The sequence below is a fragment of the Oncorhynchus masou genome, chromosome 11 (assembly GCF_036934945.1).
Source record: "Oncorhynchus masou masou isolate Uvic2021 chromosome 11, UVic_Omas_1.1, whole genome shotgun sequence".
Classification (NCBI taxonomy): domain Eukaryota; kingdom Metazoa; phylum Chordata; class Actinopteri; order Salmoniformes; family Salmonidae; genus Oncorhynchus; species Oncorhynchus masou.
Window position 1 is genome coordinate 23,377,909 of NC_088222.1, and position 72,089 is coordinate 23,449,997.

Below are 72,089 nucleotides of genomic sequence, written 5' to 3' on the forward strand. Positions count from 1 at the left end.
TTTACATACTCATCTCATATGTATATACTGTACTCGATACCATCTACTGTATCTTGCCTATGCCGCTCTGCACCATCACTCATTCATATCTTTATGTACATATTCTTTATCCCCTTACACTGTGTATAAGAAATTAGTTTTGGAATTGTTAGTTAGATTACTTGTTGGTTATTACTGCATTGTCGGAACTGGAAGCACAAGCATTTCGCTACACTCGCATTAACATCTGTTAACCATGTGTATGTGACAAATAAAATTTGATTTGATTTGGCATTACCAAGCATTTCACACATATTATCCAGATAATGACTGTTAGCACTTGGTGGTCTATAGCAGCTTCCCACAAGAATGGCCTTTAGGTGAGGCATATTAATCTGTAGCTGTATTACTCCAACAGTATTTAGCAATCTTTGCAGGAATGTGGTTCTGAACATAGACAGCAAAGCACTGTTAGCATTTCTGCCTTTTCTGTAGATGTTATAACCATGTATTGCTGCCACTGTATCATCAAAGGTATTATCTAAGTGAGTTTCAGAGATTGTCAGAATGTGAATGTCATCTGTTACTAGCAAGTTATTGATTTCATTAACCTTGTTTCTTAAGCTACATATGTTAATGTGGGCCCTTTTTAGGACTTTTCTGGGATGCTTGATTGTTTTCATGGCTTTATTGGGAAGCTTAGCAGAAGTAGACATGCTCATGTTATCTATGTTTGAGCTGATAGTGCAGGGTGAGCTGCACACAGTGGACTTCCTACTAGGGCACACCGCCTCAGTGCTAACCTTATAACTCTGGTTCATAGGCACATGATTACTGCATACAATAGATGGTGGATCAATATAGGCATTCAGGGCAGTTAGAGGGACATAAATTATGTTACTTACATTGTGTCTGCTAACACCCCTGGGACAATGTACATTTGCAGCTGGGCTTGGGCCATTGATAAGTCATTGACTCAATGCAGCCTTGAAATGTGTGGACAGAGTCCAGAAGCCAAGATGATTTGGATGGACTCTATCATTCCTGTAGAGCATCTTCTGTTTCCAGAAGGTGACAAGGTTATCTATAAAAGTGATTCCAGCAGAGCTACAGTAATCTTTTAGCTAGGTGTGTAATGCCAGTAACCTGCTGAATCTTTCACACCCGGGGCCGAACGATGGTACTGGACCTGAAATAATTGGCAGCTTTTTGGAATCTTTCAATGCTAGAATCAGTTCTTTAAAATTAATTTTCAGAAGTTCCCAGCTAGCCCTTCTAATGTCATTTGACCCCACATGGACTATGACAGCGTCAGTTCCTGGCAGCTGTCGTAGAATGGTCGGAAGCAGCCTTGTAATGTCCTGTACTCGTGCTCTAGAATATCAAATGTTTGTTTGCACCAGTAACCCTGATGTTTCTTAACAAAGAACTGCCGATGATGCCAGCTGGTGCAATGGCTGAGGAGGTCCTTACCGTTCTTACGCCTTGAGTGGTTTCGCAAACACCTTGAGGGCTGAAGGGAGTGGGGCCGATGGACCCGAGACAGCTGTAGTATCCATCTTGGATGATGAATGGGCCGAAGTCTCGGACAGCCTCACAGTCTGATGACGATGGGAGCTCTGAGGAACTGAACATGAGGTAGAAGCCACCAAAGAGGGAGACAGAACAGAGGATGAAGGTGCAGGTACCTTCGGATTTGATCTCGAATTGGAAGCCCCCAGTGAAGGTAAGCCTACACCAATTACACAATTAATTAGAATTTTATACAATTCACGATGTGGACAATTAATGACGGTGTAGAGTATTATAACTCAGGCTAGTGAAACACGTTTCGTCAACAACATACTCAGTGGTGAACTGAGCATGGTTAGGGTAGGGAGTGACCATTCGCGCGGACAAGCATACACATGCCAACCCGCCTAGACACATGTCCATGTGGACGCATATCCCAATGCATCCATATGACACTGGAAAAAAATGGCTGGCCTGAGCCATCTGAGTTGCCCAATCCATCCACCCGCAATGAAGATCCTTTGTTTTGTATACAGAGTGACCAGTAGATTGGCCAGACCACTCAGCCAGCACAAGCTGCCTGCATGTCCCAACACCCAGCCAGTATAGCTAGTAACTCTCACCCCAACACTGTTTTTCCTTCCTTCCCTCCTCTTAGTTTTGTTTTTTTCTACAGTTTCTCAAGGGGCCATGCAACAAACCAGTTCCATAGGCTCTGAAACTATTTCTGGGGAAAAATGATTGTAAGTGTGACAAGACTAAATGATGTTAGGCCATGCAGCAAACAGATTTACTTGAACTGAAGTACTTAGGCTTTTATATCACTAAAGCCAACTGATTTTTATGGATCTATCTATTGACACTGTTGCTTTCGTCATACTGAGTGAATTCGAAAATGAAAATGAAAGGTTGAATCAACGTTGTATCAAGGTCATTTCAATCTAAAAATATATGTAACGATTGTTGAATAAACGTGAAAACTGATTGGATTTGCAAAAAGTCATCATTTTTTTACCCAATTTTTAATTCCAATGACATGGTGAAACTATACTTTTTTTTCACTTTGAATTCACGTTAAATGTAAATCAAAACTAGACATTGAAATTACTTCTGTGCCCAGTGGGATGTTTGATTATCATTCATTAATGACTCTGTAAGTGTTGATGCCATCTACAGTACAATACCTTCACCTGGCTTTGTGTCATGTTCAGTGAGGGGGCAAGCTTGGCTCTTTCATCTGAAGACAGGTACTTATTCTGTTGAACGGTTGTCTCAGGGTTCAAGATTTGATAGCCACTGAAGGTTGATCTGGTGTGTTGAACTTTTCTGTCTGTATTGCTTCTGACTCAGGTTAGAGAACAGAACACAGTAAACACATCATAATGGCCATTCACAGCCCCATTTACATTCTGTATCGCCCCATTTTATCTAAATAATGTATGCATTAAGATAAAACTAGTGAATGAAAAAATTATGTAAAAAATTGTTTAAAAAACAAAACAATTATTGTGGTATTCATAAACATCAATCAATGATACAACTCCTCTTCTTTACTGAATAAATAATATAAACAAATTAACAGCATACATTTTGCAAATTAATTTTGCTGAGCGGAGAAGAGTGAAGAGGTTGTTCTGTCTCAAAACAAAACTAGACACCTGTCACACCAACACAAGCCAACGTCACTGCTGCCCTGCTACTGTATCAGTCCAGTATGTAGATAGACAATAACCACACTTCAAGACAGGCAAACCTGAAGAGAATGGGGAACAGTAAGAGCATTGGTAAGAATACAATATTAATACTATTCACATTCTGATGTGTTCAACAACAGATGTGTAGACAGATATAACACATGTACAGACATTAAATATAATATAATTTAAACATAAGCATTAAGGTGTCTGTAATAGAATATACTTGTGAAAAACGTGTACACATTATTAAATCCATTTTTATAGCTTCCCAATTTTTTTCTTACAATGGTTTACTAAATTGCTCGGTGGCTTTAAAAGCCCCCTGTCTGTCATCTAGGGGGCATACACATTATTGGTAAAAACATAGCAAAAATTGCTATTCTAAAATGAAATGGTAATCTATTAATAACAAGCAAGGCTGGGGAGTAACGGATTACATGTAAAGGATAAAAAAAAACTGTAATCCGTTACCAGCAAAACTATTGTTATCAGATTACAGATACTTTTGAAAAACTAGAGATTACTTCGAGGATTACTTTTAAATTCAGAAAGGATGTTTGCGGATTTTTTGTTTCACACTTCTCTGTTTTTTTCAATGACATTCAATTCAGCATTGAAAAAAGGGCGTTTACAACTGGATCGCGGGAAAAGAGCAGGAATAGGTTTTCGTAGGCTACAGTCCAAGCTATGTCTTCCAAATGTGCGACTGCTGTCGGTATCCAAAGATTTTTCAATTTGAATAAACGCTTGGAGGTAAGGATGACAGCAGTGGTGTAGTCTACGGCGATACGTTTATGATTTATTTTTTATATCGACACAGCGCATTGGTGTGAAGCACAACGTTCCTCTCTCATTTAGCTATTTTCGGTTTACGGATTGTGGTTGTTATGGATGTCTGTTCACAAATCTAAATGTGTATTTGAACCCAATAATGGTTGAACTCAAGAAGTTTAAAACTGCCAATCAATCATTATTTTTGAAACCAGTGGACGGCCTGTGAAAAATGCGTTCTTGTAACAGCTGCATAGTGCGGATCCAAGCCTATGGAATACGTTTTTTATTTGTATTGCTCAGTCTAATTCATGCTGATATTTTTTTTTTATCCATAGGCCTAATGGACACATGTGCAAACTCGCACCCTTTTGATAGACTTAAAAAGAGGCCATCTGTAGTTGCTACATCCATTTGTGGATTTATAAATTATATACATATATACATATATGTATCCATTGATTCTGGTCAGTCCTTGCATCCATAGCTCTGTCTATTAATCTGAGAGTGGTTACATTTTTCCAGGGCCATTCCTCAGCTTTTTACCAAAACAGAGGCTGGGCGGCTGTTTTGTTATTGTTTCATCAATTGATTTGCCCTTTAAACAGCTGCATATTATCAAGATATCAAAGTGTCACCAACAAAAAGGTAAACAATTGGCCTATAGCAAATGCAGCATATGGCATAATTTTTAACATGTAAATAGCGCTTTTCAGTAGTGCTCAAAGCTTGCCATTCCATGAGCACAGCATTTATTTTTCAACTGGAATCAATGAGCCCAATCAGTCCTCCATGACAACAAAATCATAAACAACAGAGTAGGGCTGGCTATTAAATCCTTAGTTTTGGGGTCATGCTCAGGTAAAACAATTTGGCTAATCTATATTTCCAAGTCCTATTCTTGAAGATCAAGGGGTATAACATGTATTGGAATTACTGGAATTCTGATAGACTTTGGTTTCTAATGTAAATGTATATTTTAATCATATTATTATATGTAGTAGAAAGCAATGGGTTTGAAGAAGCCTACATAACCAACCCATAAAGTAACATTTTACAATTATATATGGCCAACTTTAACATTAATTTATCCTGCAATAGCTGTCATTCAATTGGTAACATACATTTTTGTCTTCTTCTAATGGGGAAAGTAATCTAAAAGTAACGGAATGTAATCAGGTTACATTACTGAGTTTGGCTCATCCAAAAGTTACGTTACTGATTACAATTCTGGACAGGTAACTAGTAACTGTAATGGATTACATGTAAAAAGTAACCTACCCAACCCTGATAACAAGACATAGATGTCCATTGTTGTTTGTATATAGTTGGTGCAGGTAAGAAAATGAACATCCAATTCTAAATCTGGCAAATATATAAAGAGACCAATTATCAGCAAGTATCTAACAAAATATTTAATGAAAGCCAATGTGAAATGCACCCAGGTAATACCATACAAGCACAGACATTGGAATGTTTGTGGAGTCATAAAATGCCGTACACTAATTATAGGAGTTTAACATCCATTTCTGTAGGCCTATAGAAAACTTTCTTCCCACGGGATCTTCTTAATCATGTGCAGCAGGGTACCAGGAGGATGTTTCCTAGAGATGGTTTGCATACAACAATGTCAATAATCACAAAGAGATGCCTTCAAGATCGCTTAGCGGAACACAAGTATGTCAGAGGTAGGCAATGAAGACTAGGCAGGGCACTACAAGTCCTTACACCATGGTGACACTGCCTCCCTACAAACTATGGGTGTTGATCGTGTTCCGGCCTGACATAGAAAAGGAAATCATCTTAAACAGCTAAATCCAAGGCAAAAGTTTTGTGATTTACAAACTACAGGCCACTAAGTACCCTGGTTTAAATGAAGATATGGATTTCTCACCTTTCCTGTAGAGTCTTGAGAAGTCCCTTTGCTGTCATCTAGTAGTAGACCTATTGTTTTTTTGCCCTCTGCTGTGTTTAGTCTCCTGCCTCCATGTTTGTTGTTATCTAGTGTACTGTAAAATAGATTTCGCCCAGTCATTCAAGGTTAGAACTACTTTTCTAAGGATTCTGATGCTTCTAGCTTTGATTTTCATTTTGATAAAATACTGTATCTATACTGAACAAAAATATAAACGCAACATGCAACAATTTCAACGATTTTACTGATTTACAGTTCATATAAGGGAATCAGTCAATTGAAAAAATTTTATTGGGCCCGAATCTATGGATTTCACATAATTGGGGATGGGAACAGCAATCGGTAGGCTTTGGAGGGCATATGTTCACCGACTTAGGAGCCAGGCGCACCCAATGGGGAGCCAGGCCCAGCCAATCAGAATGAATTTTCCCCCACAAAAGTGCAGTTTCATCAACTGTCCGGGTGGCTGGCCTCAGATGATCCCGCAGGTGAAAAAGATGGATATGGAGGTCCTGGGCTGGCGTGTTTACACATGTTCTGTGGTTGTGAGGCCATTATGGTGTACCTCCAAATTTTCTAAAATGGCGTTGGAGGCGACTTATAGTAGAAATATTAACATTCAATTCTCAAACAGCTCTTGTGGACATTCATGCAGTCAACATGCCAATTACACACTTCCTCAACACTTGAGACATCTGTGGCATTGTGTGTTGTGACAAAACTGCACATTGCAGGACAGCGGAGTCAATCACCACCTTCCGGAGACACCTGAAACCCCACCTCTTTAAGGAATACCTAGGATAGGATAAAGTAATCCTTTCCACTATTGTAAAGTGGCTGTTCCACTGGATGTCATAAGGTGAATTCACCAATTTGTAAGTCGCTCTGGATAAGAGCGTCTGCCAAATGACTTAAATGTAAATGTAAATGTAGAGTGACCTTTTATTGTTCCCAGCACAGCGTGCACCTGTGTACTGATCATTCTGTTTAATCAGCTTTTTGATTTGCATCACTTGTCAGGTGGATGGATTATCTTGGCAAAGGAAAAATGCTCACTAACAGGGATGTAAACACATTTGTTAGAGAAACAAGCTTTTAGTGCGTATGGAACATTTCTGGGATCTTTTATTTCAGCTCATGAAACATGGGACCAACACTTTACATTTTGTGTTTATAGTTTTGTTCAGTATATTTAACTTTTTGATGTGTATAGCATTGCTTACTAGGTGTTGTCCTCTGATTTCTGTAACTAATCTCCCCTTCAAATCAGGGTTGATTGGAAAATGCTGTCAAAAAGAGGACATCGTATTATCGTATCTTTGTACTCCCTGACTAAGGCCATGCAGCCAAAACGCGTCTGCGTTTGTAATCTTTGTTTCCATTAAACATGCCATACAAAAAAAGCCATTTTAATGAACTATGTGAAGAGTGCCTTGGTCCTTCATTTTTGATGACCAATTTACCCCTTTTACCAAATACGTTAATAATTAATGTCATTTGGACTTCAGCAAGAGATAATGAAACTAAAGGATCAGTGAGATCTTTGCTATAAAACCATAAACTCAAGGACTTTGAGGCTTAAGTGTAGTCAAGACCATAATATGAATAACAAAGTTCACTAATATTTTTTTATAGTACATGAAATGTGATGAAGGTATTAAGCACAGGAAACCCATAAACTTCATCTTCACACTTGTCATGACTTGTCTGTAAACTGCGAGAATGTTTACACTTATCTTAAAGTTTTCTGAAGGAAAGTAGACTTGCCATTAGACCACAATTAAAAATAATCTTCCTCCCTCTCTTTAGAATTTTGTCCAAAACATGGGCGTCACTGTCTGGGGCCCCTGTTCTTCCATAAAGGGGTATTGGGGACCCAGGTGTGTCTGAGTCTGGGAGGTAGGCGTGTGGAGAGGAACAGAGAGACCTTCCAGAATGGTCTGACCTTCAGCAGTCGTCCAGTCAGGGTCCAGGAGAAGATACATCTGCGGGTGGAGCTTTGTGACCAGCACTGGAGTGGAGCTTTGCGGCTGGGATTCACCTCCATACCCCCCTCCTCCCGTGGGCCACTCTTCCCCCCTGCCATGGCCATCCCTGACCTCACCACCACCGACCGGTACTGGGCATCCCCCGTGCCCTCCAGGCTCAACATGCCAGGGGCAGAGCTCCGCTTCTGGGTAACCCCTAAAGGGGTGCTGGTGTACGAGGGGCCAAATCGTGTGAGGTACCTGCTCCTGAAGGGGGTGGATGTGAGAAGCCCCCTCTGGGCTATTATAGATGTCTACGGGCAGACCAGAGCTGTGCTCTTATTGGGTGAGGCATTTGGTGAATTTCTTGTTTAATCACATGTAAAAATCTATTTTGTTCCAGATTATATCAAAATACTACTTAACTGATCTGTCCTTTATATTATTCTTCCATTCCTCAGGATCAAAACAAAAAAGATGTAATAAGCGGAGGTCCTGCCCTCTCCCTCCTCCTCCCTCTGTGTCTTATGAGGACAGCTGCATGTGTGTGAACAATGGTCATCCCAGTTGCACCCCTCGGGGCATCCACCTCCCCACTGACCCTATCACTAACACACAGATGGACTCCTCTGCAGGTTAGTAACCAACTGCATTATTAAAGTCTAGTCATTCAGGATGGGGAGTGTAAAAGCAATAAAATTGATATGGTTACAATACAGTTTAATTTCAATGTTTAGAATAATATGGATTTCTGTTGATCGTGTTCTTTAAAGGTACTGTCGTCTATTTACCATGTAGTTCTCTTTGCAACTTCTGTCTTGGCTTGGTGATCATAATGTTTTGTTGTTGTTGTTGTTTATCTATCCTACACTGTAGAGCGGGACTTGGTTGAAGATTGCGCTGTGTGTCTATCCTTGAGAGCTTCTGTGGTCCTATCCTGCGGGCACCGCTGCCTGTGCCAATGCTGCGCAGTGCGCGTCACCACCGAGTTCGGAATCTGCCCGCTGTGTCGCCAGTCAATCAGATAGCGAGGACAGGTGGAAAGAAAGTTGACTGACAAAAATTGAAAGCACATTTTATATACCAGGTGAAATCGCACATCATTAGTTCATTGTTATGGATGTGCCAAATAAATGTCACTAGAAAACACCTTAGACAAATGCAGTTACTTTGTTGTTACTCTGGCTGCACTGTTTGACGTGACCTTAAGTTTGCCATAGTTGGCTAGCTAGCAAGGGAAAAGAACATTGCCAGCCAGTATGGCAGTAGAACATTTAGACAGAACGACTGGGGTCGCGTCCATAGATACTGAACAAAAATACTTAATGACTGGGTCACGTCTCTGGCAACGAACCGATAGAAAGAATGACCTGCTGGCTTGGGTAGCAACCCTAGGTTTGTGTCGGGACTATATGTTTCGGGTCAATATGTTGTGGAAGGATGAAATAGTATGAATAAATTCATAAAAATAACATTTTCAATGAAAATATTAAATAATTTGAATATGTTGGTAACCCCTTGTATAAAAGTGATAATACCCTCGAAGCCGGTGTTTGGAGGATATATTGCCACCATTTGCAGGCCCTTGACTTCTTCTCGGGCCTAACAACACCCGTGCCAATATATCCTCCAAACACCAGCTTCGAGGGCACTATCACTTAAATAACAGGCCCAGGCTATGCTGTGTGAGATGAATAGGCTTTAGCCTACTACTTGATGTACTGTAGGCCTAGACTTTGTCAATGTACAGATGTGTTCATAGTTTAACTATATAAATCCACATGTAAATAAAAGTGCATTTATCCTCAAAGGTACACCGTTCTTTTTATTTGTATTTTTACATTGTATTTTTTTAGCAGTCACTCTTGTCCAAAGCGATTTACATCTTAAGATAGCTAGGTGGGACAACAACATATCACAGTCATAGTAAGTACATTTTTCCTCAATAAAGTAGCTATCAATGAGCAAGGTCACTTTCGATGGGCCTAAGGACATTATATTCATAGTCTGGTAAAAACAGCAAGTTAATCTTGTCAAAATGTAACAAAGCAACAGTAAACATGTCGTCCACCACGAATGATTCTCCCCTCAGGCCAATTAGTGACGACGAAAGTAACTCGCTCATTTCAAAACAAATACAAACATTTATGTAGATAGGCCTTTCCCATTAAGGTATCTTATTTTCCCTATTGGATTGTTTTAGCTTCATTCATTCACACATCCCGATGCTTTAGACCTAAACTGGAGACGCGCATGGGACGGAGTAGCAGCCTGTCACGTTCATGTGCTAGTCAGAACTAGGGAACTCGGAAATGTCAGACTTGCTAACGGACTGTAGATATACTTGTGGCGTGTTTAACGAATCAACAAGTAGAACTTTCCGAGTATCCCAATTCCGACTGGTACATGAATACGGCATAATCATGCTTTGTAAGTGTTCCCGCACGTCATCAATTTCCTAATTGCCTCAGGGCAGTCTCTCAACTAAGGGTTTAGTCCCGGGTACAGGTCGAGGTTCTATATATTTGTCTTAAACTGTCTGCAAGCTTTTTTTGTCTGGGCATGGCAATGCAGGTGAGTTTAATTTTCGGTTGAATTTAAATGCACTATTCATATTTGTCAAATAAATAATTGTTGTCTATTCCTTTGACATGTCTCTAATGTTGTTTAGACTACATTAGTTTTGTCCTTTTGAGTATTGTGCTATAAACAATAAGCAAAAGCATTTGTAAGTCATGTGGGAGAGGGCAGCAGTTCAATAATAACAATAGTTTATTAGACAGGCATTGGAAAAGTAACATCATAGGTCTACATTATTATGAAATACTACAGGCATAAGGTTTTAACTCTACAGTATGTTATATATTACTCTAGTGTGTACCAGTAAGTCTACTTACTGACAGAGATACAATCTCTTCATGTACAGATGTAATATTCCAGGACAGCGCCTGTACAGAACGTTCTGCCTAACTTGACTTCCATACCTAGACATGTCTTCCATGAATCTTGTGGTAAGGAAGATTGATCATATCCCCAAAAACAACAAGAGGTGACTGACTCAGGAGAGTAAATTGATTTTAAGGTCATAGCCAACATATTGTGATTAAAGTTTTCTGCCCCCATGTGGCTACTCTGTATGCTGCCCCATGCAGGGACAGGTGACTATTCCAATTACAGTTGCAAGGGTATGTAGTGTATGACAAATGTAATAATTGCATAATTATTCTCCGCTCTTAGATATTTGTCACAGTTGTGATGTCCCCAGGCAGAGGCGTCTTCTTCTGGACTCTGAGGTCTACCAGAGAATCCAGGGTAGGAGAAAAACACCCACAGACCCTCGCCAGTCCAACACCTTCCACCTGATACAGGAGGTGCTGGAGGAAGACTGTAGAAGTGAGTATTTCCATGTTACAATTTATAGAAAACTTATTTTACCCTTTTGGACATACTGAGAGCCAGGTTATCTATAAGAACAGATATATGGACGAGCAATGCCAGAGCAGAACAGACTTAGATACAGTAGAATAGTATAGAATACAGATTAGTAATGAGTAATGGAAGATATGTAAACATTGTTAAGTGACTACGATACCGTAGCAGTATAGAAAACAGTATATACATATGAGATAAGTAATGCCAGATATGTAAACATTATTAAGTGACTACGATACCGTAGCAGTATAGAAAACAGTATATACATATGAGATAAGTAATGCCAGATATGTAAACATTATTAAAGTGACTAGTGTTCCATTCCATAAAGTGGACAGTGATTTCTAGTCTATACCTACAGGCAGCAGCCTCTAATGTGCTAGTGATGGTTGTTTAACAGTCTGATGGCCTTGAGCTAGAAGCTGTTTTTCAGTCTCTCTGTTCCAGCTGTAATGCACCTGTGCTACCTTTGCCTCTGGATGATAGTAGGGTGAACAGGCAGTGGCCTATGTGTGTGTTCAGATGCGGCCCTGCATACCCAAGAAAATCCTTAGACACGGCCGCCCAGCAATCCCTCCTGTTGAGAGTGCAGATGTTCCACAGATGTCAAAGCTGTGGAACTCTCATTGTGTAATAATAAGACTCTGCTATTGGTCTCAAGTAAAATATTTACTTTCTTCTCAGGGTGTGCCATGATATAGTCACCAATTATTGTGTCACAAGTATTTTTTTAAACAACTTGTTGAGCTATTCCAGCGGATGCCTTCACACAGAGTTAATAGTCAATGTACAAACTGTCCAAAGTCAATGTAACATTGCATGCTGTACTGTATCATTCTGAGATCCATGCAGCTGGGTAAATGTTTGATCCTCTGTGCCATTGACTGTAATGGTAATGGAGTTCCTTTCTCTGTAACACTCAAGACGTCAAGATCAAAGAGGGGCATCACAGGACTGGATAAGCCTTGCCAAGACCCAGATCTATCAGAACTAAAACACAGCAACCATGGTTCTAACCTTAAGATACATCTAACATACTACTACCACCACCATCTCCCCACAGAATAGACACATTTTACAATGATAACTCACAGGCTACTTGTTGTCGGACCAAACCCAGGACACATGATGTGCTTTACTTGTGCTTGAGAGGGGACAACCTTGTCAAATGCATTTATTGGTGTATTATATTTGTGTGCAGTAGGGGGCAACCTCTACACATTTGCTGCCTGAGTTAGTTTACTCAAAGTGTGTCTGTAAGATCGTATTATGATCAAACGACATAATTTAATTATGTGTAACCATACTATGCATTTATTGTAGATATTGGGCTGTTATATCACATTGTTACGTAAGTGGTAATAAGTTGAAATAGAATGTTATTATGTAAATCAACATTAAAGTGATCACTCCTTTGAATAAGAGGTGAGACATTTGCATGAGATATATAAGAATGCCCTGAAGGTATATGTGGAAGATGGACATTCAACATTCAGCAGGGGGCAGAAATCCGGAATGATTATAAACCACCTCTTTCAATACAGAATGCCTCAAGAATCAATCTTAACTGGCAAATGGGTTTCCAGGATAACACTGAGAAGATATTTATTGTACTGTGAGATAGTTTTAGAACTCAAACCATGATTGGATGTTTAGTTTTTTCCCCAAGAGGCAATTCAGTTCTCTTCCAACAGTCAAAATGAACCTTCTCTGGAACATACTTTTAAACTGGTCTAGCTGTGTCTTGAGTCAATTTCTACTAGAAAAATAATTGTTCTGATGTAAATAGAGATGGGTAAGGTACATTGGAGCCACATTATGGTGGCTGTGCAGAGATACATTTTTCTCCTCAATGCTCCCTAAAAATAATTAACCTTGAGTGACTGGATAGATATTGCCTGCAGGCTCATGGTTCACTAGACCTGTCCTGGTGAAGCTGGATTTAACATTACAGCCATGATGATTTGACTGACATACAGATGAAGTCAAAAGTTTACATACACTTAGGATGGAGTCATTAAAACTCGTTTTTAACCACTCCACAAATTTCTTGTTAACAAACTATAGTTTTGGCAAGTCAGTTAGGACATCTACTTTGTGCATGACACAAGTAAGTTTTCCAACAATTGTTTACAGACAGATTATTTCCCTTATAACTCACTCTATCACAATTCCAGTGGGTCAGAAGTTAACATACACTAAGTTGACTGTGCCGTTAAACAGCTTGTAAAATTCCAGAAAATGATGTCATGGCTTTAGAAGCTTCTGATAGGCTAATTGACATCATTTGAGTCATTTGGAGGTGTACCTGTGGATGTATTTCAAGGCCTACCTTCAAACTCAGTGCCTCTTTGCTTGACATCATGGGAAAATCTAAAGAAATCAGCCAAGACATCAGGAAAAAAATTGTAGACCTCCACAAGTCTGGTTCATCATTGGGAGTAATTTACAAATGCCTGAAGGTACCACGTTCATATGTACAAACAATAGTACGCAAGTATGAACACCATCGGACCATGCAGCCGTCATACCACTCAGGAAGGAGACGCGTTCTGTCACCTCGAGATGAACGTACTTTGGTGCGAAAAGTGTAAATCAATCCCAGAACAACAGCAAAGGACCCTGTGAAGATGCTGGAGGAAACGGGTACAAAAGTATCTATATCCACAGTAAAACGAGTCCTATATCGACATAACCTGAAAGGCTGCTCAGCAAGGAAGAAGCCACTGCTCCAAAACCGCCATAAAAAGCCAGACTACGGTTTGCAACTGCACATGGGGACAAAGATCATACTTTTTGGAGAAATGTCCTCTGGTCTGATGAAACAAAAATATAACTGTTTGGCCATAATGATCATCATTATGTTTGGAGGGAAAAGGGGGAGGCTTGCAAGCCAAAGAACACCATCCCAACCGTGAAGCATGGGGGTGGCAGCATCATTGTTGTGGGGGTGCATTGATGCAGGAGGGACTGGTGTACTTCACAAAATAGATGGCATCATGAGGTGGGAAAATTACGTGAATATATTGAAGCAACATCTCAAGACATCAGTCAGGAAGTTAAAGCTTGGTTGCAAATGGGTCTTCCAAAATGGACAATGACCACAAGCATACTTCCAAAGTTGTGGCAAAATGGCTTAAGGACAACAAAGTCAAGGTATTGGAGTGGCCATCACAAAGCCCTAACCTCAACCCTATAGAAAATCTGTGGGCAGAACTGAAAAAGTATATGTTAGCAAGGAGGCCTACCAACCTGACTCAGTTACACCAGCTCTGTGTGGACCAAAAGTCACCCATCTTATTGTGGGAAGCTTGTGGAAGGCTACCCGAAACGTTTGACCCAAGTTAAACAATTTAATGGCAATTCTACCAAATCCTAATTGAGTGTATGTAAACTTCTGACCCACTGGGAATGTGACGAAAGAAATAAAAGCTGAAATAAATCATTCTCTCTACTATTATTCTTACATTTCACATTCTTAAAATAAAGTGGTGATCCTAACTGACCTAAGACAGTGAATTTTTACTAGGATTTGTGAATTGTGAAAAACTGAGTTTAAATGTATTTGGCTAAGGTGTATGTAAACTTCAGACTTCAACTGTACATAGGTTAGCTATCAGGAACAGGTTGGTAGTAGCTACTAATTCTCACATGTGTAAACCTATACTGTCCTGTCTTGGATTATATAGTGTTTTCATTAGTGGACCTGATAAAATATGTGCATGTAAACTCAGCAAAAAAAGAAATGTCCTCTCACTGTCAACTGCGTTTATTTAAATTTTATTTTATGTGTAAATATTTAAATGTAAATATTTGTATGAACATAGCAAGATTCAACAACTGAGACATAGACATGTTCCACAGACATGTGACTAACAGAAATGGAATAATGTGTCCCTGAACAAAGGGGGGTCAAATCAAAGGTAACCGTCTGTATCTGGTGTGGCCACCAGCTGCTTTAAGTACTGCAGTGCATCTCTTACTCATGGACTGGACCAGATTTGCCAGTTCTTGCTGTAAGATGTTAACCCACTCTTCCACCAAGGCACCTGCAAGATCCCGGACATTTATGGTGGGAATGGCTCTAGACCTCACCCTCCGATCCGACCTGCTCAATGGGATTGAGATCCGGGCTCTTCGCTGGCCATGGCAGAACACTGACATTCCTGTCTTGCAGGAAATCATGCACAGAGCGAGCAGTATGGCTGGTGGCATTGTCATGCTGGAGGGTCATGGCAGGATGAGCCTACATGAAGGGTACCACATGAGGGAGGAGGATATCTTCCCTGTAACGCACAGCATTGAGATTTCCTGCAATGACAACAAGCTCAGTCCAATGATGCTGTGACACACTGCCCGAGACCATGAAGGACCCTCCACCTCCAAATCGATCCCGCTCCAGAGTACAGGCCTCGGTGTAATGCTCATTCCTTCGACGCTAAACGCAAATCCGACCATCCCCCCTGGTGAGACAATACTGCAACTCGTCAGTGAAGAGCACTTTTTGCCAGTCCTGTCTGGTCCAGCGACAGCGGGTTTGTGCCCATAGGCAACGTTGTTGCCGGTGATGTCTGGTGAGGACCTGCCTTACAACAGGCCTACAAGCCCACAGTCCAGCCTCTCTCAGCCTATTGCGGACAGTCTGAGCACTGAAGGAGGGATTGTGCGTTCCTGGTGTAACTCGGGCAGTCGCTGTTGCCATCCTGTACCTGTCCCGCAGGTGTGATGTTCGGATGTACCGATCCTGTGCAGGTGTTGTTACACGTGGTCTGCCACTGCGAGGACGATCAGCTGTCTGTCCTGTCTCCCTGTAGCGCTGTCTTAGGCGTCTCACAGTACGGACATTGCAATTTATTTCCCTGGCCACATCTGCAGGCCTCATGCCTCCGTGCAGCATGCCTAAGGCACGTTCATGTAGATGAGCAGGGACCCTGGGCATCTTTCTTTAGGTGTTTTTCAGAGTCAGTAGAAAGGCCTCTTTAGTGTCCTAAGTTTTCATAACTGTGATCTTAATTGCTTAAGCTGTTAGTGTCTTTATGACCATTCTATAGGTGCATGTTCATTAATTGTTAATGGTTCATTGAACAAGCATGGGAAACAGTGTTTATACCCTTTACAGTGAAGATCTGTGAAGTTGTTTGTATTTTTACGAATTATCTTTGAAAGACGTGGTCCTGAAAAAGTGACGTTTATAATATATTTTTTCCGACCAGGATTTTGAATACCGCTCTTTTTTTTTATTTTTTTTAATTTTTTTTTACCGTACCATGATTCAACCAATTTCAGTGTTCAGCAGGAAATGTAAATTAAAACCAACTTTTTATTAATAGCTTACTACTTTAATATGACGTTTATACTATATTATTTTAGTGGATAACGTTTCCTCATAATATGGGTGGTATATTTCTCAGCTCAGGCATTCGATCCAAAATCGAGCTCCGTTAATCTGGGGAGTACCTTGGCTCAGCAAATGACCTGTCTTGCAAAAGTCTGCCGTACATCCTGTACAACATACCACGCCCACTCAGCTGTTTCCGCAACTTTCCATAAGTAAAAGGTTTTCCTCTGGCGAGGTACTCTAATGTATCTACTTAGCACACCGAAACGTTTCTAGACGGTATTGGTTTTCCTCGGGCTAAACCTCCGTAGGTGTCAGCCATGTCTCTATCAGACCAGAGCCGACAGTGTTATCCAACCAGTGTACAGGTAACTGTGGTTCAGGCAAGAAGCCTGAGGATAAAGGGGAAAAATGGCACCAACGACGCATACGCCATCATGCAGGTGGCCAAGGATAAATTCGCTACATCGGTGGCAGAGAAGAGCGTTGCACCGGTGTGGAAAGAAGAGGCCACGTTCGAGCTGCCGCTCTTCCACAACGGTAACACAGAAAAGCGTATGTTGCACGTCCATGTAATGCACCGGGCTCTCGTGGGACCTGACAAGTTGCTCGGCCAAGCAGTCATCAACCTGTTGGAGCTCAGCGAGGTTAAATCCCGTAATAAGACTGAGTGAGTGTTCTCGTCTCTGTCCAGTAATAGTCACAGCCTTACTATTTCTAGATTGCTCCAGAAAGGGCTTTGAGTTCCACAATTCCCTTTAAAATGAATCACTGTAGTTGAAATAGCCTAAGGCAATAATGGAGCGCCACAATGTCACCAATATTTGTCATCAATAGGGGTTGTAATTATACAAGAACAGGGACTGCACCATATTCCAATTGAGTAATAATCATCTGACTCAACATGTAACAAATGTTATAATGTAGTAAGTTATAAGAGCAGGACATAGGCCTAAAAATGTTGTCCTACAGTTTTACTCTGTCAGTTAATTCACCCAGCAGAGGTGCAACAACCAGTTGTTAGAGTGAAACAAGCCTATGGAATAAGTGCTTTCTCCCGTTGCTTTTTACTTCGCTCCTCTTCCCTTCACCTCCCATTGGGTGACACTGTTTGTTTTAGCAGCCTGGGTTTTAGCAGCCTTTAGCCCAATCATAACAGTGGAGTTTATAATGAGCACAACATCCCATTATGAGGGAGATTACCAAATTTTCACTTCAATGCAGCTATGACTGGACGTGACTTTGTCGTAGCAGGATGGGGTAATTAAAGTAGCAGGTTATGAGAATTAGTTTAAGGTTAGGAAAAGGGTTAAGGAAAATGTTCCTAACCTGCTATGAAAAGTGACTTTTGGACATAGATGTATCGAAGTTGTGTGTTTTTAGGGAGTCCCCAAAGTCAATACCTCACTAATTGCCTCTCCTCCTCTCCTCTCATGAGTCTTTAGTACATATCAGTGTTCTCTCCCTTTCTGAATATCTGTAAAGGAACTCATTGATTTTATTACAGGCCTCCTCTCCTAACCAATTAACCAATGGGTTTGCATTACTGAAGCCTCTGGCTGACCTTCCTCATTATTGCTCCTTGCTCAATGGTAGAATGACTGGGAAGGCTTTGCTGGACAGTTTATTGCTGACACAGTCTAACTGAAATAATATTATAAATACTGCAAAAGGATAAACAAACAACTTTCCTGCTGGGTCTTCAGTCAAACTGTTACTGTTTTCCTTCACACATTAAGTGAAGTCTTTGTTAACGAGTTGAGCAGCAGGTGGTTATTAATTAGGCTGCGGGCTTATTTATTTCACAACAACTTCTTGAGAAATATCATCCCGGATCAAAAATATAAACGCAACATGTAATGTGTAGGCCACATCTTTCATGAGCTGAAATAAAATACCCCAGACATTTTTCATACACACAAATATATTTCTCTCATTTCGAGCTCAAATTTGTTTTACATACCTGTTAGTGAGCATTTATCCTTTGCCAAGATAATCAATCCACCTGACAGGGGTGGCATATCAAGAAGCTGATTAAACAGGTACACCTTGTGCTGTGGACAATAAAAGACCACTAAAATATGCAGCTTTGTCACACAATACAATACCACAGATGCCTCAAGTTTTCAGGGAGTGTGAAATTGGCATGCTGACTGCAGGAATGTCCAGGAGCTGTTGCCAGAGAGAAATTAACATTCAATTATATCATTAGCTGCCTCCAACGACACTTTAGAGAATTTGGCAGTACGTCCAACCGGCCTCACAACTGCGGACCACGTGTACGTGTAACCACGTCAGCCCAGCACCTCCACATCCGGATTCTTGCGAGATTGTCTGAGGGGGTGCTGAGGCATATTTCTGTCTGTAATGAAGCCCTTTTGTGAGGAAAACCTCAATCTGTTGGGGAGCCAGGCCCTACCAGGCCCTACCAGGCCCACCCATGACAGGGCCCTTGCCCAGTCATGTGAAATCCATAGATTAAGGCCTAATTTATTTATTTCAATTGACTGATTTCCTTATATGAACTGTAACTCAGTAAAATCATTAAAATTGTTGCATGTTGCATTTATATTGTTGTTCAGTATACATCCCACTAAGCTTGTCTCTACGTCAATATCTTATTTAGCTGCTATACACAACAGCAGGTGATGTGCACGCCCACACACACTGATGTCCGGGAAGGGGGCACTCTTGAAAGTGAATATTACTGGCTCTTTTGTATGTGTTAGGAGAGCGCTTCTTGGTTAGACTGTATTAGAGTATGTCTACTTTGGTTATTGCATCTTGATCTTTCTGATTACCTTTACGGCTCAATATTTTCTGACAGAAATGGACGAATGTAACTCAGACTGGGAATGACAATCAAACAAGCAAGGGCAATGATCACAAGTCAGTCATAACGTGGCTAATAGGTTAGCACATCTATTGATATTGCAAGCTAAAATCATGGAGCCTAACGTTAGCTAGCTGCTAGGAGGATGTCATGTCATTCGAGGAGTGGGTGAGTGACTGACATTTTGCCCCTCATTGTTTTTCTATGGCTATACACAGCTAGAGATGCAGGTGTAATTTGGAATAGCTAGCAAGAACTTGAACAACTGTTATTCAGTTAGCCAGAGTGAATTTGCGAATGCAAGAGATATGCTATCTATCTACTCCAATTTCAGAGAACTCTCATCTGAGTGTGCCAGAGCACAGAATAACTGCTGAATTTACATATGCGCAACATCCGCTGATTATGGCCGGTGTCAATAAACGTAGGCAATGAAAGTAATAGTTAGTCACAAACGCTCTAGATAACATGTAAACAGCCTAACCAACTCTGGTAGGGCGAGTAAAATGGTCAGAGTGAGGTGTTCTCTCATTTGTGTCTGGAAGTAGCTAGCTAGCCAACTTTAGCCAGTTAGTTTTGGGTGCTTGGTTGAGACAAGCATGCATTGTTGGCAGGCAAGCTGCAGAAGGACAAGTAGGCTACAATTCCCAATTGTTTATCAGTTCAATTTTGAAGGCCAACTAGCTGAAAATGTTTGAGGGTTTACCTAATGTTCCTTTGTTAGATGTTAGCTCGTCTTTCTCTGGCTAACATTAGTTGATCTTTTTTGTTGTTGATGTGCATAACTAAGGGAGAGAGAGCTTATTTTTTTCATGGTTGTTTGATCAATAGGAATGTAAAGTTTGCAAATGTAAGTGGTATTGACATATTTGCAGAAATCCATTCAAGGTGTATTTTTGTGGCTTTTGGCGAATGAGTCTTAATGATCTAATGTTGCGCTGTTGCAACTGTCTGTAAACACACAGTCCAATTCAAAGTGAATGATGGCAGGCCTGTGTGCAAATGGCTTGTTTGCATAAGGCCTACTGTAGTTCTGATTGGCTATAGTGCACCGGTCTGCTTGTCCGATTCTTTTTACATTTTGTCATATTCTTCCTGGTGCTAAAATGCTGTCAGTTCCACTTGAAAGTGCATTCTCCATGATAGTAATTGGTCTCATGCAATCTGAGTAGGAGTCAGTCTGGAGACAGGGCTGAGGATCTCCATGGCTGATAGTCCTTTTTGCTGTGTGACAGTGATAGGTTCATCTGACATTATTGTTATCGTTGCCCTTTAGCTCAAATGCCAAACTTCAACAGAACATGTTTTCTCAGACATGAATTCTTCCCAGACCTACTTTCATATGCACTCCTCAAAGCCTCTCAAAAATGTTTTTATTTTTCTGGTCAAAGGATATCCATGCCAACTCATACAACCTGGTTCATACACCTTAGCCATGGTGGTATACAATAGCTATCAACGTTTGCAGCATCCCACAGGATTATCATTTTGAGTGCTTCATAAAATATTATATAAAACCAATATACACACACTTTGAGCCATATTGAGGAAGTTTTCTCATGGTTTGTTCTGCTCTGATTTCTCATTGTTGACTGTGGTGTACCTGATTTCTGCGGGGCCCAAATCCAGACTTAGCCTCACATTCTGGAGTGTTTTTTGGTGAAAAACAAACACATTTTTGCCTCTGCTCTCCCTCCCTCTCAGGGGGTAGGGACTTGACTGTGGCTTTACCAGCTCCCACACAGACTGTGTTATGTTTGACTTAAAGCAGATAACTGGTAATGTTTAAACAGCCTCACTGCCAATTCTCACTAGCTGCTGGAAATTATTTCTTACTAACTCTGAACTGTGTATACCTGCAAGCCCTCCTTTAACTATTTTCTAAAGGGGCAACATGGACCATGGAGATGTCGGCATCTGAAGGCCAGCATCCCTTCACTTTTTTTTTACCTTTATTTTACTAGGGATGAGGATGAGTATTTGGGGGGAATGAGTATTTGGAGGGAATTCACTCACTAAGTAACATGAAAGGAGGGTGTGTGAAGCTGCCTAATATTCCATGCTGGATCAGTATTTTAGACTCAATGGGAGAGGTGTTACATAAAAAAATTGTGTGTGTGTATGTATGTATGTATGTATGTATGTATGTATGTATGGCAGATAGGTCTCGGTAAATGTGTTGTTCTACAAGGTCAACCATAGTAGTATAGTGACCCTGGAGAAAATAAGGGTTATGTGCCTTGGGTATTCGAGCACCTTGGGTATTCGAACCAGCAACCTTTTAGTTACTGGCCCAATGCTCTAACCTGTCACCCCAGCTGACACCCCTACTTACCTTGTGCTACCTTTCCCCATTCGGTCCTCTCTAAAACACAGCTGCAGTAATAATGATGGAGTGAGTTGATGCTCTCTCTCACCCCATTCAATGATTCATCACATTTTTATTCTGTGAGTAGCCAGTCTCTCTCATGGCCTTTGTTTGGATTCACATTGAGTGCTTCACTGGAGATAAGAAGCTGCAGTCACAGCATTGTGTTCATTGTCCATTTTGTTTTTGTAACCTCCAAGAGGGTACTCATTGACACACACACACACACACACACACACACACACACACACACATCCTAACCCTAACCTTGCAGATCTAAGACCCCTAGCTGTCTCTTCCTGTCCTTTTTAATTTCCCTTCAGACTACAACTGGGTTGTTTTTTCAGGAAAGAGTTTTCAAGGAACAGACTACCTCAGGCCTTACGGGTTTTGCTTGACAGAGACTTTTACTGCTGCCTGAGCTCTTCAGTTCCAAACTATAAATCAGTGATTGTTTTGACAGATGTGTGTACCTTCTAGAATAACATAATAATGACATGTAGAATACAAACAGACAAACTAACCCCTCTTGTTTGATGTTTTATACAATAGTGATTTGTTGAAGGTCATTGAACCAGTCAGTACTTTGACCTTCATATCCTCAAAAGGAATCGTCTGTACTAGTGAACCTCTAAATGAAACAGATTTTAGGCATAGAGGAATTATATTTCTGGTATTCTGATTTTATATTTTGTGAACTCCATTCATAAATAGACAAGTGCCTGGGGATTTCTAAAGTCATTAATTAAATATGAACCTAAATTGATTGGAATTGACTCCGACAATATTTAGCATGCATACCCTGTAGCAGGGGGGACATGGTGAAAAAAATCACTCTCAGAACCCTCCAATGTAATCTATCAATTAAATTTTACATTGCAAAATTATTTCACTCCTGAAACCCGGTTCCCCCTTAAGTTGCCTTTTATGGTACATTAGTGTTTTAAGGCATGGTATTCAGTCTTAACAGAGTAGTGACAACAATTTATTAGGACGGCACAGTGATAGAAATATAATGAAATACCTAATGTTCCTGCTGGTGAACATTTAGTATGAATCATTATTGCCCAAACACTGACTCTCCAGAACACCGCATCATCAGTAATTTCCGCTGGTCCCTCCCACCCTTGGGCCAATACAGAGAGAGCTACTGTACTGATCACCGTTTCCATGGAGAAACTCTAAACAGTAAAAGGAAAAATGGCATCAGCCCCTACTTACTGGAATTATTCACTTGGTTATGATAAACCCTTGGAACCCTGTAACAAAAAGGAGAAAAAATAGCATCCTTAAATAAAGCTATGCTAGGGGTGAAAGCATTCTTTATTTGTGAAAAGCTATCACCATGTAGACTGTCTTTTTTTTAAAAGCTGGAGGGGAGGCCCAGAGGCAAGTGAATATACGTTATTGGATCCTCAGCCTTCCTCTGCTTATGCAGACTGGGAATGTTCAGACAGATCAGTCTGAACAGTGTGTGTTATCTGAAAAGAAGTGGTTAATGCCTACATATGTCAAGTTATTTCTGAGCTCACTTACAAGTTATTTTCAATGGCCATGAACCCCTGGAGGAGACGGCAGGCATCTTAAAAATAAAATATTATGTTGATTATTTTTTTCACTGTCTCACATTCATTTACACCTTTAGTTCTTGTGACATCTCTTGGAGAATAACAGCATTTGTTTTATACCAGTTATATTCGGTTGAATTGTTCTGATAAATAATACAGATTTTCTCTCGACAGATGGCATAAACTGCTGGACAAGGCAGGCAAGCCAGACAAAGACCGGGGAGAGGTGCAGGTGGACATCCAGTTTATGAAGAATAACATGACAGCCAGCATGTTCGACCTCTCTGCTACAGAAAAGCCGCACTCCCGCCTGGGAAGGTTCAAGGACAAGGTGCGAGGCAAAAAGGAGGGTCTGTCGGACACTGCGTCTGCCGTGGTACCATCCTTCACCCAGGTTCTGACGGACAGCGAGGGGGAGGGAGAGGGGGGTACAGACAAAGGAGAGAAAAAGAAGAAAAACAAGCTGAAGTCTCTGTTTTCTCCCAAGTCTAACCTGCAGCGTCACGGACTGTCTCAGTCTATGTCTGTCCTGGGCCCTCTGCCTGAGAAGAACTCCTCATTGAGTGGCAGCCGCTCCACAAGCCTCAATGTGGACTCCTCTGAAGGTGAGGATCATCATAGGCTGTCCATTCAGTAGATAATATAGCAGCATTATCTATTAGAAAATGCTTATGTTATACAGTATGTCTTTGCAGATCTAACCTTTCCCCGTTTCTTTCTTTCTCATCCAAAGGTAAAAATAAATTAAAGTTTCAGACCCATAAGCGCACAAGCAGTTCTCTGTCCCTAGGGCGCTCTAAGATTCCTGTCCTGCTTGCAGAGCAGAGTAACCTGTGCATCAACGGCACTCACATGTACACAGAGGAGCCCCAGCCCCGGAGCGCCCGCACTGGCTCCAACTTTAGCCTGGCCAGCTCAGGCCTTGCCTCCATGGAAGACCTGCGCAAGGCCCAGGGTCGTAAGAGCTCCGGCACCTCCATGGACTCCTTCAGGGCCCTGAAGCAGCCTTCGACCTGGGCAGAGGAAGAAGAGAGGGCTATGTTGGATGAGGAGAGGAAGAAAAAGGAAGTGCAGGAGAGGAAGAAGTTAGACGAGGAACAAGAGAAAAGCAGGATTACGGAGGAGGAGGGGGAAGAAATGAGGCTAGAAGAGGAACAGGAGGAGAGGAGTCTGAAGGTGGAGGGAGAGAACAGCATTTGGAAGGAAGACCAGGAAAAGTGGAGGTTAGAGGAGAAAAGGAGAGAAATGGAGGAACAAGAGAGGTGGGAAGAAGAGGAAAGAATTAGGAGAGAAGAACATGAAATAATGAGGGAGGATATACTGAGAAAGGAGGACGAGAGGAAAATGAGGGAGGTGGAGGAAAGATTGAAGAGGGAGAAAGATGAGAGGATTAAGAAGGAAGAAAGGATTAGGAGAGAACAGGAGGAGGGTATGCAAAGAAGAGAGGAAGAGGAGAGGAAGATGAGGGAGGAGGAAGAAAGACTAAGGAGGGAACAGGAGGATATACTGAGAAAAATAAGGGAGGAGGAAAGGAGGGGTGAAGAAAGAATAAAGAGAGAGGCTGAAGAAAAAATGAAGAGAGAGGAAAACAGAGTGAAGGAGGAGGAGGAAGAAAGGAGGAGGTTTGAGGAGGAGGAAGAAAGAATGAAGAGAGAGGATGATAGGCTGAAGGAGGGGGAAGAAGAAAAGAGGATTGAGGCGGAAGAAGAGAGAATGAAGAGAGAGGACAGAGTGAGGGAGGAGGAGGAAGAAAGGAGGAGGAGGATTGAGGAAGGAAGAATGAAGAGAGAGGCTGAAGAAAGAATGAAGAGAGAGGAGGACAGAGTGAGGAAGGAGGAGGAGGAGGAAGAAAGGAGGAGGAGGATTGAGGAGGAAGAAGGAAGAATGAAGAGAGAGGCTGAAGAAGAAAGAATGAAGAGAGAGGAGGATAGGCTGAGAAAGGAGGAAGAGCTTAGGAAGATTAGGGAAAAGGAAGAAAGGCTAAAGAGGGAGGAGGAGGACGATATGCGGAGAAATGAAGAAGAGCAGAGGAAAATGAAGAATGAGGACGAAAGGAGAATAGAGCAGGAGATGTTGAGAAAGGAAGAAGCAGAAAGAACGAGGCTTGAAGAGGAAAGGGAAGAGGATAGAAGAAGAGATGAGGAGCAGGGAAAACTGATGGAGGCGAAAGAGAGGTTTAGGGTGGATGAAGAAAATATGAAAAAAGAGGATTTGAGAGGACAGGAAGAAGAGATGACAGAGAAGGAGAAAAAGAGGAATGCACAGATGGAGAAAAATCAAAGGCATGAGGAGGTGAGGGTAAAGTTGGACAAAGTTGAACAACCGATAAAGCAGAATAGAGAGGCAGAGGCCATCGTGTGCAATAATCCTTTTGAGGAAGTCTCTCCTACCACTTCATGTGATGACAACTCTTCAAATATCCTGTTTGAGGAGACCCCCACAACTTCTCCTACTGGTCCCATCAGCTGCCGAACAAATAAAGTATCAGCAGTCAACCAGAGGTCAGTCCCACTCCCAAACCACACACACACACACGAACACACTCTCACACATGCACACTCCATCACTGTCTCGGTTCCCCAGAATTGTGTTACCCCTTGGGTGTCATAAATTATGGATGCACTAGTTATTTAGCCTGCAAAAGCAGTAGGTGGTCTCCAAAAGCAACACACAAGTTCCTCTTGCTCTGTCTCCTCATCCACACACGCCTACTAACGTCCCTGTCTCGTATCCTCACTGAACTCTCATTCAGACATCCTCTTTCATCTTCCAACAGAACTGTGTAAATTATGCTAACATTCTCTTTTCCTGTGGTGTCAGTGAAGGGTGGCACAAGTCTGATTAGAGTGGAAAACCTGCCAATTTGTCTGAGAATACTTTTATACAACCAGTTAATCAGGCCAGGCAAGAAGCCTGATTTATGGATGTGGGACAGTCAGTAAAGCTGCTTGTAGAAACTCAGCAGGATGCAATTGGGAGGATTTTATTGGATCTGTACAGTTGTGGCACAAAATACAGATTTGAGCAGAAAACCTGTTGCTTTATCAGACTTTAGTACAGGAAAGTGTTCTGTCTAATATATTAAGTAATTTGAAACGCTTGGTAAGAGTTAGATCTCAGTGTTGGTGTCGTGGGTATTTGGTGTGAAGGGAGTTTGTAAGCTAGATGTCATGGTATGTTTGTCTGTGTGGTGCATGACACTACTCCAACATGCACATCTCATTAAAGCACAATCCCCTAAAGCAAAGATGGGCAACTTTGATGGGGGTGGGGGCCACAAAAAAATCTAAACTCATGAGAGGCTGCAGTTGTTCGCGGTTCTGCGTACCCACAAACATATCATTTTGTCATGGGGCGGAGAGGAAAATAAGCTGTTTTACAGCTAAATTTCCTGTAATTTTAAACATTTTTCCATAGGGTGGAGAGAAATGTTTTCAATTTTCAAAATGATATCTGAGTGAAAGTGACAATCAATTGGGGCCCCCCAGCCAGTAATTCGACCATGATAATTAGATAGCCGGCTACTAAACTAACTTAGTCAGTCAATTTTTTTAGATTGCTATCAGTAAAACTGCTGATCCACAATCAAATTTCAAAATTGCACATTATGTAGTCTACTATTCTAACTCGCAACAGTAAGTTGACTAAGTTCCAAAAAATTAATAATTGGGAAATTAATCCCAGGGTCTTCAAAAGGTGGGCCGCAGGCCACCAGTTGCCCATCCCTGCCCTAAAGTAATCTAATACCTTCATGACAATTGCAGTGCTGTGGCTGTGTTTATGCAGGCAGCCCAATTCTGATCTTTTTTTCACTAATTGATCTTTTGACCAATCAGATCACATCTGATATTTTTCTGAGCTGAAAAGATCTGATATGATTCTTCAAAAGACAAATTAGTGGAGTAAATATCCAAACTTGGCTGCTGTGTAAACACATCCCTTGTGTCTTCGTATTGGAAACCTTTGGCTAAACTGAGATTGGCTGCGCTTCCCATGAATCAATCGTACTTTGTTATAAAGATTCTACATGTGTCATATTAAAGGTGTTACAGAGAGACATAAAGCATTAGGTGATTGCTCCAGTTTTTAACTAGGGCGTTGATGTTGAATGACTCATGCAAATCAGTATCCTGATGAGGCTGGACCAAAGAAACCATCCAATAGGATGACATGACTCAGTGTAGTCAAGGCTAGTCTGTTTGGTCATGTGAACAGGGACTGGTTCAGAGGCTACACGCATGACCTTTTATATTTGATCATTTATATTTGTTTTATTATTTAAAATCTACTTGTATAACCTTTCTGTTCCCTAGTGTGTTTGTGTAACTAACCTAACCAACTAACCTTCATGTCCCTCATAAAGACCTAATACAATGAAATGGCATCCTTTCTCCCATTGTCTTGTCTGGTGAATTAGTTCCACCCTAGTAACAACTTTGTTAGGATGTAACACCTCCTCTGTAGTTTGTGTTGTCTACCTCTCTGCTAAATGTTTGTGTGTGTGGATTCCAACAAGACTTTTGTTTTTGATAAAAGTAAAAAATAACACTTTCAATTTAATTCAACATTAGTTTATTTCATGACATTGCATTATTTAGTTTTTAGAAACAAATCCTTTTTTCTTCTATACAGTACCAGTCAAAAGTTTGGACACCTACTCATTCCAGGGGTTTTCTTTATTGTTACTATTTTCTACATTGTAGAATAATAGTGAAGACATCATAACTATGAAAGAACACATATGGTGATCATGTAAAAGTATTAAACAAATCCAAATCTATTTGATATTCTTCAAATAGCCACCCTTTGCATTGATAACAGCTTTGCACACTCTTGGCATTCTCTCAACAAGCTTCATGAGGAATGCTTTTCCAACAGTCTTGAAGGAGTTCCCATATATGCTAAGCTCTGCTGCAGAGGATAGGTTTGCCCAATTGGTGGACAGACTGTTGTTCCCACACTCGGGACTCTCTTTTGGTTACAGACTTTTGGCATCCCATTCTATTCTAACCACCTCTTGCCGGCTTTGTATTCATGCTACCTAAATTGCTGTATAATATGATCTTGTTGCCATCTAATACACATTCAAATGTCATAAATCAACACTGCAGAGCTCTCCATGTCCTTTAACATGCCTTGATTGTATTACTGTTGATGATATCTGCAAATGTGCATGTACACCCTGGCCAATCTTCTGTTGCTAGCCCCAATTCTGACTTGTTCTCTATCTGTTTCACTGAATTCTGCTCTCGTAAAAGTCTGACTTTTCTGCACGTTAACACTAGAAGCTTATTACCTAAAACGGACCAATTGAAGGTAGGGTTCACAGCTACAATCCAGATGTGTTGGTCATTACTGAGACGTGGTTATAACCTTTTTCGGCAAGACCGATCTTCCAAAGGTGGGGAGTGGCAATCTTTACCAAGGATCACCTTCGGTGCTCTGTTGTCTCCACAAAGTCTGTCCCCAAACAATTTTATTTGCTGGTTTTAAGCATTACACTTTCAAATAGCTCTTTGTTGACTGTTGTTGGGTGTTTATTGTCCTCAATCAGCACAGGACTGTACCCTACCTGCCCTAAGCTCTCTACTGGCCCCTTACACTAAGTCTGAATTTAGCTTAAACCACCTGACCAAGTCCTAAAGCAATGGGACTCCCTAAATCTTTCTCAGATTATTACCAGTCCCACAAAGTATGACTCCAAACACCCAGAAAAGGTTACTCTCCTTGATGTTATCCTCACAAATAATCATGATAGGTATTAGTCTGGAGTTTTCTGTAATTACCTTATTGATCACTGTTTTACAGCCTGTGTTCGTAATGGCTGCTCAGTGAAACGACCTGTCCTGATTTTTCATGGACACTTGCTCAAAAACTTTAATAAGCAAGCCTTCCTTCATTACCTAGCCTCTGTAAATTGGTACAGAATGAGCTTGATCCCCTCTGTCGAAGACTCTTGGACCTTCTTTTTGGATATTTCCAGTGATATTGTTGAAGGAAAAAGGAAATGGCACACTTGCTCTTGATAGAATTACTGATATTTAATAAGCTTACGTATCGGCCTCACGGCCATCGTCAGAGCTTTTATTAATTTTTTTGAAATTTGCACCCTTATTTAGACCTAGCCCCACCCACATCCGTTCCACACATCGAAGGGGTTTGGAGGCAAAGGAAAAACAAATAAGTGCTACCAAATATAACAATATGAATTTCACAAATATTGCAAAAGTGTATAAACAAGACGTATTAAACACGTCTGTTAAACCACAATGAGGACATAGCAAGTTTCCATTAGTCATTGGGTACCTGGTACGAAAAACATCAGAATAATCTTAAATAGGCATATAATTCATGTTCAATTTCACAACATAACATACATAGGCATTTCATCATTAAGTCCTTTAGGAAATAATGTCTGGAGGGTGAAAATCCCAAAACATTCTCTTTTATTCAGAGTATCATCAATATCACCTCCCCTGTCTGGTATCTTAACTTTCTCTATGCCACAAAATCTAAAGGTAGAAATGTCATGCTTTAAGTCATTAAAATGTACTGCGACTGGATCATCCCTGTCGTTTCTCCTGATTGAACTTTTATGTTCACTAATTCTCTGTTTGAGAGAGCGGAGGTTTTACCGACATAGCAGAGCCCACATGGACATTTAATAATGTAAATAACATGGGTGGTGGAACACGTAATAATGTCATGTTATTTGGAACTGTTTTCCTGTGTGTGGGTGGCAGAAATATTCACACTTCATCATATTGTTGCACTGTGCGCATCTGCATTTATAGCTACCATTTGTTAGAGGGCGTAAAAGAGCCTGGCTGATTTTCTTTTGTGGCTGGCAGTTGGCATGAACCAATTTATTGCGTAAATTGCGACCTCTCCTATACACAATAAGTGGGGGACTTTTAAATTCAGCCGGCAGAGCTGGGTCCGATGATAAAATATGCCAGTGTTTCTTGACCACACCTCCCACTTTTTGCGAATTCAAAGTATATGTAGTTGTGAACATTACGGAGTGTTCTTTAGCTTTAGCAGGTCTTTTTTGTAACAGTTCATCTCGTGTTTTTCCCAAAGCCAAATTAAGAGCTTCATCCACACATTGTGGCGAATAGCCTCTTAGAAACCTAAAGCGCATCTCTGCTGCTTTTTTTAGATAATCCTCTGTGGAGTGGCATATGTGGCACAGTCTGAAAAATTGGCTTCTTAGAAGTCCTCTTTTTAATGGCTCAGGATGGAAGCTGTCCCCCTGTAATAGTGTTTTTGTCCGTGTCTTTTCTATACAGAGTTGTAAACTGGGTTCCATTTTTGATTTCTCAATCCACATATCGAGGTAATGAACACATTTAGTCATGTTCAATAGTGCTAAAAAACTTTAATGAGCAAGCCTTTCTTCATGACCTGGCCTCTGTATATTGGTACAGAATGAGTTTGATCTGTCGAAGACTCTTGGACCTTCTTTTTGGATATTTCCAGTGATATTGGTAAAAAATATACCCCCATAAAGAAAATGAGAATTAAAAACAGGTTCAGCCCCTGGTTCAAAAATTATCTTCAGAGTTACTCCACCTCGAGAATTGCACTCTACAAGTAACACTAGACTCTTATTATGGTGGGAGATTTTAATACGGTTTTACATGCCTCTATGGACAGTAAACAAAATCGCACTACAAACTGTCACCCTCAGGCACTTAAGGAAATCATGAATGTCATGGATATATTGAAATGAGTGGAGGTATGGAGGCTTAAATACCCTGACCTAGAGAGATATACATGGCGGAGGCTTAATCAAGCTAGTCGTCTTTATTACTTTGTGTCATTCTCTCTGGCACAAAAAGTTAGTGTTGACAAAGGAAACATATTAACAAAGGAAATTGAAGGACTAACAGTACAGATACAGTTGAAGTTGGAAGTTTGCATACACTTAATTAGTATTTAGTAGCATTGCCATTAAATTGTTTAACTTTGGTCAAATGTTTTGGGTAGCCTTCCACAAGCTTCCCACAATAAGTTGGGTGAATATTGGTCCATTCCTCCTGACAGAGCTGGCGTAACCGAGTCAGGTTTGTAGGCCTCCTTGCTCGCACACGCTTTTTCAGTTCTGCCCACACATTTTCTATAGGATTGAGGTCAGGGCTTTGTGATGGCCACTTCAATACCTTGACTTTGTTGTCCTTAAGCCATTTTGCCACAACTTTGGAAGTATGCTTGGGGTCATTGTCCATTTTGGAAATCCCATTTGCGATCAAGCTTTATCTTCCTGACTGATGTCTTGAGATGTTGCTTCAATATATTCACATAATTTTCCTACCTCATGATGCCATCTATTTTGTGAAGTGCACTAGTCCCTCCTGCAGCAATTCACCCCCACAACATGATGCTGCCACCCCCATGCTTCACGGTTGGGATTGTGTTCTTCGGCTTGCGAGTCTCCCCCTCGCTATTATGGCCAAACAGTTCTATTTTTGTTTCTTCAGACAAGGACATTTCTCCAAAAAGTACGATCTTTGTCCACATGTGCAGTTGCAAAACGTAGTCTGGCTTTTTTATGGCGGTTTTGGTCTGTCTGTCTGTCTGTCTGTCTGTCTGTCTGTCTGTCTGTCTGTCTGTCTGTCTGTCTGTCTGTCTGTCTGTCTGTCTGTCTGTCTGTCTGTCTGTCTGTCTGTCTGTCTGTCTGTCTGTCTGTCTGTCTGTCTGTCTGTCTGTCTGTCTGTCTGTCTGTCTGTCTGTCTGTCTGTCTGTCTGTCTGTCTGTCTGTCTGTCTGTCTGTCTGTCTGTCTGTCTGTCTGTCTGTCTGTCTGTCTGTCTGTCTGTCTGTCTGTCTGTCTGTCTGTCTGTCTGTCTGTCTGTCTGTCTGTCTGTCTGTCTGTCTGTCTGTCTGTCTGTCTGTCTGTCTGTCTGTCTGTCTGTCTGTCTGTCTGTCTGTCTGTCTGTCTGTCTGTCTGTCTGTCTGTCTGTCTGTCTGTCTGTCTGTCTGTCTGTCTGTCTGTCTGTCTGTCTGTCTGTCTGTCTGTCTGTCTGTCTGTCTGTCTGTCTGTCTGTCTGTCTGTCTGTCTGTCTGTCTGTCTGTCTGTCTGTCTGTCTGTCTGTCTGTCTGTCTGTCTGTCTGTCTGTCTGTCTGTCTGTCTGTCTGTCTGTCTGTCTGTCTGTCTGTCTGTCTGTCGTGTCTGTCTGTCTGTCTGTCTGTCTGTCTGTCTGTCTGTCTGTCTGTCTGTCTGTCTGTCTGTCTGTCTGTCTGTCTGTCTGTCTGTCTGACTGTCTGTCTGTCTGTCTGTCTGTCTGTCTGTCTGTCTGACTGTCTGTCTGTCTGTCTGTCTGTCTGTCTGTCTGTCTGTCTGTCTGTCTGTCTGTCTGTCTGCAGTGGCTTCCTCCTTGCTGACCGGCCTTTCAGGTTATGTCGATATAGGACTCGTTTTACTGTGGATATAGATACTTTTGTAATCGTTTCCTCCAGCATCTTCAAATGATCCTTTGCTGTTGTTCTGGGATTGATTTGCACTTTTCGCACCAAAGTACGTTCATCTCTAGTAGACAGAACGCGTCTCCTTCCTGAGCTGTATGATGGCTATGTGGTCCCATGGTTTTTATACTTGCGTACTATTGTTTGTACAGATGAACGTGGTACCTTCAGGCGTTTGGAAATTGCTCCCAAGGATGAACCAGCCTTATTACTAGGATAAAATATCAGGAATTGTGGAAAACTGAGTTTTAATGTATGTAAACGTCCAACTTCAACTGTATAAAATGCCTAGAATATTTCAATTTTGGAGAATCTCTTGTCTGTCTGTCTGTCTGTCTGTCTGTCTGTCTGTCTGTCTGTCTGTCTGTCTGTCTGTCTGTCTGTCTGTCTGTCTGTCTGTCTGTCTGTCTGTCTGTCTGTCTGTCTGTCTGTCTGTCTGTCTGTCTGTCTGTCTGTCTGTCTGTCTGTCTGTCTGTCTGTCTGTGATTTTATTTGTCACATACTGACATGGTTAGCAGATGTTAATGCGAGTGTAGCGAAATGCTTGTGCTTCCGACAATGCAGTTATAACCAACGAGTAATATAGATAGAAACCCTAGGTGTAAAATAATGGCTACATCTCAAAGTTTAAACTGTCATGAGTGTTAAAACAAGGTTGTCCACTATCGGCATATTTATTTATTATCGCCATTGAAATGTTAGCTGTTAAAATTAGATCCAACAATAATATTAAAGGATTAGAAATCCAAGGCTTGAAATCAAAAGGTGCCTTTGTACACTGATTCATGTTTTCTTTTGAAACCACAATTAGAATCCCTCCACAGACTCATAGAGGTTACTTTTTCTAACTTCTGGATTAAAACCAAATTATGATAAGTTTTGGATCACTAAAAAAAGCAACTTTTACATTACAGCGTAGTTTACTAATAAAATGGTCTGACGGGAATGTGGACATACTCTGTATACATATCCCAAAATAATTACATGATTACATTTTTATAGAAAGTTAGAAAAAGTCTATCAGATCTTGCTACTGTACCATGGAAAGGAAAATACCTGTCTATTTGTGAAAAAATCACCCTGATTACCTCTTTAATCATATCAGTTTACCTATTGTCTTATGGTTTTGCCTACGTGTAGTGACATGCTTTTTAAATTATATGAACTCCAAATAAAATGTAATATTTTGATGACATGCCAGACAATTAAAAGGGCCTATTTATATAATGAATATGAATTCGGAGGGCAGAAATTATTAAAGCATTAGACCTCTCATTAAAGGCATCAGTCATACAAAAGTTATGCTTAAATCTGAAATGGTTGTCTAGTAAATTAGTAAGACTGTCTCACCCCATGTTCAAGAAAGTCCTTTTTCCCTTTATTCAGATTACAACTGGTAACTTTTGGTTATTTGAAAACGAAATAATATCCAAACTATCGTTATTTTTTAAACAAGCTTTAAAAAGTTGGTTGTAGTTTGTTTAATCCACCTGAAAAGACAGAGCAAATAATACAACCAAATATTGTGGTTAAAATCAAATATATTCCATGGCACATGGTCTATGAATTGACACGCAAAACGACGCCGGATTCTAAAATGTGGATTTTTTAAATTTAAAATGTTATACAGAATTCTTGCAACCAATCGAATATTATTAATATGGGGGATACAATCTTCCCAGCTCTGCAGATTTTGCTGTGAAGAGGCAGAGTCATTAGATCATTTATTTTAGTACTGTCCATATGTAGCTCATTTTTGGTCACAGGCCCAGGAATGGCTGAAGTATTGCAACATTTACCTAGAACTAAAGCTGCAGAGAGCAATACAGGGTGATTTGATAAGTCATAGTCAATCGAGCAATAATATAATTATTTTAGCAAAAATGTTTTATCTTTCATTTACAATCTGTTGAAGCTATGCGAGTAGAAAGGTTCAATACTTTTGTGAAGCATCACAGCACAGTTGAAAAATATATGGCAAATGGAAATCAAAACTGGATGGTGATAAGAGATGGGAGGGGTTGAATGGAGCTGAAGGGTGGGACTAGTAACAAGATAACAAATGTAAAACATACGAGGTCTGTAAAATGTATATGTATATAGGTCTGTAAACCCTTTACAATGAAGATCTGTGAAGTTATTTGGATTTTTACAAATTTTCTTTGAAAGACAGGGTCCTGAAAAAGGGACGTTTCTTTTTTTGCTAAGTTTACATGCATACACTTTTATTTTTAGAATGTACCTTTATTATTCCCTGCAAACCCTACCACCCCTCCCCCAATTTGAGTAAACTAATAAACAATAACACTTAGGCTTCTATCTTCAGTTTATACATACTATAGACATTTTACATGCAAGATCTATTTTACAATAGTTATATTTTGTTTGTATTTAGTCCTGTTCTTCCTATATTTCTGGTGTCCATCCAGTTCGATTTCTATTTTTAACTGCTATTTGACAACATTTCTACTGTTTCCCATGCGTGTTCAATGAACCATAAACGATTAATGAACATGCACCTGTGGCACTTGATGGTTTTTGCGACTGCACTTGAAGAAACTTTAAAAGTTCTTGAAATGTTCCGCATTGACTGATCCTCATGTCTTAAAGTAATGATTGACTGTCATTTCCGTTTGCTTATTTGAGCTGTTCTTGCCATAATATGAACTTGGTCTTTTACCAAATAGGGCTATCTTCTTTATACCACCCATACCTTGTCACAACACAACTGATTGGCTCAAACGCATTAAGAAGGAAATAAATTCCAACATTTGCATTTTAACAAGACACACCTGTTAATTGAAATGCATTCCAGGTGACTTATTCATGAAGCTGGTTGAGAGTATGTCAAGAGTGTGCAAAGCTGTCATCAACTTTTTTGGTTAATACATGATTCCGTATGTGTTATTTCACAGTTTTGATGTCTTCACTATTATTCTACAATGTAGAAAATAGTAAAAAATATAGAAAAACCCTTGAATGAGTAGGTGTGTCCAAACTTTTGACTGGTACTGTATATATATTTTTTATGTGTGGTGGTTAGACATTGTCATCAGCCAAGTTCAAATATGTGAAGGCAACCATCTTATACAGCTGTAAAGTGCAGATTTGTTTTGTCTTACTGCATCCTCCCTATCCCTCTTCTTCCAGACCCTCTTCATGTGTGAACCCTTCTCAGCCTAGTGTGTCTTCCAACCCCTTCTTATCGTTCTTGTCTCCTGAAATTGAGATTTCTATGGACTCCCCTAGAGTCGATGGGGAAACCAGAAGCACCCAGGACTCGTCTACTGATCTAATGGAGAAGAAAGACACTGCCCCTCTGCTCCTCAACCAGCGCTGGGCTCGTATGGACAACTGGCCTAGCAAGGGCAACGGTCAATCTGTCACAGTGAATCTCGTCCGAACAAAGCCAACTAAACAGCCACCTCCTCCAATACGCCAATCTTCCACGTCACTGGTGGGATGCGGGGATAACCAGGAGAGTGTTAGTGGTCAGGACGATTCCAGTATCAGGATGGACAAGGGTCCTGCTCCAGATAGACCAACCCAGGCTCCAAACCAGACACATAGGGACCAGAGTATGACTAGAGTGAACCTGGGACATAAGGACATAGGTGCCTCCATGTCCAAGGTCTCTCAACGTGTAGTACAGATTATCACACCACTGAGATTTTCCTCCACAGCTACAACAGAACACACAAGTGGAGGCCAGAGCTCTACCCACCATGGGAACCAACCAGAACAAGAAATGCCATCTGCCACTGGGGGGTTGAGGGTGGCTAAACACAATAAAGGTCCAGCACCTTCTAGGCCGCAGTACCCTCCAGGGAAGACAATGCCAAAAGTTGATGTAATAGATAAGCAATTGAATACTGAGGAACATGACTCTTTGGTTGAGTTTGATCCAAATAATCCCTTTGCAGAAGACTGCAGAATGGAGAAGTCCTCTGGACATGGTGAAGAACAGAGACTAACTGGTGAATATCAGGAGAGCCTAGACTCTCCCAATCATCAGAGTTGTACCTCCATAGAAGCAAATCCAGGTTCAATGCAGAATAGTGTGGTTAGCGACTCAATGGAGCTTCCAACTCCAGATGTTCTCCTAGCTGAGGATGGCTCCCGTCCCACCAAAAACTCATTAGCAGAGCTGGTCTGTGTTCCCTTGCTTCCATTGAAGAAAACATCCATCTCTAGAGAGGAGGATACTGGTAAACAGAGTTCTGGAAAACTACAAAGCCCAGGGGCTTCCTCTTTTAGGAAGCTTTCCTCAAGTATCTCAGAAAAACTGCAGAATCGAGGTGTGGGTATGGCACGAACTTGTGTTACCATTGCCCAGCCCCCATGTGTACCCTCACCTGCCCCCTCCATCTTACCCCAACCCAAGCCCCTGAAGGGATCAGGGGGCAGGAGTAACTGTCCTCCCCAGACAAGCTCTCTCCCTGGCCAGAGGACCCTGCTTCAGGCTGGAGCTATGTCCTCCGTTGCAGAGCATTGCAGTGGAGAGGAGGCGGGAGGGAGAAGGGACAGGCCTACCTCAAGCACACACAGGTGAGAGAGAGATTGCAGCCTTTTCCTGTAGTGTGTAGCAGCTTTGTGCTCTCTACGAAACCTCTCCTGTACTGTAGTTAGATTCACTAAACCTTTCCAATCGCTTTGGTGGATGCGTTGTTCGAGAACACTTCATGAATGTGACCCTTGTAAAATAATTTTACTCTCTTATAAAATGTTTAATTTCACTTTCCTGAATTGAATCAATGGAACTTCTGACCAAGTTGTTTTTGCAATACTTTCAAAAGTTGTACAGGACATCATAGCGAGTTCTACTTTTTAATAATGACTATATCATTCTGTAGTTATTATTAACATAGTTTAACGTAAAGCAACATGAACATTGCTCCCCAGAGAAAGTAGCACTATATTAAGTAATCAAAAGAGCACTTACTAATTACTGCAAATGTAATTTTGCTCTGCAAGTTATTTAATTGCGATGTCATTCACACAATCCCCTCGGCACAGTATGAATCATGGCTATAGAAATGCCAGCCTTCGCAGCTTTCATTGCTTTTTGTCAAGTTATTCTCCCTGTAGAATCTCAGACAAATCTGTGGCGCCTGTAAAATGCCATTGCTCAGAGTGTGTGTACACTGTGGCTCCTCTGCAGTCTAACCTTATGAGAGGGAAAGAAGAGATACGCTTGCCACTGTGTCACGTATGATGGGAATCAGTCAAGAGGGAAGAAGAACCCATGCTCTGCTTGCTTGTCATGTCTAACTCTGTCCGTTTTGTTTTGCATTGATTTTATTTATTTTTAAATCCCAACCCCCATCCTCACAGGAGGCCTTTTGCCTCCTCTTGCCAGGCCATCATTGTAAATAAGAATTTGTTCTTAGTTGACTTGACTGGTTAAATACATTTTTGTTAATAAACTGATAAGGTCCACCTGATTGAACAAATTATTTCAAGCTGTTGGCAGCAATTACACTTGCTTTCTGAGAAAATGTCATTATCCGCATATCCCCCATATCCACCTGCTGCATCTCCTCAAATAACACAACACTTCAGGAAAGTTTGAGCTGCTCTCATTTTGACTGTCTCTGTCTCCGTCTATCTCTATTCAGGCCCCATCCAGTAAAGCCCCTGAGCTCCCTGGAAAACCAGCCAGCCTCCAACATCCAGGAGAGGCAGGCTGGCGTATCTACAGGAATCCTCGGTGTCCTTCAAGAGAAGATAAAGGTACTAATGCAATATGCCACGAGGGCAATGGAAACAGTATTGAGTGAACTGATGCACACCAGCAGCAGATGAAAGAGCTACCTACAGGTTCTCTCACCAATCACCTGTCAACATAGATCTGCTTTAGGCAGGAGGTATGTGTACTAAATAATCAGACCTCATTGTGTGTACAGTCTATTTTGGGAAAGTGGGTGCATGTTAATATGCACATACAGTACATGCTTAGCCTTATGCCCTGTAATATGCACAGCAGGGGCTCTTCTTGATAATATTATCATAATAATCTTATACAATTAAGGTACCAGGATATCTTTGAAACCATTCCCCCGGGCACCTCATGAAAATGACCTCTGCTGCTGTTTCAATTTATCCAACCAGTTCCTTGATGCATGCACAGTTGGTTTTTATTAAAACCGCTGCAACATTCCCATTCTTGCTGTGCGCACGCCGACACACACGGTACACACACATACACACACACACACACAGTCTCAACGAGCTCTCCCACCAAATGCTCACTGTAAACAATTCCCACAAACATTATGTATCTTGACAGTGACTCACCTTAAACTCACTGTGAACACTGGCATTTGCCTATGGTGTTGGGATCTGAGAGATCAGAGCTCTGAAGGAGTTCCCACAAAGCAGTCAGAGCTCACACTTCAAACTTCTCTCAGATTCTCTGATTGATGATATGGGAACAATCAATTTAATGTATTTAAAAAGCCCTTTTTACATCAGCAGATGTCACAAAGTCAAATACAGAAACCCAGCCTAAAACCCCAAACGGTAAGCAATGCAGATGTAGAAGCACAGTGTCTAGGAAAAATTACCTAGAAAGGCAGGACCCTAGGAAGTAACGTAGAGAGGATGCAAGCTCTGAGGGGTGGACAGTCCTCTTCTGGCTGTGCCGGGTGGAGATAGTACAGTACATGGCCATTAAGGCCAGATTGTTCTTAAAAATGTTCAGAGATGACCAGCAGGGTCATTCAGAGGTCGAGACAGCAGGTGCGGTAGAGAGAGTCAAAATCAGCAGGTCTGGGACAAGATAGCACGTCCGGTGAACAGGTCAGAGTTCCATAGCCGCTGGCAGAACAGTTGAAACTGGAGCAGCAGCACGACCAGGACTGGGGACAGCCAGGAGTCATCAGGCCAGGTAGTCCTGAGGCATGGTCCTAGGGCTCAGAGCTTCTGAGAGGGGAGGGAGAGAGGATTAGAGGGAGGATACTTAAATTCGCACAGGACTCCAGATAAGACAGGGGAATTACACCAGATATAACAGACTGACGCTAGCCACCTGGCACACAGGCTATTGGAGCATAGATACTGGAGACTGAGACGGGGGGGTCGGGGGACACTGTGGCCGCGTCCGACAATGTCCCCGGACAGAGCCAACCAGGCAGGATATAACCCCACCCACTTTGACAAAGCACTGCCCCCACACCACTAGAAGGATATCAACAGACCACCAATTTACTACCCTGAGACAAGGCTGAGTGTAGCCCACGAAGATCTCCTCCACTGCATGAGCCCGGGGGGATGCAAAACCAGACCGGAAGATCAAGCCTGTGACTCAACCTACTCAAGTGACGCACCCCTCCTAGGGACGGCATGGAAGAGTACTGTAAGCCAATGACTCAGACCCCATAACAGGGTCAGAGGCAGATAATCCCAGTGGAGAGAGGGGAGTTTGCCAGGCAGAGACCGCAAAGGCTGTTGGTCGCTCCAGTGCCTTGCCATTCACCTTCGCCCCCCTGGGCCAGACTACACTCAATCGTATGACCTACGGGGTCTTCAGTAAAGACTTAAAGGTCGTGACCGAGTCTGTGTCTCTCACATGGATCGGCAGACCATTCCATAAAAATGCATCTCTATAGGACAAAGCCCTGCCTCCAACTGTTTGCTTAGAAATTCTAGGGACAATAATGAGGCCTGCGTCTTGAGACCGTAGCGTACGTGTAGGTATGTATGGAAGGACTAAATCAGAGAGATGGATAGGAGCAAGCCCATGTAATGCTTTGTAGGTAAAATCTTGAAATCAGCCCTAGCCTTAACAGGAAGCCAGTGTAGAGAGGCTAGCACTGGAGTAATATGATCAAATACTGGGTTCTAGTCAAGATTCTAGCAGATGTGTTTAGTACTAACTGAAGTTCATTTAGTGCTTTATCCAGGTAGCCATAGATTAGAGCATTGCAGTAGTCTAATCTAGAAGTGACAAAAGCATGGATTAGCTTTTCTGCATCATCTTTGGACAAAAAATGTAAGATTTTTGCAGAGTTACGAAGATGGAACAAAGCTGTCCTTGAAATATTCTTGATAGGTTCGTCAAAAGAGATCAGGGTCCAGAGTAAATCAAATCAAATATATTTATATAGCCCTTCTTACATCACCTGATATCTCAGTGCTGTACAAAAACCCAGCCTAAAACCCCAAACAGAAAGCAATGCAGGTGTAGAAGCATGGTGGCTAGGAAAAACTTCCTAGAAAGGCCAAAACCTAGGAAGAAACCTAGAGGAACCAGGCTATGAGGCGTAACCTGTCCTCTTCTGGCTGTGCCTAGGTCCATCACAGTTTTATTTGAGACGACTGTACAACCATCAATATTAATTGTCAGATCCAACACCAGATCCCTTTGTTTCTTGGACCCAGAACTAGCATCTCTGTTTTGCCTGAGCTTAAAAGTAGAACATTTGCAGCCATCCATTTCCTTATATCTGAAACACAGGCTTCCAGGGTATGCAATTTTGGGGTATCACCATGTTTTATCGAAGTGTACAGCTGTCGTCCACATAGCAGTGTAAGTCTACATTTTGTTTCCGAATGACATCACCAAGAGTTTGAAAATATAGTGAAAACAACAGTGGTCCTGAAACGGAACCTTGAGGAACACCAAAACTTAGTTGATTTGTCAGAGAACAAACCACCCACAGAGATTAACTGATATCTTTCCGACAGATACGATCTAAAACAGTCAAGAACTTGTCTGTGTAGACCAATTTGGGTTTCCAATCTCTCCATAAGAATGTGGTGATCGATGGTGTCAAAAGCAGCACTAAGGTCTAGGAGCACGAGGACAGATGCAGAGCCTTGGTCTGACGCTACTAAAAGGTAATTTACCACTTTCACAAGAGCAGTCTCTGCTATGATGGGGTCTAAAACCAGAATGAAGAGTTTTGTATACATTATTTGTCTTCGGGAAAGCAGTGAGTTGCAACGGCTTTAAGGGGAAAAAATTAGAGGAATGGGAGATTCGATATAAAGTACCTGTAAAAGTTTGGACACGTCTACTCATTCAAGGGTTATTCTTTATGTTTTACTATTTTCTACATTGTAAAATAAAAGTAAAGACAACGCAATGAAGTAACACATATCGAATCATGTAGTAACCAAAAACATGTTAAACAAATCAAAATATATTTTAGATTGTTCAAAGTAGCCACCCTTTGCCTTGATGACAGCTTTGCACACCCTTGGCATTCTCTCAACCAGCATCACCTGGAATGCTATTCCAACATTCTTGGAGGAGCTTCTACATATTTTGAGACCTTGTTGGCTGCTTTTCCTTAATTCTGCTATCCAACTCATTCCAAACCATCTCAATTGGGTTGAGTTTGGGGAACCCCCATAATGCTCTGTGGCACAATCCCAATACAACTCAATAGTTTATTCTCTAATCCTAATTCTATGATTGGATGGATAGCATGTCAGTTCATACTGCAAAAGCTTTGATTGGAGGACTTCCTCTGGAAGTGGTCATAATTACCATATATGTCTATGGAAGGGGGTGAGGCCTACGAGCCTCCTAGGTTTTGTATTGAAGTCGATGTAGCCTAGAGGAGGATGGAAGCTAGCCATCTCCGGCTGCACCATGGTGTTACTGTAGACCTTAATTTCAAAAAAGTGTTATTTAACCAATTATTTGGTGACATATGAATATATTTAATATAGTTATCTAAAAAGAATTACTTTTAATGTTTCACCTTTTTATTTTTATGAAATTTCACTGAGGGTGGTCCTCCCCTTCCTCCTCTCATGAGCCTCCACTGCACTATACTCTACGCTCTACAGTTTTAGCCTTACCCAGTACCCTCTTCAGATTATACTTTATGTCGGTAAACAGTGTATGATCGCTGGATGATTCTTTTGAAGTCGAATGTTGGGAGTAATGTAGTCGCCCATGGCTCAGACTCCGTAACAGGTGAAGGAGAGACCTGAGAAGGCTCGGCCTCTGACTCGTTGCTTAATGGGGAGAAACGGTTGAACGTTTCTTTCAGTTGAATGAGCGACACAGGTTGAGTGTGCCAACAGAATTTCTTTCCAGAAGCCTTGAGATAATTGTCCTGCTGCAAGGACTGTGTGGGGGGGATTTATAATACAATCTGTACTTACTGGTGGCGCAGACGCTGTTTCATCCCTTCCTACATTTTAAATTGCCCTTGCCTAATGATTGCATCTGAAGTTGGGCTTGTAACAAGGCTATCCTCACAATAAGGAGAAAGTTGTCTTGTATATTAAGAGTACAGCGACTGCAATTAGAAGGCATAGTGTTAATGTTACTACTTAGCTTTTTCAGCTGGTGGAGGTCCTGTAGAACCATGTCCAGATAAAGCGTCCGGGGTGAAAAAGTTGAGTGAGGAAGAAACATAGCGATTGGTAAATGTGTTAAATGCTGATTTTGATTAAACTGTTAATAAATGTAAAAACAGGTAGCCAAGTAGCAACAGACAGCACAGCAACACGGAGACAAGTTCAGAAGTAACACTTGCAATTCCTACAATCAGGAGTGAGAGAGAATCATGTGTGGGACATCATAGGCTCCATGACCCCTTAGAAGTTATATCTGGTTGACATTGCACCCAAGCATGCCATCCATTACAAGTGTCTGAAAGCTATAACTTTTTTGTGCATCGAATCCTTTCTGCTTATGTAAAGAAACAAAATACAGGAGCCTTGGTTGGGTGCTTAAAGTTTAGCAATATTTTTGAAGGTGCTCTTTGTAGGGGTTCATGCACAGACTAAACATTCCTTAATGGATAATGCACGGCATATTTTTGGAGAATTCTATGGAAACATATAAATGGCACTGACTCATACCACCTCAATTCCCCTCTTTCCTTCTAGGTCAAAGACACAGGGGTCAAAGGTCAGTACTCCCAGCTGACCCAGGAGGAGCTGATCTCCCTGGTGGTGAAGCAGCAGGACCAGCTCTCCAAGAGGGACAATAAGATCAAGGAGCTGGAGCAGTACATTGACAACCTGCTGGTGCGCATCATTGAGGAGCAACCCAGTATCCTGATGTCCATGAACTCACTCAAATGAGACGTCTAGAAATCTATATTTCTCCATCCTGTTCCTAATCATTCAGAGCAAAGCTTCCTAGATGTTTATCTCCCTTAATGCCTATGTGTTAGGCTGTTTGAAGAATTCCTGCTTGCCTCCCAAAGAACGTTTCATTCACCTATGTATAACATACCAAGCACTGGCTTTGTCTATTCCTACTGAACAGATGCACTTTTGATTGTTCATTACATTTTGAATGTTGTCTAAACTTTGAATAATCGTATCTTAACAACTACACGGGTGATAGTGTGCAAGGCTCTATGGTGTGTGTGTGTGTGTATTAAAGACCGTATAAGAACATGAACCAAATCCACACAGGCCTGTTGGGAGGTTCTGTACATTTTTGGCAGTTGATATGTCTTTCTATTAATGTTTTGATGTGCTTGTAAGGAGGAGTGTGATATGAAGGCAACAACACTGAAGAAGGAATTGAATAGTAAAAAATGAAATAAAAAAGAAAGCAACAGAACAGTGACGCGTTGAGTTTGTATATTCCGTAACACCGTGCAGACAGACAGGTATAATAAGGGTCATACTGATACATGCTTATGACAAGTATTACCATTAATTACAATCACATTATAATGAGCTATATCTGTCGGTAAAGGGTTACTTCATATTATTGGTTGTCTGTTACTGAATAACTTATACGTGTTGTACATATTGAGATGTCCTTTTCTTATATTAACTTTATGTTAAAGCACGTTGAAGAATAAATAATAGAAAAAATGTAGTCTAAAGAAACATGGATTAATAATTAAAACAATTTAGACTACGGACAAACCTGGTTTAGACGACCACTATGCCTTTGGATGAATGCACTCTCAATTCATTGCAATCACCCTGACGGGTGCAACTCCATAAGCAAATTGCATGGGTGTAACATATGGACATTTTCTAAAGGGGCATTTCCTTGTGAAGAAAGCTACTGTTATTATAGGTAGATAGCAAGATGTGTCTGCCTTTGGTCATAGGAAGGATTACTCTATAGTTGGGTGAAAGTCAGTGTCTTCTGTCAACTTATTGCCTATAATCATATGTTTTGCTAACATAGCTAGCTACATTTAGCCTACTATCTATTTAAAGTTAAGATAGCTGCTATCTGTCAGAAGTGGTTTTTGTATTAAAAACTAAAAACAATGTTTAAGTGAGAATAGGCATCGGTCTGAAGCTGAAAATCCATGAGCGCCACAGTGCCTATTTCACCGATGCTCTAACAAGGTTTTCCAGCACACAGCTTTGACCTACTACAGTAGCTATGAGTAGCCAGGTTGCTTAGGATTCAAATCCTCCCAAACAGCCTAATTCATACTCTTAGAGGAGGTGCTGCCAAAATAATGTGATATGTACCACTTGCAAGCTAAAGTATTGGATTCCTTACACACCACAGTACGATATTATCCCATTATGCTAACTTTTCATGCTTTTATTATTAAATGAAAGCAAACTCTAGTAGTGGTTTCTTTTCAGCAATTCGACCATGGAGACCTGATTCACGCAGTCTCCTCTGAACAGTCTGGCGCCGACTGGGGTGGCCACCTCGCTTCGCGTTCCTAGGAAACTATGCAGTATTTAGTTTTTTTACGTGTTATTTCTTACATTGGTACCCCAGGTAATCTTAGGTTTTATTACATACAGTCGGGAGGAACTACTGGATATAAGAGCAACATCTTCTGTTCAGGCTCCGGAGACAGGCATAACGCGCACCGCTCCCAAGCATACTACTCGCCAATGTCCAGTCTCTTGACAACAAGGTTGATGAAATCCGGGCAAGGGCCGCATTTCAGAGAGACATAAGAGACTGTAACGTTCTTTGCTTCACGGAAACATGGCTCACTTGAGACATGCTATCGGAGTCGGTACAGCCACCTGGTTTCTTCACACATCGCACCGACAGAAACAAGCATCTTTCCGGTAAGAAGAGGGGCGGGGGGGGGGGTATGCCTTATGATTAACGAGACGTGGTGTGATCATAACATAATACAGGAACTCAAGTCCTTCTATTCACCTGACTTAGAATTCCTCCCAATCAAATGTCGACCGCATTATCTACCAAGGGAATTCTCTTCGATTATCATCACAGCCGCATTTATTCCCCCCCAAGCAGACACATTGATGGCCCTGAACAAACTTTATTTGAACTTTCTGTAAACTGGAAACCATATATCCTGAGGCTGCATTCATTGTAGCTGGGGATTTTAACTAGGCTAATCTGAAAACAAGAATCCCTAAATTCTTACAGCGCATTGATTGTGCTACCAGGGCTGGTAAAACCCTAGATCATTGTTACTCTAACTTCCGCGACACATATAAAGCCCTCCCCCACCCTCCTTTCGGAAAAGCTGACCACGACTCCATTTTGTCTTCATCACGGATTACAAAAAGAAAACCAGCCCCGTCGCAGACCAGGATGTCTTGCTCCCAGACAGACTAAACAACTTCTTTGCTCGCTTTGAGGACAATACAGTGCCACTGACATGGTCCGCTACCAAAACCTGCGGACTCTCCTTCACTGCAGCCGACGTGAGTAAAACATTTAAACAGTGTTAACCCTCGCAAGGCTGCAGGCCCAGACGGCATCCACAGCATGCACAGACCAGCTGGCTGGTGTGTTTACGGACATATTCAATCAATCCTTATCCCAGTCTGCTGTTCCCAAGGAAGCTAAGGTAACTGAGCTAAACGACTACCGCCCCGTAGCACTCACTTTAATCATCATGAAGTGCTTTGAGAGACTAGTCAAGGACCATATCACCAGTACCCTACCTGACACCCCAGACCCAATTTTCTTACCGCCCAAATAGGTCCACAGACGATGCAATCGCCATCTCACTGCACACTGCCCTAACCCATTTGGGCAAGAGGAATACCTATGTGAGAATGCTGTTCATCGACTACAGTTCAGCATTTAAAGCCATAGTTCCCTCCAAACTCGTCATCAAGCACGAGAACCCGCCCTGTGCAACTGGGTCCTGGACTTCCTGACGGGCCGCCCCCAGGTGGTGGGGTTAGGTAACAACATCTCCACCCCGCTGATCCTCAACACTGGGGCCCCACAAGGGTGCGTTCTGAGCCCTCTCCTGTACTCCCTGTTCACCCATGACTCCGTGGCCATACACGCTCCAACTCAATCATCAAGTTTACAAACGACACTATAGTGGTAGGCTTGATTACCAACAACAATGAGACGGCCTACAGGGAGGAGGTGAGGGCCCTCGGAGGATTGTGTCAGGAAAATAACCTCACACTCAACGTCAACAAAACAAAGGAGATGATCGTAGACTTCAGGAAACAGCAAAGGGAGCACCCCCCTATCCACATCGACAGGACAGTAGTGGAGAGGGTAGTAAGTTTTAAGTTCCTCGGCGTACACATCACGGACAAACTGAATTGGTCCACCCACACATATCATACTAAATGGAGCATCACAGATTTACATACAGAATAATACAGAATGCTTTGAGACCAGGTTGCACCTACACACTTAGTCAATCCACATTTAAAAAAATCCAATGGTCATTTTATGGCTGCTATAGTCTCGTTTTAATATGACGTCTAGAATTTGAGCTAGGTAGGAGAAAGAAATCCTCTTAAAACTCAATTGCTAAAGACCCTGTTAAAAATTCTGGTATGTGCATCTTGGTAAAGGTAGGATGAGGTGGGATTGTGTTGTGTACCTCTAATCAAGTTGATTTGTGAATTTTCATTGAGATTGGTGTCATATTGATATGATGATAGGGAGATTTGAATTTAACACTAATCTTCAACCAATGCCTATAATAGACGTGACTATTGTCGGGTCTGTAATGTGTCGATTGTGGCACTGTGGTATCTGAAGTTCTACTCACCACATGATGTTGGTGGCACCTTTAATTGAGGAGGACGGGCTCATGGTGATGACTGGAGCAGAATGGGAGGAATGGTATCAAAGACATTTATTCCGTTTCAGCCATTAATATGAGCTGCCCACCCCTCAGCAGTCTCCACTGCTACTCACCACCACCTGAAGTGAAGACACAGGGCACAGGTAGCTAGTTAACTAACTATGGTTTATCTGTCATCTTCTTAGCTAAACAATTTATGCGGCTGCCTATAAGAATGTGCTTTTCTTCTAAATGTTCATCAGTAAGGCTTGAGTCTTGGTCTGTAAGGCCATTCAACATCTTTGTCAAACATCATTGTTTGTGACTGTGATTTAGCTAACTGAATACTTTGTTTGTGTTTCCTTGTCTGCTTGTTTTGCTCCTGTAGATGTCAGATACAGGAATTGCACAGAAGAGGACAAGACGCTATGCCGGGATCAAATAAAAGGTAGGAACGGCAGTTTCCCTGTAGAGTACTACTACTACTGTTTCCTTCAACTTGCTGTTGAGCAACTGACACAATGTGAGGGTTGGATATGACAAAATACTGTGTCTTTTAATAATGTTTGGCTGACAATACTGTATCACTTCTTTAAAACAGGCATACACCTGGTGCATGCTCTCTGTTGCATTCCTAGACTTACCTTTCTCATGGAAGAGACTGCAGAGACCTATTTGAAGCAGTCCAATGAGCACTTTAACTTAACCCTGGTCAGCCTGCAGAAGAAAGAGGCTCTGGTTGGATTCTGCTTGCTGGCCCATCACAATGGGTACCATGAGTTGTCTCATCGCAATGGGCACCATGAGTTGTCTCATCGCAAAGGGATCCATGAGTTGTCTCATCGCAATGGGCACCATGAGTTGTCTCCTGGAGACAAACCCCAGGCTGATAGGCGTGGTCTACCAGGAGATGGGGAAGACTCTGAAGATAATGGCTCCCCCACCACTATCATTGAACAACTGGAGACACACTGTCAGGCGTAAGTGTGTAATCATTCACCTCAACTGTAAGCATTAGCCTTGATTGCCTGATAAATACATTTCCTGACTAAGTACATGTTGTTGTTATTAGGCAGACATTTGATGCTTATTGGGCAATTCCATGGTAACGGAATTACACTTTGACTCAGATGACAGCTGATTTTTTATGGAATATCTACTTAGGCATACAGAGGCCCATTACTCCTCATCAGCAACCATCACACCTGTGTTCCAGTGGCACGTTGTGTTAGCTAATCCAAGTTTATAATTTTAAAAGGCTAATTGATCATCAGAAAACCCTTTTGCAGTTATGTTAGCACAGCTGAAAACTGTTGGGCTGATTAAAGAAGCAATGAAACTGGCCTTCTTTAGACTAGTTTAGGATCTGGAGCATCAGCATTTGGGGGTTCGATAACAGGCTCAAAATGGCCAGAAACAAAGACCTTTCTTCTGAAACTCGTCAGTCTATTCTTATTCTGAGAAATTAAGGCTATTCCATGTGAGAAATTGCCAAGAAACTGAAGTTCTAGTACAACGCTGTGTACTACTCCCTTTACAGAACAGCGCAAACTGGCTCTAACCAGAATAGAAAGAGTAGTGGGAGGCCTCTGTGCACAACTGAGCAAGAGGACAAGTACATTAGAGTGTATAGTCCTCAACTGGCAGAAACTGGCAGCTAAATATTGCCTCACAAGTCATCAACTGGTACCTTAATTAAATAGTACACGCAAAACACCAGTCTCAAAGTCAACAGTGAAGAAGCGATTCGGGGATGCTGGCCTTCTAGGCAGAGTTCCTCTGTCCAGTGTCAGTGTTATTTTGCCAATCTTAAATCTTTTATTTTTATTGGTGAGTCTGAGATATGGCTTTTTCTTTGCAACTCTGCCTAGAAGGCCAGCATCCTGGAGTCGCTCATAAAAATCCCCAGTTTAAAAATACAGAAATCATCCCCGTATGATGTATTTTGCAGCATATGATACAAAGTGCAGCATCGTGTGAAGCAAAATGCATCATACAGGGAACATGTATATATTTTGAAAGTTACATATCTTGAAAACGTGATTACTGACAAGTGAAACATTTTGGGACTACGTCAACAATGGACTAATTCATTAAATACCTAAATATAGTTTTTGGGTGGTTTTCCTTTAAGATATCATTTTTTTGCATTGGATCCACTGCATCCGCCAATGTCACGCTTCCACATCTGCGGTGAAATGTGACAGAGCAAGAACAGAGTTTGTCAGACCATGAGACATCCTGAAAATCGGTCTTCCCACAAAACTGTCTGAAGCGTCCGAACGGTTGAGACTCTCATGAATATGATGGTGTTCTCCATTTTGCTCTATGACCCCCACATTTGTCTTGGGACTCTGTCAACTTCTGTCCAAACAGTCTGAACAGTTTGGCTATACACTAATATGACCCCTCTTTGGAAAGGTGACACTCTGTTTTGCTCTCGGACGCCCACAAGCCTCACAAGACTCTGAAGGTCCCCTGGTACCAGTTTAAAAAATGATTGGAAGTGCATATGTAGACCATTAAGTGGCAAAAATAAGGGGTTAGATACATGTAAAACAAAATAACATGTGTTTTCTGATCTTTCTTATATCTCTCAGATATAGGGCAGACACTTCAGAACAAACTTCATTTTGATAATATTTTTGCCACTAACGTTGTTCCATGTACTGAATTTGTTATTTAATGCATTTGTATGGGCTAATAGGAGTAAGGCATACAATTATTTTTTATTCATAATTTGTATTTATTTATTTTACACTTCAAGGTGTCTTAAAGTTCAAAATCAAATAGCTAAATGATCCCTGGTATGACTTTCTTAAAACAATCCCATATAGTTTAGTAGAACCCCCTCCCCCAGCTTAGAAAGGTTGCAGATTTATTTTACCTTTATTTAACCAGGCAAGTCAGTTAAGAATAAATTATTATTTTCAATGACGGCCTAGGAACAGTGGGTTGCCTGTTCAGGGGCAGAACAACAAATTTGTACCTTGTCAGCTTGGGGATTTGAACTGCCAACCTTTGGGTTTCTAAATACTTATTTTCCACCATAATTTGCAAATAAATTCAATAAAGATCCTACAATGTGATATTCTGGATTTGTTTTCTCATTTTGTCTGTCATAGTTGAAGTGTACCTATGATGAAAATTACAGGCCTCTCTCATCTTTTTAAGTGGGAGAACTTGCACATTTGGTGGCTGACTAAATCATTTTATGCCCCACTGTATATATATATTTTTTTTCTTTTTTTTGGGGGGGGGGGGTAGTTTGTACAGAAGTTGTGTGTTGGTCATCTTGATTTCAGCTCTCTATAGGCTGCTCACTACACATGCAGACCAATTCTGATATTTTTACCACTATTTGGTCTTTTGACCAATCACATCAGATCTTTTCACATCAGAACTTTTTCAAAGCTGATCTGATTGATTAAAAGACCAACGAGTGAAAAATGATCAGAATTGGATTTCCTGTGTAAACGCAGCCTCAAAGTCATTGTTGCTGAATCCACAGTGTTCTCAAGTGTGTTTGTTGCTCTCTATGGATTTATTTGGATGCTATTGGGTGGTGTGAGGATTGTTACTGCATAGGCCTAACACATTAACAGAATATAAAATCCCTAATATGTGACCATGGCAAACATACGTGACCACAGCAACCTCAGATGGAATTTGTGGACAGTCATACAGATTACTGTTTACTTGTTGAAATAAAATATTAGTTTTATGTTTACTTGTTCTTGGATTAGTGCATTTTAGTTGTTCTCTAGTTAACTGCAGTCTTGCCTCTAAATATTCCATTTACTCCTTCTCAGTCTATTCATTATGGTATTTACGTCTACAAACTATGCCTAAAAACTAACATTGCATTTAAGTGATATAGCCTAATGAATCAGTCCTGTGTAAATATTGTTCTGTGATGTAATTTGATTTAATTAAGTTTTTAATGATTTAAGACATTTGCCATCTGTAATACATTAAGCTTATTAGTTTTTTTTTCAATCAGCAATTGGCCAATTCTCAGTGTTTGTTTATTCAGAATTTTACACATAATTGCATGCAATCACTTAAGGACAGACATTTTATATGGCATGACACAAACCACAGAAGGCCATTTATTAGGCACCATGACATTTCACTAAATGTATTGAAAGTGGGGAAGGTTTTTTGTGGTTGATCTAAAAAACCAATAAGAATCAACACCTCAGTTAAACTATAATGCAGTCATTGATGCAAGCATGAAGTGGGAAGCATGACCTCAGCAAATGCCTAACAAACACCTAATTACATTAGAGTTTTTTCAAATGTTATACCCTTTTTCTCCCTAATTTCGTGATATGCAACTCCACAACAGGCTAGGGGGAAGCAAAGGTCGAGTCATACATCCTCCCCCCCGTCCGTCCGTCCGTCCAAAACCTCCCCTAACCCGGACAACGCTTGGCTAATTGTACTCAGTCCTATGGGACTCTCGGTCACGACCGATTGTGACACAGCCTGGGATATAACCCTGGCAGTAGTGATGCCGCAATACCGCGATGCAGTGCCTTAGACCGCTGCGCCATTCGGGTAGCAAACAATTCTAAATGACTATTTTCAGAAGCGGTGTACGTTCCCCAGAGACAAAGATGGGTAACAGACTGATAAGACTGCAATAAAAATAGGGATGTAACCATGGGGGAACAAACACCACCTACTGTTTTATTAAGCATGTTTATTCACAGAGTGGAGACCGAGATTATATCTGTATTAATGTCATTAAGCATGTCATCCACTGCCAAACACCAATCTGGGGACCAAACCTGCATTGAATATTTACATTGACATTTTAGTCATTTCGCAGACGCTCTCATCCAGAGCGACCTACAGTTAGTGCAGTAATCTTAAGATAGCTAGGTGGGACAACTACTACCCTCTAACCTCAGCAGACAACTGTCCACCTGGAGTTATGGGGGATATCGCTTATGTAGAAGCAACTATTGTGTGAACAGTGCTTAGCTGCCTTGAAATTATCCACCAAACCTCTAAATTTTGGCAGATGAATCTCCTGCTTGCTGATGTTTCTTGGTGTTAAACATTGACTGTGGCTGTGCATAATGCCCTTCAAAATAACATTTGTTTGGTGGTCCTGTCACCTCGCCTCCTCTTTCTCCCTCTCCTTCCATCTTTTTTCTCTCTTGTGTTACCTTCATATTATTGGCTTTCAATCAGTTCATTCATTCTTTCCAAGCAATCACCTCATGCATGTTCAATTGATTTGTTCATCGAAAATGACTAGGGAACCACCTAATATCTCTGTTATCAGCTGTAATTCACAATTAACTCTTGTCATATCCACATTAAGTCAATAGCAAATAATCAGAAAATTGGACTTAAAACATGTTTACACTGGTATCAGAGATCTTCTGTCTCTTCTCTCTCCTTGTCCCTGCACAGTCACAGGGCCACGCTGGCTGTCGCACAGTGGTTGGCAGGGATGCCGATGCGGCGGTGGCAGGTGAACATCTTCCTCAGTTCGGCGCGGAAACGGTCGTGCAGCCAGGCGTACAGGAAGGGGTTACAACAGGATGAGCTCATGGCACACAGATGGCACATTAGTTGGATGAGCAGGAAGTGGCGCTTGTTGATGAGGCGGATGTCGATGTCGCGCAGTACGTTGAACACGTGAATGGGCAGCCAGCACACCCCAAAGGCCGCCACAACAAGCGCAACCAGACGGAAGATCTTCCGCTTCCGGGCACGCTGTGCCTCTGCCTGGTCCCGGGTCCGATGTCCCGGTGCCACACAGTTCCTCAGCTTGACAGAGATGCAGAGGTAGGAGACACAGACGGCAGAGAGTGGCAGGACGTAGGTAACCAGCAAGGTGCTGTAGGCATAGGCTAGCCTCTCCTTCTCCTGCCCCAGCCAGAACTCCTCACAGATGGTGAGGCCCTCCTCTCTGAATTCCACGTGGTAGGTGTGGGCCACAGCTGGAGCCACCAAACCACAGGACAGCAGCCAGATCCCTGACAGCACATAGGCACAGGTGGCCACCGAGGTGCGCTTCTTCAGAGGATGCACAGTGGCATAGTACCTGGCAGGGACACAGAGGGACAGTAATATTGATTTATTCATTGCTTTGAAAAACATTTTCATAAAGATCAATAATTACAATTTTATTATTTTATATACTTTTTGGTATTTCAGTTTAATTGAGACTATCCAGTCAAAACCGATGGTCTTTTTGTTATCTCAAGACAGAGGGACCCACCTGTCGACAGCAATGGCGGTGAGGGTGAAGACAGACACGTAAACTGTGACTGGCTGGATCAGGAACACCAGGTAGCACATAAACCTTCCAAACACCCAGCCACGGGGGTTGAAGGCATAGGCCAGGGTGAATGGTACACAGGTCACACACATCAGCATGTCTGAGAAGGCCAGATTCCCAATGAAGAAGTTGGAGACATTGTGCATCTTGCGGGTGCGGCAGATGACGTAGAGCAGCAAGTAGTTCCCCAACACACCCACCACCACCACCAGGGCGTAGCATGGGATGATGAGCAGCTTGAAGCTCTGCAGCAGAACCACGTCTGCAAACAGGGAGCTGTGGTTGGCCAAGCCGTTCTGGACAGCCACCTCAAAGACTGAGTGCTCCTTAGTTGCCTCTTCGCCTACAGAGGGCAGCAGACCTCCAGTCCATCCAGTGCCACTGCCTTCCATACTGTAACCGATTAACTACACAGCAGTGGGGAGCCCTGAGTACCAGCCACTTAGCAGCTTACCATGGAAGAGGCAAAGCACAGGGGTTGGGGAAGTTTTAGTGACAAACAAAACAATGACATTCAAACAAGTGAATGATGTAGATCCTAAATTATTGTACACTAAACAAAAATGTATAGGCAACATGTAAAGTGTTGGTCCCAGGTTTCATGAGCTGAAATAAAGGATTGTGCGGCCTGTACAGGTATTAAAAAAATGCCACACCTTCAGATCTTTCGTCACAAATAAAGAATACACCATCAATAGATTAATTACATGTCAATCTAACAATGTAGTGCATCTACTGTCTTGTCCATACGCTTAATGGGGAATTGGACCTTGTATGTTTCCAGTAGTGTTGTCTACACGCACCAGCAGTCTCCCCCAGTATTTCATTTCTATTGCTTCTGATATTGCTATGTAGCCCAGACTGTTGTCTCTTTCCAATTATATGTGACATTTGAATTGTCCAATTTTGATACTGTTCTATATATTCCTTGTTAATATGCATTGACTCCCGATTCGCCAGTCTCTAATTAACTATCTGCTTGCAACTGTTGCACCCGTTACACACATCAGGTGTGTCTTCTTAAGTACGTGTCTTTTTAATTTGTTTGTACAGCACTGATGAAGGCATAAGGCCAAAACTTATGCTCCTTCCTTTTTATTTGTTACAGTATATAGCTCCTTGCACTTTCACGTTTGTATTCTTTCGAGGATGTATTAAATGAATGATATTATTTTTGCATCTCGGACTCCTTGGGTTAATCCTCTTCACGGTTTTGAGTGAGAGTACTTTTTTAACTCTATAGATATTTTCACTCCCATGCACCCGCCGACCTTTCATTCTTGCCTGAGCCTAAACCTCATACTGGCTTTCTACTGAAGTAAACGATCCCAGAAATGTTCCATAAGCACAAAAAGCTTATTTCTGAAATTTTGTGCACATCCCTGTTAGTGAGCATTTCTTATTTATCAAGATAATCCATCCACTTGACAGGTGAGGCATATGAAGAAGCTGATTAAACAGCATGATCATTACACGTGCATCTTGTGCTGGGGACAATAAAATACCACTCTAATATGCAGTTTTGTCGCACAACACAATGCCACAGATGCCATTCATCCTCCGCCATCACTTCATGTTTCAGCATGATAATATACAGCTTTATGTTGCAAGGATATGTACACAATTCCTGGAAGCTGAAAATATCCCAGTTCTTCTGTGGCCTGCATACTCACCAGACATGTCACCCATTGAGGATCAACATGTACGACAGCGTGTTCAGTCACTGAAGAGGAATGGGACAGCCTTCCACAAGCCACAATCAACAGCCTGATCAACTCTATGTGAAGGAGATGTTGTGCTGCATGAGGAAAATGGTGGTCACACCAGATACTGACTGGTTTTCTGAGCTACGCCCCTACCTTTTTTTAAGGTATCTGTGACCAACAGATGCATATCTGTATTCCCAGTTATGTGAAATCCATAGATTAGGGCCTAATGAATTTATGTCAATTGACTGATTTCCTTAAATAAACTGTAACTCAGTAAAATCTTTGAAATTGTTGCATGTTGCGTTTATATTTTTGTTCAGTGCACATGAGGTTGGTGGCATCCTAATTGGGGAGAACAGGCTTGTGGTAATATCTGGAGCAGAATAAGCAGAACAATATAAATATATGGCTTTCTCCTTTCCTTCTTTTCCTTAAATGTCTTCTATTCTGCATGAAAACTAATCATGCATGCAGCATGATTGGTTGAGGACCGCAATGAAGCCCATCAACAAAGTTGAAGCAATAATTTCAATAATTACTTGTGGTAATGGACATTTTATAAGAAAATGTCAAAGCTTTTACTATTTTTTGAAGGCTTTCATACAACAAAATAATTCATGAAATAATACTTTTCTGAAATAACACATGATTATACCATCCTGGAGGTATTGGTAAAGGAAGGACAGTCACATTTTGAAATCCTTAGAAAGGAGATTAAATGACAAAATAAAGTCCTAGGCAAGACAACAAGCTTTATGGATTTCTCAAAGATGCCTGACAGACCCCCTTAAAAGAAAGTATCACCATGATTAGAGCTGGCACTATTATCCTATAATCGTGTAACCGACAATTATGGGGAAAAAACATGAACTTTATTGAACTCTCCTTTATTTTTTTAAGTGTTCCACTCCGCTAGCCAGCACCTCGCCTTAATAGGTGTGCGTTTCTTTCGCCTCTAGATTATTCTGAGAAAAACAACTGCCATAATAGTCTTAATAAATGTATTTTAGGGGGGGGTTAAACTTTATTCTTAAGTAGATATAATATATTCAATACTATTTATTTGTTGTTGACATGAAGTGAGTGATGTTGGTAATCATTTTACAGCATTTTTTTTATTTAACCTTTATTTAACTAGGCAAGTCATTAAGAATTGTATTTTATTTACAATGACGACCTACCCGTTGGGAGGAGAAACTACTCATTGTATACATTAGGTATATCGTAGCTAATTTATAAGGATGCATTAGGATGCATTTCAAGCAAAATATATATTTTTAATATTACAATTATGATTAGAACTGTCAACATTTGCATCACACTTAGTCATTACCCTAAATGTCATAATCGTCACACCACTAACTGTGATTGGATACGAGTGTGACATTTGGTTTAATGGTTGAGTTTAATTGTTGTGGTTTTCTCCAAACTATTACAGTGACCATGGGCCAAAAGCCAAGTTTTCAGATGACCCCTGAGAACACAGACACAACCAATAGATCCATCAATATGGACATTACATTAATCAATCAAAACATATGTTTGTAGGCTTTCTACAGTATGGTAATTAAAGTAGATTCATTCTGTAGTGATTAATGAGAAAATATTCTAAACCCCTTCATAAATTTTCCTTTCATTTACTAAATGACTTGAAAAAAAGAATATAATGAATCCATTCCCATGCCAGCTGTACCATATTATTTATATAGCTTTAGGGAAACAAGTTTTGAGGAGAGGTAGCTCTTGTGAAATGTATAGAACTTTCCACAAAACTGATATTTTATAGTATAAATGCAGGGCTGGCCCTAGCCTTTTGGGGTCCCTAAGAGAGATTTGGTTGGGGGCCCCCCACCTCGCCGGCAAAACATTTTAGAAGACCCCTCTTGACGGCACAGAGATAAGTATTATTAGTATACATTTGTTTTAACGCACATTTCCTGAAATTCTACAAATTTTGCCATGGGGCACAGATAACATTTAACAATTTTACAACATATTTCATGGAATTCTACTAATTTTGCCTCAGGGCGGAAAGAAAAAAGTTTTACAGCATATTCCTTGAAATTCTACACATGCCATGTTAATATGATATCTGAGTAAGAGTGACTAATACTATCAATGGGGACCCCCTAGAAGTCGGGGCCCCTGGACATGTGCCCTTCATGTCCGGTCAGTAATTTTGGCCAGTTTAGAGTAAAAAAATGTTAGCTGACATGGGCTATTTGAGTGACTGTCAATGACTTACATAAGAGGAAAACTGCTGATTCACAACCGCACTTTGTGTATTACACTATCCTAACAGTAAGTTGAGACCCCGACTGATTTCCTACACGTATTTATTATATTTTTTTGGTCAGGGGCCCGCTAGCCTAAGCAACCTCATGTCGCCTATGCCCAGGGCTGGCACAGTATAAGTGCATGCCTGGCCACTCAAACAGCTGTAATCCCTTCCCCAGCTTGAAATGGTCAGGGTTTTACGACATCAAATATACAGTATCAGTCAAGAGTTTTGGGCACACCTACTCATTCAAGGGGTTTTCTATATTTTTACTATTTTCTACATTGTAGATTAATAGAGAAGAAATCTCTACACCTGAAACCCCACCTCTTCAAGGAATACCTAGGATAGGATAAGTAATCCTTCTCACCACCCCCCCTTAATGATTTAGATGCACTATTGTAAAGTGGCTGTTCCACTGGATGTCAGAAGGTGAATTCACCAATTTGTAAGTCGCTCTGGATAAGAGCGTCTGCTAAATGACTTAAATGTAAATGTAAATGTAAATCAAAACTTTGAAATAACACATATGGAATCATGTAGCACCAAAAAAGTGTTAAACAATATATAGTTTATATTTGAGATTCTTCAAAGTAGCCACCCTTTGCCTTGATGACAGCATTGCACACTCTTGGCATTCTGTCAACCAGCTCCACCTGGAATGTTTTTCAACGGTCTTGAAGGAGTTCCCACATATGCAGCACTCCATCACTCTTCTTCTTGGTCAAATAGCCCTTACACAGCCTGGAGGTGTGTTGGGTCATTGTCCTGTTTAAAATGAGTAGGTGTGTCCAAACTTGTCTGATGCTGTACATAGAGCAGTGGATCCAATTAATATCTGAACTATCCCATCGCATTCAAGCTTACCACCACATGTAAGCCTTATTAACTTAGTGCCTTTGAACTTTAATGTAATTGCTGATAGTTCAGATTGCTGACATGCCTGCATGACCATCAATTTGATGTACAAGTACCTCTGGTTAATAAAATAAAAATAATGAGTGTTGTAAAATCATTAATAAATACCTTTAATATGATATGATGTAAATCTCCACATATTATTCAGTAGCTTGGATATGCAGAGTCAGTCACACTCAATATAAACTTGTTTATGGTAAGGATTGCGGCTGACTGGATAGATCAGTGATTGGAGGAGTAGAGAATGCAGACAGTCAGTCAGAAGTATTACACCCATTGTCCAAGACAACACAGACAATTTGACTTGGATGAAAGATGTATATGAGTCTTTATGCTGAAGATGCAGATATCTTCAGAACAAATCTGCAATGTTTAAAACCTGCATTCAATAGATCTGTACCCAAAAATATTATTCCAATGTTCAAATAAAGTAAGGTTTAATGAGGTTTGCCTGTTAGTCATTTTAATTAAATTCAGATTGATTGTCTCCTGGGATATTTTTTCACATTTGCTAAATGGACAACTGTAGGATGAAGGAAATAAAGGTTTAGACATATATTCAATGTGGGATCTTGTTCTAATAAACATGTCAAACAGATTGTAGTTGTACGATTGTTATACTCCTATTACTATTACAACAACTTACTATACAGCTGCAAAGTAGCCTGCTAATAATAACCACAACAACAGTAGCCTAATATTCTGATTAATATCACCAACAAATCAATGGTTGAAAACACTTGATCAAACCCTTATTATAGTAAAGATAATAATGATAATAATAGTAAATAATAACTGAACTCAACCTAAGTCTTACCTTGCTAATGAAGTAAAAACGAAAGCTGCAATTCTTCACAAATGAAGGAAACAGATATATTTGATCAAAGACGTGGTACTTCAAGTGCAGTGAGCAAAAGGTGAAGTGAACTCCTTGAAACACTGAGAACGTTCGTCAAGTGCGCTCTCGACACACTCATATCCTGAAAAGTGTTGAGTATACTGTTGCTGATATGAAGCGAGAGAGAGCGCAAGAGAGAGAGAGAGGGAGAGAGGGAGAGAGACGGGCGGTTTATCTCCAAGTTAGTGGTGGAGATTTTATTTTCTCCTGAGTCAGCCTCGATTATACATTTTATTATAGTTTTAGTAGGTCTACCTGTAATTGGCTGCCCATAGGCTATATAATACTAATATCAGTTGCCTGGCAGAGCCGTCGGCAATATAATACAAATATTCAACATGCTCATTGTAATCATGCCTATGAGCAAACATTTCTACGGAACCATTCAGATTGTTGTTAGATAGTTTTGGGTAAAATACAAACCTAAACCCCATTTGAGCACCGTCCACGGCACCGTGCACTTTATTATATTTTGTGTTGGCCTATGTATGCGTGATATGATGATGATGCGTTGGATATTGATGTAATGCCGCGTTCACATGCTAGTCGAAACTAGGAAACTTAGAAATGTTCGACTTGCTAACTGGTTGAACGTGGTACGTGAATAACTATTACCAGTTAAACACTTGGAAATTTCAGTTTCCTAGTACCGACTAGAACTTAAATGCGACATAACTCCACAGTTGCAGACTCGGCTACCTGCTGATGATGTTAATCTCGGGAAGCTCATTACAAAGTACCAGGATTCCCTTTTTTGTGGCTGAGATTCAGCAATTGTTTTACAGACCCTGCAGGGTGTGTTTTGACGAAACCAATTTATTGGTCAAGATGTATCTCTTCAAGTCCATTACTTACAGACACCACATGGTCCTCTTGTGTCAGTCCTCAGTGTGCACAGTGATGAGGCTGTTGTTCCAATTGTTCAGTTGGTTGGAGAATGCTCCTGGCAAATCCAAGCTTTTTCTGCAATGCTCAAGTGGAAGGGACACCTTTGAATATAGATATATACACAATGTGCCTCAACAGTAAGGGCTCTATTAAATCTGTAAAGCTCAAGTGTTAGAAATCGAAAGGTAATTTCCAGGGGTGGAACTTTGGTTTTAGAAGTGTGGGGGGGGGGGGGGCATAACTTGGTGGGGTTGTCTGGGGGTCCTCCCATTTTTGGTGGCATATAAAGCTCCTTTCCTACATTTCTACACAATCTAATATGACCCATGGTCCTTTTAGCTGTCTCTATTTAGAACAACAAAGTAAGCAAAAATGTCCAGTCATCAAGATCAGTAAGAGATCATTGTTAAATCTGTTTAAGTGAGTGATAAGACTGAATTAGATCAGTGATAATTAAATAATCACTACTGTGTTGCACCTTTAATCAATACCCAAACAAATGACCAGATCTTACAAAAAAAGTACCAAGACTTTTGATTGTCTTTATTAATTAAGACATCCTCTATATCAAATTTCAGCCAGACCGCCAATCCAGCCCGAGCCGCCTGCATGCCCATCCCCCACCAGTCTAGTCAATAAATCAACTCTCTCCCTCACAAAACTTTGTTATATGTCTCAAGGAATGGTTTGGAAAACAAAAGTTTTATAAAACACATATTCACCTACACATTAACACACAAAAACAGTACACCATGCATATACAGTTGAAGTTGGAAGTTTACATACACTTAGGTTGGAGTCATAAAAACTCATAAAAACTTGTTTTTCAACCACTCAACCACTATGGTTTTGGCAAGTTGGTTAAGACATCTACTTTGTGCATGACACAAGTAAGTTTTCCAACAATTGTTTACAAACAGATTATTTCACATATAATTCACTGTATCACAATTCCAGTGGGTCAGAAGCTTACGTACACTAAGTTGACTGTGCCTTTAAACAGCTTGGAAAATTCCAGAAAATGATGTCATGGCTTTAGAAGCTTCCGATAGGCTAATTGACATCATTTGAGTCAATTGGAGGTGCACCCGTGGATGTATTTCAAGGCCTACCTTCAAACTCAAGGCCTCTTTGCTTGACATCATGGGAAAATGAAAAGAAATCAGCCAAGACCTCCAAACAAATGGTGGGACCTCCACAAGTCTGGTTCATCCTTGGGGATGACTCAGTTACACGAACTCTGTCACGAGGAATGGGCCAATGGGCTACCCAAAACGTTTGACAATTTAACGGCAATGCTACCAAATACTAATTGAGTGTATGTAAACTTCTGACCCACTGTGAATGTGATGAAAGAAATAAAAAGCTGAAATAAATGATTCTCTCTACTATTATTCTGACATTTCACGTTCTTAAAATAAAGTGTTGATCCTTACTGACCTAAGGCAGGGAATTTTTACGAGCATTAAATGTCAGGAATTGTGAAAAACTGAGTTTAAATGGCTAAGGTGTATGTGAACTTCAGACTTCAACTGTATTTCATATCACAGGCCTAATACTATTGTAGAGCTCTTTTTATCTGCAGACAATATAGCTGGTCAACCCGTCCTGTCCCTAGGGGTCTACAGCCCTGCAGCGCCCCATCCCAAGTCACCCCACTTAGCTTTAGGATCTTAGTAAAACATTCATATGATTGGTTTCAGATGTGTTAGGCCAAAGGCCAGAGTGACAACCAACAGTACGGCAGACCCCCAGGGCCACGACTGAGCAGCCCAGCAGATAGGGATTGCCTATAGTTATCTCTCCTGACGTGGGTATGTTTTCAATACAGGGCATGTTTTCTTGGGCATGTTTTGGGCATGTTTACAATACTGTATTCCATATAAGGCATCCAGACCTTATGAAAGTTTCTCAGTATACCCTTAATCTTGTAATAATTCAAGTCTAGTGATACTCAACTTGACATTTCTTCCATCCACTGCGGGAGGATAACCAACCTTCCAATTAATGACAATGCATTTCTTAGCCACTATAAATGATAGATTACAGTCTCCAGTATCAACATTTCCAAGCAAACAAAAACAGGGACAAGGGATAATCTGTAGACATGCTGAGATGGAAGAACATGCTCTTTGGCAGAATTCAGCCAGCCTTCACAAGACCATTATATATGCAAATATGTCCCCTTTTGTGTTTTACACCTCCAGCTGTCACGTTCTGACCTTAGTTCCTTTGTTTTGTCTTTTGTCTTAGTATGGTCAGGGCGTGAGTTGGGTGGGCTGTCTATGTTAGTTTGTCTATGATTTTCTATTTCTGTGTTTGGCCTGGTATGGTTCTCAATCAGAGGCAGCTGTCAATCGTTGTCCCTGATTGAGAACCATATTTAGGTAGCCTGTTTTCCATTGTGTTTTGTGGGTGGTTGTTTCCTGTTTAGTGTTTTTGTTTCACCTATCAGGACTGTTTGTTTGTCGTGTTTGTTGTTTTGTCTAGTATTGCATATTTAATTAAATAATACGAACACTTACCACGCTGCACCTTGGTCCTCCTCTCCTTCCCCAGACGACAAGTGTTACAGAAGCAGAATAATCCCATTTCTGTATGCATAATACTGTATCAATTCACTGATTACTTTAATATACTGCAAAATTCACCTGAGCTCTGGTCTTCCTTGGCTGTTTGACCCTGCAGGGACACCTGTCAACATTTGATCCTGCTAGACATGATGCGCATAGTGCTGTGTAGTGACTGTGTACCAAGACAGTGAAGCCTGTACAGCTGTTTTTACTGTGTCAGTGTAAAAAGTAGGGAATTAGTTAGCGAAACTTAAAGATCAATGATGTTATATTGCTATACTAACTAAAAAATACACAATGCGCTGAAAAAAATGTCAGAATATCGGTATTCAATTGTTTGGCCGCTTGTTTTATCATTTGATTCAGGTCTAGTGTGATTGATGCAAAAATCATAGCTAAAGTTAGTGAGCTAGATCGCTAGCTAATGTTAGACAACCTTTGGTTAGCTCTGCTAGCTTCTAGTAGTTCATTCACTTCAGTCAAGAGGGGATGAAACATTAGCTAACGTAAAATGTCAGTTACACTACTAGCTCGACACTGGGAATAAATTGTATTTTCTTCTGTCAAACAGCAGTTACCTTGCCAGCTAGATCAATCAACTAAAGAGTAGCCAGTTTCCGCTCTCCTTGCTTTTACAACTCTGCGAGAATGCACAAGACAGACAGCAGCTGCCTCTGTTCATCTTTTTTTATTTAACCCTTATTTTACCAGGTAAGTTTACTGAGAACACATTCTCATTTACAGCAACAACATGGGGAATATTTACAGGTGAGAGGGAGCCAATTAGATGGCCATGATGGTATGAAGGCCAGATTGAGAATTTAGCCAGCTCACCAGGGTTAACACCCCTACGATAAGTGCCATTGGATCTTTAGTGACCACAGAGAATCAGGACAACTGTTTAACATGCCATCTGAAAGACAGCACCCTACACAGGGAAATGTCCCCAATCATGTTTTTTAGAGCAGAGAGTGCCTACTACTCAAATCAAAGTTTATTTGTCACGTACGCCGAATACAACAGGGGTAGACCTTACAGTGAAATGCTTACTTACAGGATCTAACCAATAGTGCAAAAAGCTGCACAATAGGTAAATAAAGAAATAAAACAACAGTAAAAAGACAGGCTATATACAGTAGTGAGGCTATAAAAGTAGAGAGGCTACATACAGACACCGGTTAGTCAGGCTGATTGAGGTAGTATGTACATGTAGATATGGTTAAAGTGACTATGCATATATGATGAACAGAGAGTAGCAGTAGCGTAAAAAAGGGGTTGGCGGATGATGGGTGGCAGGACACAATGCAGATTGCCCGGTTAGCCAATGTGCAGGAGCACTGGTTGGTCGGCCAAATTGAGGTAGTATGTACATGAATATATAATTAAAGTGACTGTGCGTATATGGTCAACAGAGAGTAGCAGCAGCGTAAAAAGAGGGGTTGGGTGGAGGCACACAAAACAAATAGTCCGGGTAGCCATTTGAAAATTTGTTCAGGAGTCTTATGGCTGGTGGTAAAAAATTTGAGAAGCCTTTTTGTCCTAGACTTGGCACTCCGGTACCGCTTGCCATGCGGTAGTTGAGAGAACAGTCTATGAATGGGGTGGCTTGGGTCTTTGACAATTTTTAGGGCCTTCCTCTGATACCACTTGGTGTAGAGATCCTGGATGGCAGGCAGCTTAGCCGCAGTGATGCACTGGGCCGTACGCACTACCCTCTGTAGTGCCTTGCGGTCAGAGGCCGAGCAAATGCCATACCAGGCAGTGATGCAACCAATCAGGATGCTCTCGATGTAGCAGCTGTAGAACCTTTTGAGGATCTCAGGACCCATGCCAAATCTTTTCAGTTTCCTGAGGGGCAATAGGCTTTGTCTTCACGACTGTCTTGGTGTGCTTGGACCATTCTAGTTTGTTGTCGATGTGGACACCAAGGAACTTGAAGCTCTCAACCTGCTCCACTACAGCCCCGTCCAGGAGAATGGGGGCGTGCTCGGTCCTTCTTTTCCTGTAGTCCACAATAATCTCCTTTGTCTTGGTTATGTTGAGGGATAGGTTGTTATTCTGGCACCACCCGGCCAGGTCTATGACCTCCTCCCTATATGCTGTGTCGTCGTTGTCGGTGATCAGGCTGTTGTGTCATCTGCAAACTTAATGATGGTGTTGGAGTCGTGCTTGGCCATGCAGTCGTGGGTGAACGGGGAGTACAGGAAGGGACTGAGCACACACCCCTGTGGAGCTCCAGTGTTGAGGATCAGCGTGGCAGATGTGTTGCTACCTACCCTCACCACCTGGGTGAAGCCCGTCAGGAAGTCCAGGATCCAGTTGCAGAGGGAGGTGTTTAGTCCCAGGATCCTTAGCTTAGTGATTAGCTTTATGGGGGTACTATGGTGTTGAATGCTGAGCTTTAGTCAATGAATAGCATTCTCACATAAGTGTTCCTTTTGTCCAGGTGGGAAAGGGCAGTGTAGAGTGCAATAGAGATTGCATCATCTGTGGATCTTTTTGGGCGGTTGTCATTGTGTTCTTGGGCACAGGGACTATGGTGGTCTTTTTGAAAGATGTTTGTATTACAGACTCAATCAGGGACATGTTGAAAATGTCTGTGAAGACACCTGCCAGTTGTTCAGCACATGCCTGGAGAGCACACGTCCTGGTAATCCGTCTGGCCCCGCAGCCTTGTGTATGTTGACCTGTTCAAAGGTCTTACTCACGTTTGCTACGGAGAGTGTGATCACACAGTCATCCAAAACAGCTGATGCGCTCATGTATGCCTCAGTGTTGCTTCCCTCGAAGCGAGCACATAAGTGATTTTGCTCATCTGGTAGGCTCATGTCACTGGGCAGCTCGCAGCTGTGCTTCCCTTTGTAGTCTGTAATAGTTTGCAAGCCCTGCCACATAATACGAGCATCAGAGCCGGTGTAGTATGATTCAATCTTAGCCCTGTATTTACGCTTTGCCTCTTTGATTGTTCGTTGCAGGGCATAGCAGGATTTCTAAGCTTCCGGGTTCCGCACCTTGAAAGAGGCAGCTCTACGCTTCAGCTCATTGCGAATGTTGCCTGTAATCCATGGCCTCTGGTTGGAGTATGTACGTACAGTCACTGTGGGGACGATGTCCTCAATGCACTTATTGATAAAGTGACTGATGTGGTGTACTCCTCAATGCCATCGGAAGAATCCCGGAACATGTTCCAGTCTGTGATAGCAAAACAGTCCTGTAGTTTAGCATCTGCTTCATCTGACCGTTTTTTTATAGACTGAGTCACTGGTGCTTTCTGCTTTAATTTATGCTTGTAAGCAGGAATCAGGAGGATAGAGTTGTGGTCGGATTTATCAAATGGAGGGCGAGGGAGAGCTTTGTACGCGTCTCTGTGTGTGAAGTGCTGGTGATCTAGAATTTTTTTCCCCTCTGGTTACACATTTAACATGTTGATAGAAATTTGGTAGAACTGATTTAAGTATTCGCATTAAAGTCTCCGGCCACTAGGCGCGCCGTCTCTGGGTGAGTGGTTTCCTGTTTGCTTATTTCCTTATACAGCTGACTGAGTGCGGTCTTAGTGCCAGCATCTGTCTGTGGTGATAAATAAACAGCCACGAAAAGTATAGCTGAAAACTCTCTTGGCAAGTGTTGCGGCCTGCAATTTTTCACAATGTTCTCTACTTCAGGCGAGCAAAATCTATAGACTTCCTTAGATTTCGTGCACCAGCTGTTGTTTACAAATATGCACAGACCTCCCCCCCTCGTGTTACCGGAGTGCCCTGTTCTATCTTGCCGGTGCAGTGTATGTCCCGCTAGCTGAATATCCATGTTGTCATTCAGCCACGATTCCGTGAAACATTGGATATTACAGTTTTTGATGTCCTGTTGGTAGGATATTCGTGATCGTACCTCGTCTAATTTATTGTCCAATGATTGCACGTTGGTGAGTAGGATTGACGGTAATGGCAACTTTCCCACTTGCCTTCTACGGGTCCTGACCAGGCATCCGGCTCTTTGTCCTCTGTACCTGCGTCGCTTCCTCGTGCAAATAAAGAGGATGTCGGCCCTGTGGGGTGTTTGAAGAATGTCTTGAGCGTCATCCTTGTTGTAGAATAAATCTTTGTCTAATCCGAGGTGAGTAATCGCTGTCCTGATATCCAGAAGCTCTTTTTTTGCTGTAAGATATGGTTGCAGAAACATTACGTACAAAACAAGTTACAAATAACGTGAAAAAAGCACATAATAGCACAATTGGTTGGGTGCCCGTAAAACTGCTTCCGTTCCTTCCGGTGCCATCTTCCACTCTACTGGCACTCCAACACCATCTGCTCTCCCATCCAGGGACTGACCAGGACCAACCCTGCTTAGTTTCAGAAGCAAGCCAGCAGTGGGATGCAGGGTGGTATGCTGCTGGTCTCTCCTGTGCTGGTCCTATACGCCAGCCTTTCAGAAGCTTTGCCTTCACACAGCCTGTCCGTACGCACTGTGATGTCTGTGAGGTCCTAAATCCAGCCAGCTCAAACTGGAAAACAGCATCCACACGATCCTAAAGCACACCGGTTCCGAGTTTTGTATCATGGGGGGGGGGGATTTAGCTGATATATGCAGTTTTTACTGTGAATGCAGTCTCCGATAAAGCAGGAACATTGCCTTTAAATTTCAATCACGCTATAAAGCTGAAGTAGAGTCCTAAGTCACATGAATAAAGGTGCATTTTATCAAATATTCTATGGCAAGCCAATCCTGGCTCACCTATTGTCAGTCTAGAGATGGGATGGGGTTTAGTGCTAATAGAGTTTAGAAGGCAACATACTGCACTTGCATCTTCATGAATTTTACCCTGTGAAACAAACATACCTGTTTAAGTCTGCCCTGGTCTGCTCTGCTGGTCTGTGAAGTGAAGAAAAATTGCCTGGACAGATGCACTGGGATCTTTTGGAGGATTAAATATGGACGACCAAAGGTCAGGCTGTGACGTTACAGTGCCCTTTGGCCAGAGAGGAGTTTTCTAGTTATCTATGTCTATTCAGACCTCTCCAACCAACACCATGTTTGAAGAACATGCTGAGCATTAATGCCTCTTCCATAAACACCAGAAAAGGAGAATGGAACAGAACAGGCAAATTCTTCCTGTTTCCTTGGCTTGGTTAGGCTTGGGCAGGTTTTTACCTTATTTGATACCTTTGTACAATTAAGAATCCGGTCAGTATGAAAAGTGTATGTAATGCCGTTTCCATTTCTCTTGAACACGTTTTATGTTTTCATAGGTACCTATTTGAGTGCAGCTTAACTATTGGGTTGTTACAAAGCCATAAACAGGTAATTTCAGGTTGCAAGGTAAAACTCCACAGGAGGCCATCTCCTTTGAATCAATTGATCACATTCATCTCTTTACCTTGAAGGTATTATTGAGCCATGGCTAACCTCTGTGATGTGCTAATGGTTTTCTCACAGTCCACTCTGTCCATCAATACCCATGTTGTCTTAGAACCATATGGGAAATGCTAGCCTACTCATTGGTGGTGTGTAATCATTTCTATGGTGTAATAATGACCCTTTCCCCAGTATAACCAGAGGATTCATCAGTTAGGAAGAGTCAAATAATGACGAGTTGAAAGCAAAGCTTTTACTAACCGTAGCAGGTGTAGTTGACAGGAGCCTGAGGTAGTAGAATAGGACTTAAATAATTATATTTGTGTAGAACACCTGTTAGTCATGGTGTATTCAGAGAAAGCCTATATTCTGAGAACCATCAGTGATTAAAAAAAGCAACCCAGTTCACAAACACACAGTTTGAATGGTTTCCAAGAATACTGTGTGGTTTGCTCTGTAAAAGAAAGAAGGAAAGCTGTTCCAATGGTTCTGTTCTGAGAAAACTGATAGTGGTTCCTCTCTGAATCATGAACCAGTGGATTGGATAATAAGAGCAGCCTGATCACTGTGGTGAATGCTATCCACCCCATGTAACCAGGGGCTCAATTTGTAAATGCATTCATTACTTCAACAATCAACACATCTTATCACCCAAAGCATCTCTGCCCATGTCCATTAGAAGAACATACTCTCTGCATCTGTTTTCATGTCATATAACAACGTAGATTGATAATTGAATCATACTAAAAGAGACGGCTAACTTGACTGTTTAAACATATGTAACTAATGGATCTGTACTGTTAAGCTGCCACACTTTGTGTTGTGTGAGAGGTAGGCCTAATTATATTTCCAGCTGGCATCTCCTTGCTCTTTGAGAAGTACACTCTAATTTTACATTGTCATTGCCCCAGCACAGATTTCAAGTGTGCCTGTTAATTTTGCTGTCTGTGTGACCAGATCAAATCTCCAGTGTTTATGGATTGAGAGAGAGGCATTTTCCACTTGCCCCCATTTCCCCATATCTCTACTCCTTCCTCCAACTCAGAGACAGGGTGACAGCTAAATTAGGCAAATGCTGCATAGTATGTGGACACCTGATCTTCGAACATCTCATTCCAAAATCATGGGCATTAATATGGAGTTGGTCCCCCCTTTGCTGCTGTAACAGCCTCCACTGTTCTGGGAAGGCTTTCCGCTTGATCTTGGAACATTGCTGCTGGGACTTGCTTCCATTCAGCCACAATAGCATTAGTGAGTTCATGCACTGATGTTGGCTCACAGTCGGCTTTCCAATTCATCCTGAAGGTGTTCGATGGGATTGAGATCAGGGCTCTGTGCAGGCCAGTCATGTTCTTCCACATCGATCTTGACAAACCATTTCTGTATGGACCTCTCTTTGTGCATGAGGGCTCCCAAGTGGCGCAGCAGTTTAACCTCTAGCGTCGAGCAATCCCGTATCCGGGAGCGTAATCATAGAACGCAACGTTAACTATTCATGAAAATCGCAAATGAAATGAAAGAAATATATTCACTCACAAGCTTAGTCTTTTGTTAACAACACTGTCATCTCAGATTTTCAAAATATGCTTTTCAACCATCGCTACACAAGCATTTGTGTAAGAGGTATTGATAGCTAGCATAGCATTAGCCTAGCATTCAGCAGGCAACATTTTCACAAAAACAAGAAAAGCATTCAAATAAAATAATTTACCTTTGAAGAACTTCGGATGTTTTCAATGAGGAGACTCTCAGTTAGATAGCAAATGTTCAGTTTTTCCAAAAAGAATATTTGTGTAGGAGAAATCACTCCGTTTTGTTCATCACGTTTGGCTAAGAAAACCCCCCGAAAATTCAGTCATTACAACGCCTAACTTTTTTCCAAATTAACTCCATAATATCGACAGAAACATGGCAAACGTTGTTTAGAATCAATCCTCAAGGTGTTTTTCACATATCTATTCGATGATAAATCATTTGTGGCAGTTGTGTTTCTCCTCTGAAGAAAATGGAAAAATGCACGCAGCTGGAGATTACGCAATAATTTCGACGGAGGACACCAAGCGGGCACCTGGTAAATGTAGTCTCTTATGGTCAATCTTCAAATGATATGCCTACAAATACGTCACAATGCTGCAGACACCTTGGGGAAATGCCAGAAAGTGTAGGCTCATTCCTGGCGCATTCACAGCCATATAAGGAAACATTGGAACACAGCGCCTTCAGAATCTGGGCCATTTCCTGTTTGAATTTCATCTTGGTTTCGCCTGTAGCATCAGTTCTGTGGCACTCACAGATAATATCTTTGCAGTTTTGGAAACGTCAGAGTGTTTTCTTTCCAAAGCTGTCAATTATGTGCATAGTCGAGCATCTTTTCTTGACAAAATATCTTGTTTAAAACGGGAACGTTTTTTTATCCAAAAATTAAAAGAGCGCCCCCTATATCGAAGAAGTTAAGGCACTGCTTCTCAGTGCAAGAGGCATCACTACAGTCCCTGGTTTGAATCCAGGCTGAATCACATTTGGCTGTGATTGGAAGTCCGCACAATTGGCCCAGCTTTGTCCGGGTTTGGCCTGAGTGGACCGTCAGTGTAAATAAGAATTTGTTCTTAACTGACTTGCCTTGTTAAATAAATGTTCAAGTAAAAAGTGTAATTGTAATGCAGCAACAGGAAAGGCATGCCAAAAAGTTGGAAGCACAGAATAGTTTAGCATGCCATTGTTATAGCTATTGCTATAGTGTTAAGATTTCCCGTCACTGGAACTAAGGGACCTAGCCCGAACCATGAAAAACAGCCCAGACCATTATTCCTCCTGAGTGTTGGAACCGAGGACATATGATCTTTACTTGCTACTCGCTTCAGCGGTCCCATTCTGTGAGCTTGTGCTGCCTTCCACTTCGTGGCTGAGCTGTTGTTGCTCCTCGACATTTCCGCTTCACAATAGCAGCACTTACAGTGGAGCTGGGCAGCTCTACCAGGACAGAAATTTGACGATCTGAGTTGTTGGAAAGGTGGCATCCTATGACGGTGCCACGTTGAAAGTCACTAAGTTTTTCAGTAAGGCCATTCTACTGCCAATGTTTGTCTACTGAGATTGCATGGCTATGTGCTCGATTTAATACCCCTGGGTGTGGCTGAATGGGTGTGGCTGATATTGCCGAATCAACTAATTTGAAGGGGTGTCCATATACCCTTGTATATATAGTGTGTCTGCCTATTTTCTTATGGAGAGTTGAATGTGTTAACATGTACATATTACCTCAATTACATAAACTACCTCGTACCCCTGCACATTGACTCTGTACTGGTACTCCTTGTATATAGCCTCGGTATTGTTATTTTATTGTGTTACTATCTGCATTTTTGGGTAGGGATCCTAAGTAAGCATTTC

At 41.5% G+C, this 72,089-nt stretch overlaps 3 protein-coding genes across 8 annotated transcripts; 2 read left to right on the forward strand and 1 right to left on the reverse strand.

The window, feature by feature from the left end:
• The first annotated feature begins 3,152 nt into the window (after window positions 1-3,152).
• On the forward strand, window positions 3,153-9,651 carry LOC135548352 (E3 ubiquitin-protein ligase NEURL3-like). The gene is made up of 4 exons (XM_064977864.1): window positions 3,153-3,275; window positions 7,684-8,187; window positions 8,303-8,476; window positions 8,718-9,651. Exons 1-4 carry the CDS (start codon window positions 3,254-3,256, stop codon window positions 8,867-8,869), a joined length of 852 nt encoding a protein of 283 aa, XP_064833936.1. The 5' UTR covers window positions 3,153-3,253; the 3' UTR covers window positions 8,870-9,651.
• A 604-nt stretch (window positions 9,652-10,255) lies between these two features.
• LOC135548353 (rab11 family-interacting protein 1-like) lies at window positions 10,256-44,390 on the forward strand. Of its 6 annotated transcripts, XM_064977867.1 has the most exons (8): window positions 10,256-10,415; window positions 10,768-10,852; window positions 11,079-11,234; window positions 23,555-23,985; window positions 24,114-25,881; window positions 35,997-37,394; window positions 38,465-38,579; window positions 43,701-44,390. In XM_064977867.1, exons 4-8 carry the CDS (start codon window positions 23,628-23,630, stop codon window positions 43,896-43,898), a joined length of 3,837 nt encoding a protein of 1,278 aa, XP_064833939.1. In that variant the 5' UTR covers window positions 10,256-10,415; window positions 10,768-10,852; window positions 11,079-11,234; window positions 23,555-23,627; the 3' UTR covers window positions 43,899-44,390. The 6 variants fall into 6 exon arrangements, 5 of the variants coding, with proteins under 5 accessions (XP_064833939.1, XP_064833940.1, XP_064833937.1 ...); XM_064977868.1 differs by lacking the exon at window positions 10,768-10,852; XM_064977865.1 differs by lacking the exons at window positions 10,256-10,415; window positions 10,768-10,852; window positions 11,079-11,234 and adding an exon at window positions 16,832-17,281.
• A 7,414-nt stretch (window positions 44,391-51,804) lies between these two features.
• LOC135547938 (prolactin-releasing peptide receptor-like) lies at window positions 51,805-54,518 on the reverse strand. The gene is made up of 2 exons (XM_064977147.1): window positions 54,027-54,518; window positions 51,805-53,849 (listed from the first exon to the last, which is right to left on the reverse strand). The coding sequence occupies exons 1-2, from the start codon at window positions 54,476-54,478 to the stop codon at window positions 53,213-53,215; spliced, it is 1,089 nt and encodes a 362-aa protein (XP_064833219.1). The 5' UTR covers window positions 54,479-54,518; the 3' UTR covers window positions 51,805-53,212.
• Between the last annotated feature and the right edge of the window lie 17,571 nt (window positions 54,519-72,089).

What these genes read in the sequence shown, in the direction of transcription:
- LOC135548353 (XM_064977865.1), top strand. Translation starts at nt 16,932, where the DNA reads ATGTCTCTATCAGACCAGAGCCGACAGTGTTATCCAACCAGTGTACAG. An exon ending in CAATGTGGACTCCTCTGAAG is followed by an intron (nt 23,986 to 24,113) that starts GTGAGGATCATC and finishes TCTCATCCAAAG; the next exon opens with GTAAAAATAAATTAAAGTTT. An exon ending in CCTACCTCAAGCACACACAG is followed by an intron (nt 37,395 to 38,464) that starts GTGAGAGAGAGA and finishes ATCTCTATTCAG; the next exon opens with GCCCCATCCAGTAAAGCCCC.
- LOC135547938 (XM_064977147.1), bottom strand. Translation starts at nt 54,478, where the DNA reads ATGGAAGGCAGTGGCACTGGATGGACTGGAGGTCTGCTGCCCTCTGTA. An exon ending in ACCGCCATTGCTGTCGACAG is followed by an intron (nt 53,850 to 54,026) that starts GTGGGTCCCTCT and finishes TGTCCCTGCCAG; the next exon opens with GTACTATGCCACTGTGCATC.
- LOC135548352 (XM_064977864.1), top strand. Translation starts at nt 3,254, where the DNA reads ATGGGGAACAGTAAGAGCATTG. An exon ending in GGGGAACAGTAAGAGCATTG is followed by an intron (nt 3,276 to 7,683) that starts GTAAGAATACAA and finishes CCCTCTCTTTAG; the next exon opens with AATTTTGTCCAAAACATGGG. An exon ending in ACAGATGGACTCCTCTGCAG is followed by an intron (nt 8,477 to 8,717) that starts GTTAGTAACCAA and finishes CCTACACTGTAG; the next exon opens with AGCGGGACTTGGTTGAAGAT.